The sequence below is a fragment of the Daucus carota genome, chromosome 9 (genome assembly GCF_001625215.2).
Source record: "Daucus carota subsp. sativus chromosome 9, DH1 v3.0, whole genome shotgun sequence".
Taxonomy (NCBI): domain Eukaryota; kingdom Viridiplantae; phylum Streptophyta; class Magnoliopsida; order Apiales; family Apiaceae; genus Daucus; species Daucus carota.
In genome coordinates, this window is record NC_030389.2 from 8,686,474 (window position 1) to 8,758,562 (window position 72,089).

The 72,089-nt window shown below is 31.3% G+C and overlaps 3 protein-coding genes across 3 annotated transcripts; 2 read left to right on the forward strand and 1 right to left on the reverse strand.

The window, feature by feature from the left end:
- The first annotated feature begins 13,849 nt into the window (after positions 1–13,849).
- LOC108202823 (phragmoplastin DRP1E) lies at positions 13,850–21,918 on the forward strand. The gene is made up of 15 exons (XM_017371374.2): positions 13,850–14,125; positions 15,396–15,459; positions 15,547–15,654; positions 16,186–16,287; positions 17,642–17,692; positions 17,771–17,832; positions 18,933–19,023; positions 19,125–19,189; positions 19,330–19,524; positions 19,616–19,735; positions 19,808–19,878; positions 20,039–20,264; positions 20,350–20,400; positions 20,505–20,954; positions 21,563–21,918. Exons 1-15 carry the CDS (start codon positions 13,985–13,987, stop codon positions 21,689–21,691), a joined length of 1,926 nt encoding a protein of 641 aa, XP_017226863.1. The 5' UTR covers positions 13,850–13,984; the 3' UTR covers positions 21,692–21,918.
- A 1,333-nt stretch (positions 21,919–23,251) lies between these two features.
- LOC108201203 (exopolygalacturonase) lies at positions 23,252–24,777 on the reverse strand. Its single transcript, XM_017369499.1, has 4 exons — positions 24,634–24,777; positions 24,246–24,533; positions 23,594–24,106; positions 23,252–23,512 (listed from the first exon to the last, which is right to left on the reverse strand). The coding sequence occupies exons 1-4, from the start codon at positions 24,775–24,777 to the stop codon at positions 23,252–23,254; spliced, it is 1,206 nt and encodes a 401-aa protein (XP_017224988.1).
- Positions 24,778–26,446: 1,669 nt separating this feature from the next.
- On the forward strand, positions 26,447–46,373 carry LOC108203104 (uncharacterized). Its single transcript, XM_017371845.2, has 14 exons — positions 26,447–26,673; positions 26,997–27,118; positions 28,294–28,414; positions 28,550–28,614; positions 28,855–28,968; positions 29,177–29,251; positions 31,318–31,356; positions 31,449–31,520; positions 40,238–40,351; positions 42,631–42,702; positions 42,821–42,857; positions 43,274–43,386; positions 44,962–45,168; positions 45,776–46,373. Exons 1-14 carry the CDS (start codon positions 26,601–26,603, stop codon positions 45,875–45,877), a joined length of 1,326 nt encoding a protein of 441 aa, XP_017227334.1. The 5' UTR covers positions 26,447–26,600; the 3' UTR covers positions 45,878–46,373.
- The last annotated feature ends 25,716 nt before the right edge of the window (positions 46,374–72,089 follow it).

Sequence of the window (72,089 nt, forward strand, 5' to 3'; positions counted from 1 at the left end):
TCTACATGTCGAATACCAGCCATAGACATGTCGGAACTAGTAAACTCTTAAAGGATGAACAATCTTTGATTGTGAAAGGTGAGCTTTTGCCATAATCGCCACCGACTGATATTTGACGCGGGCTTTCCAAATCTCCGAAAACATGAATAGAATCATTCTCAACATATATATATCCAACTTCGAATAAATCCAAACATAACTAAACAAAAACATAACCAAACACTCCAAAAGGAGACACAAACAAACACACTCCAAAAGGAGAGACACACAAATATCTAAAAAAATGAATTTTATTTAAAAAAAATCAGTGAAAATGAAAGAAAACAAGAGAGGTTGGGGCTTTCCACCGGAGAAAACCAGTGGAAGCCTCTCGGACTACCTTGAAAATGGACAAAGACAAAGGATGGAGGGGACTCCTCAACCCTAATTTTTTGGGAAACGCCTTATATTAGTTTTACAGGGTTGCGCTCAAGAGAGAACTGGTTCTTAAAATAGAATCACAAAACCACTAAGGTTCTGCTGCAGAACCCTGAATTTTAAATAGATTTTTTGTATCTAAATTTAAATGCATATTTTTTTCATTGTTGTGTGTGTGTTCTAAGGTTCTCTCTGATGGTTCTTTCTGGAACATAACCCTAATTTTACATCGAAAACAAATGTTTTTAGTGAAGGTTCTCTCTGATGATTCTTTCTGGAACATGAACCTAGTTTTACATCGAAAACAAATGTTTTTAGTTTCACTAATTTAACTCATAATCATGGCGTTTCACACCAAAATGGTGGAATGAGAGTACTGACGAATTAAATTTCTCTCTTTAAATATAAGAAAACTGGTATCAATAATTAAATTTAATCTATTTCAACAAGATTATGCTCAACATTTAAGCTTATTTTGATAAATCACATTCATGCAATCCTCGATACAAACTCTGAATAAAATACCAGTAAATTACAAAGGATCTTGGCGGCATTGCGACCTGCCCTATCAGCCTACACATACATAATACACTAGTATATTTCTAATTTTGCATTTCACGTAAGCTAAATTACAAGTTATCTTCCTTGTTAATAGTCTGAGAAAACTAAGAATACTCTTGGCAGTTGCAAAATTAAGTTGTGATAATGTCAAACTAATTAGGAATTAGAGGTGATTATATTACTGATTACGTGGAGTAAGAGAATATGCATGAATCCCTTTAATGCACGTGCTAGTAATCTCTAAAACGGCTTGCGATTTTCACATCAGCTTTTCTACGTAAACAAATTATTTAATAAATTTAAAAATAAATAAATTTTAAAAAATAAGATTTTCCATTTTTATATAAATTTATAATCAAAATTCATCAAAAATAATAATTTTTAATATTATAACTAAAAATATAAAAAAATTATTTAACATTTAGCACATAGTTTATAACAACACTTCAAGCAACCATAAAGCTGGCCTTTTTATCACCCACGGGAGAAAGTTGTATGACTTTCAAGTTTAGACGAATTTATAATTTATTGTTATATTCAACTATCCTAAAACTAGTTCAATATTTTTATAACTTGTATAAAATAAATCATAGTGTTGAATTATTAATTAAAGTTTTGAAAAGGATCTAGGTCTGATGGTAACTGATTACCTGTTCCAATTTTTGATTACCCTCCTAATATTCTGTTGAATTGTATTATTATGTTTATCTTATCAGTTATCACACATTGGGACCTTTTATCATTCCGTAACTGTGTACTTGTAGCGCATGTTCAATATATAGCTGTGTCTTTGCAGAAAATTAAAAATTGATTTTATAGTGATTATGATAAAACTATTCAGGTCCTAGTATATGGGTCTAGGTCCCACCATATGATTGCTAGAACGATTCAAAACATGTTCAAACACTTTTTTAGCGCTATACATGTGTCATCTTAAAAAACGCGGGACGTGTTTTAAATCCTGACCGTCCATATTATCATCCAACCGCTGTAAAGCTGTATGTTATATAAAATGTCGCAAGCAATTATATGTCGGGGACTTGAACCTAGTATATAAAGTAGTTGTTTGTATATATTTTTTATAATTTTTATAATTGAAAGGTGTAATATTTGATCCTGACATAAATGTGATGCGGACACTCACTTCAGGGTCGCAAGAATTTTATCTTCGATGATTAAAAAAAAAGTTTCAACATTTTTTTAGGCATCATCTTCATTTATAGATAGGGTAATTTTTATTTTCTTACAAATATTTTTGTCAAAATATTCATTCTGTTGCAACTTATATGTTGGACAGAAATTGAACGGAATACATAGCAAAAATAACTTGAACCAATCTAAAGTGCAAATGTAGGGGGCCTAATATACCCTACAAATAATATTTTTGTTTGGATTCCAACTAGCTCGGTCAATTTTTTATAAATATTTAGAGTAGAGTAATAAAGTGCAAAAGTAAACTAAAAGTGATAGCATATTAGGTATTTCCCAAGAAATTAAAAATGGAAATTAAGTATTAGGATTAAGGATTAATTTATAAAAATAATGTGAATTAAAGCAAATTTAATAGCATCTAGTTGGCTTAAAAATATAATGCATTATAATATATTAATAGCTTAAAATATTATTTATGTATTAACTTCAGTATTTTTTTTCCCTATCATTAAAATATGGTATATTTTATATAATAGATGGATTGGGGATAAATAAATATCTGGAAAAGAAGATTAAATATTTTTTTTGTTTATTAGAACAGAAACAAATCATGCAATGCAATCCTAAAATCAAGATATTAAATTATTATCTCAACTTTGAAGACATCACCAATTGAATACTATGTTATGCTATGGCCGTTTCACTTAATTTAAAAGAAGTGATTTATTGTTTAAAGTAAAGAAGTGGATTATAAATGAAAAGTTGGATTGAACTTATAAGTTATTAAAAGTGTTTGGATACTCGTGACTTATTTTGTTATAATAAGCTCCAAACCCAAAATAAGCTAGGTTTTCTAGCCTTTTTTTTGGGCTTTTAAGCCTCATTTTAAGTGCTTCTTTTAGGTTGTCAAATGGTACATAAATAAGTTGGAGCAACCTTTTTTTCCAAATAAGCAATAAGTTCATGTTGCCAAACACCCACCGTATATTTTATACTTAAAATTATTTAAGTAGATTGGACATGTTCAAAGGCCTGCAGATCTGTTTGAAGAACAAAGAGAAGCTCAAGAGCTTCCAAGTTTTATCCTGCGGCCCCAAAATTGTTGGGCTTTATATTAGCCCGTTTCACAAACTAGCTAAACATATATAATTGGAAAGTTCAACCCGTGTAAAACTATAGCCCAATATGAACAAAGGAGACGTCTCGGCCCATTGCGTTAATGCACATTCGCTTGTTTTCATACACTAGCTACCAGCATTCTTGCCCGTTCGCACACGGGTGATTTTTATATTTTTATATTTAAATAGCTGATTGTAATGTGTTTAAATTGTAAGTGTTGTCCACACATAATATCCCTTGACCCATATTTTAACATTTAACTTTCAATGATTCATACTGGACGCACTAAAATTCACATAAATAAAAATTATGATCTTCATTAATTTATTTTATATTAAAATGGTGAAAACGGTTTGAGATTGTGATGAAAAAATTAACATGTCCTTAATGCTAAGCTTTAGTTGTATTTTAACAACAAAAATATGATTAACTATTTATAAAAATTTTATTTATTACAATTGCAATAATAATAAACTTATGTATTTTGGAAAAAATAAAATATTGTATTAAAAATCATACTAAAGCTATAAAGACAAATAATAACAATCAAACATATCTCAACTTTTTTCGATGAAGCTAGTACATATATTGTCCTGAATAATAATCTTACATTTAATATCAAGTACAAATTTTATATTATTAGTTCAAATAGCGAAAAAAACTTTTCATTCTGAGCGGAAACATTTGTGCATTGTTCCACATCCACTCGGCTTTTGGTATCAATCAACATTTCTTTTCTTCTAGCTCGGCTTTTAGTATCAATCAACATTTCCTTTCTTCTAGCTCGTCAACGTGCTACTGTTCTACTGAGGGATACTGATATGATAAAGGGTGAAATAGTAGATGGAAGTAAGTCCTTGGATTTCTTACCCCTTTAGCTGCCTCAATAATTTATTGTCTTTTATTTATATTTTGCAGCTTTCATCTCAAAAGGTTTTAATTGACATCAAGACCTGTGAGTAAAAGTAATAATAAAGTTATCTGTTAACCTCTCAAATACCAGCTAATTTTATATTAAGATGCTAATTGAAATCCAAACTTGTGAGAAAAAAAATGTTAAAAGGAATTAAACTGTTCTTATACAGTAGTGTAATTTAAGCGTGGTAGATTAACAACCAACAATGTTTAGAAGATATTCTGCCTAGGGAGTCTTTATGCAAACGTGTGTCTGCAAGAAGTGCTTGAGAACATTTTAGTACATCCTTTGCAGTCAAAGCAAATATTGCACAAAAACTACGACTAAGTTACTTGATTTATATATTTATCCGAAATATTTTTTCCCTTTGCAGATGCAGGAATCTCTACTTCTGATTGTCCCAAGCAGATCCACAGCTCGCAGAACTGAGGATGAAGTAAATGAAGAGCATTATTCACACATATATGTTGCAGTATTCCAAAAATTTTCCAAGTGTTCTGGCAGTGGGAGCACACGTGTGCATTTAAAAATTACACAAACACATCCAAAGAACATAGAAAATCATACATACCTCACATAACACGATCAGGCATTGCTCTCAAATCCAGTGACAAAATTAAACTTATAAATTTATAGCTGCTCAGCCAGGATGTCCAAGAGTTACCATAAGAACATACAAACTGCAGCACAAAAGAACAAATAATAAATTCATGTGAATTATGCAGTTGAGCATAGTAATAATGGATTGAACTTAACTATTGAACTACAGGTAAAAAGTATTTAAACTGATAATCTATAATGGATATTAAAGATAATTTGTAAATTGGATATCTAGCTACGCGAGGTATCAGCAGCTTTTGTAAATCAAGTAATTTCATGACTATAGCTATTATTAACTTTCAAATAAACTTTTGAAAAAAAAAACTTTCAAATAAAAGACAAATTGTCGAATAGGTCGCTTTTAAATTACAAACAGATTAATTCTAAATGAATAATGCAAGGAACAAAACTATCTAAATAAAGAGCGTACAATAAAAATTACAGATAAATAAATAATATAGTAAAATATAAATAGCTCCTAATACATACTACATATTAGGACTAACAATGCAAACTTGAGAATAGGCATAGGATATGAGTGGGACGTTGATATAACTAAAACTGTTAAAACAACATTTTCTTTTCCAGATGAAGGCAAGACACTATGCGGACAGTCCATAGCTCTATGAAAAAGAAAAAAAAAACACCTAACTGATTTCCAATAAAGGCACATCGTCTATTTACCATGTCAAAGTAAAGTAGTATAAAACCATGGTTCCGTGCTTTGTTACCTTCCAAACTCAAACCTCTGGCAAATTGTATAATACTTCTTTATATACTACATTTGCTGTCATATTGCTAGAATTACCCTGCCACCATATATATTAACTATTAAATAATTTAATAATTTTATATTATGATGATTGTGAATATTCTCACCAATTATTTTCAATTTTATTTTATAATTTTAAGTTTTCAAATATGTCTAAATTAAATTAATTATAAAAACTTGGTTTATGTGCCAAGACTTAAACCAAAAGATCACTTTTACTAGAGGTGCATGGACTACTTCATCTTATGCATTGATGTATTTAGTTTACCTGAAATTTCTTGACATCCTGAACCACTCTTTTCCACAGCCTTGTTGAAAGCATGCTCAAATATTTTGGTATGGTACTTGCTTCATCAGAATACAATGCTACAATAATGCAATGCATACCACATTCATAATGCAAGCAGAAGGAACTTGGATAAGAGATTATGCATGCGACACTTGTTATTTTCTTAACCACTAATTGATCTCCAACATTCGAAAGTATAATTTTGATGCAAACATATTTATCTAAATATGAAAATGTAAACTGATTATATTACTAAAAAAAGAAGTATACTTCAATTTTTTTATATTGTACATTTGGTCATATACTTCATTTTTTTATATTGTACATTTGGTCATATACTTCATTTTTTTTATATTGTACATTTGGTCATATACTTCATTTTTTTTATATTGTCCAAAAACTCAATTTGGTTTATTCAGCTCCTAAACTATTATCAACTGCATCTCCTCTCTTTCTGTCAGTGAATTGACTATAAAACAGTAGATGCAAAAGCAAATAAGAGGATACAAAATGGAAATTACAGGTTAATAATATAGTATTGAAGCAGAGCAAATGGCTATTGTGACATAATAATGCTTGATATCTTGAACAGACAGACCTGTACATCATCAGTGGCTATACATTTGAAATTAAGCATTAGTCTTGAACAAATAAAAGGCTGAAGTTAATTAACTGCATATTATCAGTGCCTATACATTTGAAGTTAAGCAGCAAGACAAAAAGTATTATTATAATGTTATTTTACATAACATTATAATAATTAAAAAATGAATAGATCTGATGATACTACAAACAAAAATATGTAGTCCCTCCGTCCCTGTGGATTCTATAGGTCCACTATTTGGCACGCACTTTAATTCTTCTATAAAATATGATTCTATAACTTATTTTTAAGATTTTTTTTCTAAATAAATATGAAAGCAAAACTCAAATAGTGAATTTTTGTAAAGCTTATAAGACTCTATAATACAGATGATGATACAAACTATAACATTCTAATCTATATAATCCTAATTGTTGAATACATTCCTATACAAATCAACATCCCACTGGATACTTGCTAACAGAATCTGATCGAACATAGAGTAAAGTCTGAATGCGGAAGTAAACTTCTTTCATTGGTGCATTTTATCAAACACTTATACTTAAATGGAATAGTGTATATCAAAATCATAAAAGAAAGAAAATTTATCAACCAACATTCATAATAACAATAATATATCACAAAGCAGGAGATGAAGAAAGTTAAGAATGCATACCCGTGATTTCGCTTTGTACTGATTCAAGCACCTTCACTTTTCCACAATTCTTTAACTTCTCTTTTTCCCATCATCATGATTCTACAAAAAACAAATAAAGATGGAGGACACCGAGGGTGAAATTTGAATTTTAAACGAAGAAGAAAGTGTGAAACATGAAGAGTAGTTGAGCAGTTCTTTTTCGTTCCTGAAATGAGGGAGGCAGTTGCTGCAGCACAAAAGATTACTGATTGTTCGGGTATAACCCATTTGACTATTTGAGGTTGGGTTAGAGAAAGTTAAGTAGGAAAAGAACTAAAAGCGGATACGGGTTAAATCCAAGTTTGAACGAAGCATCCAGTTTGATTTGTAAAGGATAGAATTAGGCCTGGCTAATAAACAGCAGTTTAAAAGTTGAAGGGTATCTGTGGTCATTTGCAAAAGCTAGTTGATTCACAAATTAAGATTATATAGATATAGATATACATATAGATATAGATATCGATATAGATGGCATCTGACTATCGGTTTACAATTTGATTCCCCTCGGAGGACAAGTGACCCGTTTAGAACTTAAATTTCATTTGAAATTTTAAATTAGATTTGATTGAATAACATGTTTGTTGTTAATAGTAGTAATTGTAGACCTTAATATTAGTTATTTTTTGAATGACAAGTTGACTTTCTTTAAATTTTCTTATCTTTGAAATTTGAATTTTCTCTCCATGTTTTAATTTGAATTTTTGTGTTTCAATTAGAAGATAATTTGATAAGATAATTGTTGTGTTTAATTTGACAATTACTGATTATTGTACCTGAATTCTATAATTCATGGGGGCCATATATGATGGCTTTATTGTGTCTTAATGAGGTATTATTGCGCCATTAAGGGTTGATTTGTTGATTGGTGTATACCAAATTTATATAGTGTTAATAATGATAATTAGCTAAAATCGTGATACTTTTGCTTGTCAAGATTTTGTTTTATTTTTGAGTAGGTATATTTTAGATCTTTTTTCAATTTTCAATTATATTTTCCTATTTATATTTCAATTTTTTTTTGAAATTAATAGCCAGTTATTTTGTTCGGATTAAAATCTTATTATGTATCTAACCAAAGAGATCTCACTATCTCTTTGGTGTAGATTTTTTTAATGATTTATTTTATATTGGTTTTAATATTACTTTCCTTATTCTTTAAAAAATTATATTATATTCATATCTTTTAATGAGTTTGTTGACTCTTTTCGTCTTTCGTTTTATATAGTTTTATTATTCTATTGTATGTATGAACTTATTATGGTTTTTATTTGTATTGTATTTTTCAAGGTACGCGAGGTGGAAGAAAGAACGATAGCGGGACCTTTTATGGTTGTTTTCTTATCGAACCTTAAAGATTTATTGTCTAAGCGTCCCCAGTCATCTCTGCATGTCCGAGGGTTAGATGGTAAACTTTCTTGAACGAAAGGAACTCCTGGAAGCGGCTTTTGTATTCTAATACAATTCATCATACGTGAAAGTATATTGTGACAAAAAAAAAACTTTCTTGTTAGCTAAATCTAAATTGCACAATCTATGTCTAATATAATAATTATTATATTTTATTACAAATAAGAAATCAAGAATCAATACCATCATAATATTCTTGTATGTTTGTTATATTTTTGTACTTTTCTTTACAAATCGAGAATTCGAATTTTAACTTTACTTATTAACTGATTCTTGCATTCGACTACAGTGGATTAATTATAATTTATCATTGATTTTTTTTTAATCCATCACAAGGAGTTTCGTTGAATTTCTATGACTTACAATGGACTCTGATCATAACTTTTATGGTCGAACATAATCTAGAACTTTTATGTTTCCTTTATACCTATGACCCAATTAAATAAAACATAATTATTTATAATTTGTCATATAATATATGCAATTATATTTTCAATTTTGTGTTAGATTCTATTCACGATTTTATAACATTTGACTGAAAATATTAATATATGATATGTTGCATCTCCATAATAGATATTTTTTTTTTGACAAAAGATTAAATAGATGTTTGATTACATGTGGGTGCATGTGCAGCATTCATGAGATCAAATGACACTACTATTAATTTAAGTGGGAGGTAGTCAGGTGGATGGGCACCATGCACACACGAAAGTTAAAACAATAGAAAGTTTTATTTTGCCTCTTACTGATGTGTATACCGATGCTATGGGATCAATGTATATCGATGACAATACATGAATTATATAATTTTTGGGTCCCTAATTTTTATGGGCCCTAGGCGGTTGACCTGGATGTCCACCCTCTGGGCCGGGTCTGTTTAATTATTCCTACACAAGAGGTAATGTAAAATTGCATGACTGATGAAATTAATTTGAGAAAATACGCATATGATACTTAAGTCGCCAAACAAGATTTATTCAATCAATTAAGCAAAATAATATCGTACATCTCATATTATTTAGTATATTAATGGATTAAGATTATTTGCCTCTTGATATTAGATCTCCAATATTTTGGGCTTGTTTAATTATCGGGCCACAAAAAGTATCGTTTATTTATTTAACTGTTGGGCACCCAGCTATATATATCATAAATTTCTAATTGTGGCCCAATTTCAGATGGAAATTGTCTTTATCCGTCCTCTAGCATCTTCGAGAAGTTTCCGTATCATTTAACAACACTATATATATATATATATATATATATATATATATATATATATATATATATATATATATATATATATATATATTCATTACTTATCTGTCCTCTAGCATCTTCGGGAAGTTTCCATATCATTTAACAACACTATATATTCATTACTTGCACTCTTCAATTGTATGTGATGAAATATACAGATCCCCTACATTCTTTCCTTGAAACTCTTCTAATGTCTCAAATTTTTACATAATTAGCCACAAAAAAATTACATTCCGGGCTCGAATGCTTGAATTTGTCAAGCATTTCATTTTTAGCCGGATGTTTTTTGTTTACAGGATATAATCTTTTCAAATGATTATTATCATTACTTTTCATGATCCAGATCGGTAAGTGAAAGATCAATAGTTTCTTTTTTAATGATGTTGTTGTATGGTAAAATGCACACACTAACCGTTCGTTACTTACTCGATTACTTTATTCATGATGACCCAATTGATTAAAGTAAACTCAGATAATGAATTAATGATTTCTAACCCCAAATTCTTAACTTTCATTTATTTTTAAAAATCAAAGTTGATCCAAGTGTGAATATATTATATATTAATATTTTTCATAAAGTTTTTCAATTTTCGTCGATATTTTAGAATAGATTGAATTTTTTATACAATTGATTACTTTTTATGCATTTTTTCGGATTCAAAATACACTCTAGTTAAATTTAAACCCAAAAAGTGCATTTAGTTAAATTTTAAATTTCTACAAAGATATGATCGTGTATACATATTCCCTAAAACGAACGCATCAACTATTTTTAATCTCTTCAATTTAAACTATAAATTATGCTATACTGAATATATATATACATATGTATATGTAATACAATTCTTTTATTTGGTGTGTATCCAGGATATATATAGTAAACAATGAAGAGAATGCTCCACAAAAGAAAGCTCTGCATCCTCTGGTACGTAGTTTACATATAGTTTTCCAAGGAGCATATAACAATTCATTAGCTTTTGTTATTTATATAATTGTCAAATTTTCTTTCATTACTTGCAGCACCTGTTAATCAAGACAATTGGATATCTAAAGTGCAAAAGAAGTAAGGATCATCAAGGGCGATTCAAGAACTTACTACACAACTCCATGAACAGCTCCAAAGCGGAGTGCTAGATCAAGAGCAATTTGCGCAAGCGTCATCTGATTATGATGAGAACTTCATCTACAAGCCAAACTGGATGACGCCTTCAAACGAGACTCTTTTAGGAGCTGTTCTAAACACTCCGCCAGCGAAAAAGTGAAGTGAAACTGGCAATTAGTACCAGTTCTAATTTGTGGAAGGATGGTGTAAAAGTGGTAGCAAATTGACATACATTAGTTATTTGTTTGTACGTATAAAGACTCCAAATACTTTTTAACTAATTGATGAGGATGTTACAGTTATGTAGAGCACATATAAATCTTAAATGTTTATTTTTAGGAAGTTTTAATGATTTCAAAAATGATTTTTTATGTCTTTCTTTTTATTGAATGTGTGTCAATGAGATTAGATAATGTTAGAGGCAGGAGATGCACTCTGAAATAAGCCCATATAGCTAGTCTAAGGACGATGTCGTTTATTAAGCCCAGTTTTATCCGTATGTTATTAGGCTTGGTATTTGTACATTGTAAGGTGTAACGGTATAATGCCACGTGTGTAGTGATGGTAATATAAGGCTGGTAGTTAGACAATATAAGTTATGGTTGAGAATATTGATGTTTATCTTTCAAATTTTTATGTAGTTTTTTCCCTAATTCATCGATTTAGGGCTTATCTTCCCTTTTTTGAGCTTAAATAGTTGATTTTGGTTTTTTAGTCGGTGAGAAACACTACATGGTTGGGTTGGAATAGCCCGGGATTTCAACGGCTCTAGATAGTACTTAAGTTGAGCTTTATATTCAATGCTCAACCATGAGGACTGAGTTATTGTCTTCTACTATTTGGTTAAACACACCACCTCCTTCTTTCATATGGACTCTTCTTCCTCTGAATATGCCTCGGTTACACACTACATCTACTCATATCTCTCTTCCAACAACAAAACATGTTTTTCTCAACACGCCCCACTCACATCCCTAGACATGGCTTCATCCCTAACCCGCACACAATCACCCCTGGTCATAATTTTCCCCCACAGGCAATGACCCCCCACACTTTACTCTGGTCATCCGGTATTTGTACCTTCGTTCAACCCTTTGCCTTATCAAGTGCAAGTATTGTCTTCTTTTCAAGGCTCTGGGCCTTTTGGACCCTCTAGTCCTCACTCTCAGGCGCACTCTGATTTTCACCCTAATCTCAAAATCGAGTTTCCTAAATGACGGTTCTAATCCCAAAAGGTGGGTTGTTCGGGAATACCAGTATTTTGATTTCATTCGGGCAGAGGATCTCAAGATATGAAATTGTCTGGGTTGTATTATGAAGGCAGCTAGTATATGGTTTCATTTTTACCATTCCAGCAAGGGCAATATTAGTTGGAGAGTGTTCACAACATATATAATCTAACAATTTGAAAATCCTAACACCTGGGACATACAAGACACCTGCAATAAGCTCAAAAAAACAGTCAAAATGGATGAGTATGAGGATCGATTTGAAAATCTAAGATCCATGATTCTCAGCAAAAATAAAGGATTCACTCAGGATTATTTCATCCCGAGCTTTATTAGCAGCTTCAAAGAACATATTAAGAATTCTGTTTCATCCTCAGTTGCTTACTAACGCAATACTCCTAGTCAAACAGGAGGAATCTCGATCCTCAAAACTCTCAAGTTTCTCTAAGTCTCCTCTATTTAAGCCTATCACTGTAGGCCTTAAACACAAGTGTCGTACAATTCACCTACCTCACCAACTCCCTATGAATACAATCTGCGAATAATCAAATAAAAGTGTGTGCGAATAACCAATCGTGTATAAAACTGAAGAACAAATACAGAAAAATATTTTAAAAAAAATGAATCCTCGAGCCCAGTCGAAACTGTCTCCTTAAAGTTATTTCGCCTCTCACTGTATGTGTTGAGTCGATTGTTTCCCAGGATAAAACGATGTTGCGGCGTCATTAACAAAAACGACACCTTTGGCGAGCTTGAATTGGGCAAGAGAACTATCACCAGAGAGAACTAGGATTTTGGTATTGATAGAGAGCGGAGGCTGTGTTTAGATGATACAAACCCTACAACCTATAGGAGTATATATAGGTGCAGAGAGACTTCTGCGCAACTCTTTTGCATAAATAATCTGAAAAAGAATCAAATTAAAATATTTCAAGATATACACCATATCAATTAATCTGAAACAAAATCAAATTAATTTATGTCATAATATTTGAGCTAAATTCTAGTGAAAAATAATAATTTTCATTATTAAGAGAATATCATCATATCTCACATATTTCTTAATCATAATGCTCAAAATATGACTTACCAATATGAAACTTATGCCCATATTTTCCCACACTCCCAAACCAACCACTGGAGATGTCGAGAAACACAAATCATCCTTGAGTAGTAAGAAAATACACACAAGGTTATATATAATGTTAGGTGATGAGTTAAAAAATAATCCCATAGTGATTGTCGAGGTCATTAACGAAAAACGGAACAATTATTACAACATACAAACATCCCTGGTGAATTTAGCTTGAATGCATTATTTGGGAGTAGAAAAGATGAATTAAAAAACAATCCCATAGTGATTGTTCAGATCATTAACGAAATGAAACAATTATTACAGGATACAAACATTCTCAGTGAATTTAGCTTGAATGCATTATTTGGGAGTAGAAAATGATTACAAGAACGGATTCAAAAATTCAAAAAGCTTCAACTGTTGTCGACTTTGTTATTGCAAAGGGGGCCCATGCGATACTTGAGAGACAAGAACAAAGTCCATTCGAATTTAAAAATTCAAACCAAAAGTGACGGTTAACACAATTGACACTTTCACAACAGCAGATACGCACCTGGCGCATTATATCAAAACCACAGCACCTGTAAGAACTTTCCAAAACTGAACAGTAAAAACTCACAATTAAAATTTACTGCCCTGCAGTTCCAATAAGTCCACAAAAAACACCTTATACTTTTCACTCTTTTCTTATCACCTCCCCACTTTCTCTTTCTGGAACATTTTAATCTCTCTCCGTCTCTCTCGCTCAAAATCTCTCTCGTTCTAGGGTTTGGAAACAGGTTTGATCAGGTGATATACAAAGATGGCGACGATGGAGAGTTTGATAGGGCTGGTGAACAGAATACAGAGAGCGTGTACGGCGCTGGGTGATTACGGGGGTGCTGATAACGCTTTCTCTTCGCTTTGGGATGCTCTTCCTTCTGTTGCTGTTGTTGGTGGTCAGGTATTTTTGTTAGTAATTATATTTGTATGCGTGCTTGTTTTTTTTACTTTGTTTCTGCTGAGAGAGAGAGAGTTGTAGTTTTGCGTGTTTTAGAGGGAGACAAGAAAAGGCGGCAATTTTATAGTTGCATTGAGAGAGAGAGAGAGAGATAGAGAGAGGGAACGAAAGTCTAAATTTAGCTCTTAATTGGGATATTATATTATATAGATATAAAGGGCTAATCAGCTCTTCATTTTATTGCTGTTGTGTTTAGAGAGAAAGAGAGAGAGATTATCTCTCTGTTCATTTTGGATGAGAGAGAGAGACAGTCTCTGTTCATTTTGGATGAGACACACGCACAGAGAGAGAGAGAGAGTCCTAAGTTGGTGTTAATTTTGGACAGGGACCAGTGGTTACTTGGTGGTTGTTTTTAGAGAAAGGGAGAGTGGCGTTTTAGCTCATAGTTGATTTCGGATGATATAATATCATTATCTGGTGTTGAGGTGGATATTGGTTAGAGTCATAATTTGATGTTACTTTAATGAGTATCGGAGATAATATAGTTATAAGGAGAGAGTTCAAATTTAGCACACAGTTGATATCTGACTATGGTGGGAGAGACGGCAATTTTATTGTAGTTTTTAAATGGAGACGGAGTAATGATTTAATTTTCAATTGATTTGAGATGAGTCATAATATGGTGTTACTTTTAAAATGAGGTGGCAATTTGTTGTTTTTTTTAAGGTAAAAAAGAGTTATAGTTCATCTTTCAGCTGATTTCAGATAATAAACCATTGTTTCCTTTAAGTTTTGGCAATAGGGAGGTGGCGAAATTGTATAGTTCTTTTTACAGAGGGGGTGATAATTCATTTCCGTTGATTTTAGGCGAGCCATAATTTTATGTTACTTTGAGAGGGGGAGGGGGAGAGGGAGATGTGAGGCAGCAATTTCATTTCGGAAAGTCTTTGAAATGTGATTGTAGGGAATATAGATTATGTTGAACTACCAACAGAAGGCATTAAATTCATAACTTTGTAGTAATTGATCAGCATATAGTAATATGTTAGAGCAAATCACTGGAGCTGTATATGAAGAATAAAAAATCATGGAGGGGAACAATTGATTGCAGAAGAATTGAGCGCGAGATGATAAAATATATCTCTTTTAATTAATTTTATCCGTTTTTTTTTTTGGCAATTTGTTTCAGAAGTGTCTCACTGTTATAATATTTAAAGTACTGGAATCTGATTAATTCCATCTCTAATTGTTCTTCTTGGGGAGCTAAACACAGAGTTCTGGAAAATCTTCAGTGTTGGAAAGCATAGTTGGGCGAGACTTTCTTCCTAGAGGATCTGGTTAGGGTTTTCTCAAAACTGTGGCTTATGTGTTTGTTTAGCATATTACTTAATTACATATCTGTTAGCGTATCCCGTGCAATGCAGGGATTGTCACAAGGAGACCATTGGTGTTGCAACTACAACAGACTGATAAAGGCCAGCAGGAGTATGCAGAGTTTGGTCATTTGCCTGGACGGAAGTTCAAAGATTTTGGTTCGAACTTAAACTAACCCTAGTTTTTTTTATATTATCTCTTTAAAACTTGCTTATACACGTCTTCATTAATCAGCAGTCAACTGATCTTGAAGTTCAGCGAGTACAATTTATTTTTCATTGCTCAGCTATTGAAATTTGTTAGGTAGTACTGTAGTAGAGTGTATAGCCTTGTTGGCAATGATGTAAACCTGAATATGAGTAATTAATTAGCAAACAAACTTACTAAAGAAAATTGTTACAAATACCTGCTTCATTTATATTGTTAAGGTGCAGAAACCTGATATCATCTTATTTTAATTTTCATAAGAAGTTCTTTAAGATTTATGTAAAGTAATACTATTTAGTTTCTTGTTTGTGGTTTGTGGTTTATGACAGCTCAGATATCATTTATTTTGTATCATGACTAGAATATCCAGGGCTTCATTTGTCTATTCATTAGCTACTCGTATGATCCTACAGAAATCCATGTGCAAGTAATTTTTTGTAATGTTATTATGGACTGAAGTAATACGTCATTTGCTTATGCAGGCATGGTTCGCCAGGAAATCCAGGAAGAAACTGATAGAATTACTGGGAGGACAAAAATGATTTCTCCTGTTCCTATCCATCTCAGTATTTACTCTCCAAATGGTATACCAATCATTTTCTTATTATGCGATATATGTTATTTTTGTTGCATGTAGTTTGTAGCATGTTATAATATTTGTAGGCTTTTAAATTTCAATCATTGACAACCATCATTCTCTGTGCTTGCTCTTTAAATTACATGTTGGTAGCACAGTTCACATATTCTCTTTCTTCTAAATTACCTGGGGGTGTTAGTTATACTAGATAAAATCCCAATTTATTTGCAGGCAGTTTTACTGCCTTGGGTCTCTTAGTGTTGGGAAAGTACCTAATATCTTCACTTTTGAAGAAAGATCACTTGATTTAAGATTGACAAGTAGGGTGAGTAAAACCGAATCGGAACCGAAAAACCGAACCGAACTGTGTAAATTCGGTTCGGTCCTGATTTTCTGAAAATTCGGTCTATTCGGTCCGGATAGACCGAAATCAAAATTCGGTCCGTTCCGGTCCTTAAATAAATATTTCGGTCCGGACCGAATAGTTCAAACAATATATAATATATATTATATATCTAATATACCATAATAATAATATATAATTTGTAAATTTAGTTAAATCTATCTTTGATGAAGTGTTGGTGATTAATAAATATTTTTTTTTTTTAAAAGAATTCATAAAATTTAACCTTTTATTTTAGTTTTAAAATTTCATAAAATTATATTATAAAATTATATTATAAAATTATATTATATTCATAAAATCCATAAAATTATATTATATTTATAATATAATTTTTATTTTAGTTTTAAAATTTCGGTTCTTTTGGTCCGGACCGGACCGAACCGAATTATTACGGTTCGGTCCATAATAGGATTTCGGTCCAGAAAAAAAATAGAATTTCGGTTCTCGGTCTATTCGGTTCGGTTTTGGACCAAACCGACCGAATGCTCACCCCTATTGACAAGTATCTTGTCTTGCAATGTTGACATATTCTTACTTTCTACCCTATGCCTTGTGGGTGCTAGTTCTGACCTTCTTTATGTAATATATGTTACTTGTTTATTCCCTTTGTTTCTTTTTAGTTTTCACTTTGACTTTTTGCATGTCTAAGGTGGCTGAAAAAGATACTTCCGATTGTTATTTTTTAATTTTTTTTTTTGGAATCAAAATTTATGGTTTATATTTTTATTCACAATAGTCAATAGAAATTCATAAAATAAATAAATGGAAGTATCTTTTTTATTCTGCACCTAAAAATACTTGGAAAAAGTTAAATTGACAACTAAAAGGGGAGGGAGGGAAAGAACTTTTCAGGAAGAATTCATCAGCCAGATAGTCATCATGATAGTTTTCTCTTAGGTAACAAAAATGTGCTCATAGATTACTCACATAAATCCTGATTTGCTTGTCTTTGCAGTTGTCAATTTAACCTTAATTGATTTGCCTGGTTTGACGAAAGTTGCTGTTGGTAAGTCTGTGTTTATTATTTCACAATACTTTAAAAGGTTAATTATATTCAATTGAAACAATGTTGTTTTCCTTGCAGAGGGACAATCTGAAAGTATAGTTGAAGATATTGAAAACATGGTTCGATCATTTGTTGAGAAGGTAAGTAAGCATTAGTCTCTGTTTTTTTTTTCTGTTCTATATTCTTGTCAATAGCAGAAATATGTTGAAGATTATATGTGATTAGCCTATCTCGCCTTGTTTGACTAATCCTCTATTTTGATTCAATTAGATAGGGACGTAAGTGAAAATAAGAAGGTATTTCTATGTTCAATTATTAATAATTATATACTCCTATTGGAGTATAATAACTATGTGGTGGTGTCTAGTTTACTTGACAGGAAGTTACTTATGTAGTTTGTTTAAAGCCCAACGGGGTATGGGCCTTGGTCCTTAAATCACTTTAATTGGGTAGTTTATCCTCAAAATAAGTGATGTAACCTCACATAGCATGTTGGACTTGATTATTGAAATACTTTTGAATATAAATTTGAGTCTCTTTGCCTTTGGGTTGTGATTTATCATCTATTCTTCCTTTCATAGTTGGGTAACTGGGATTTTTTTGCGGTTAATCATCCCAAGTTTATCTTTATTAGTGTTTAAATACCAGAGATTCTTATTCTTAGAACTTTTTCTGCATCAATGTTGAAATGATTCCAGTAACAAATTTCTTGTCAAGTTCTTCAAAGATTACTCTGCCAATGCGGTTTGTCATATAATAATGGACATACTGGTGGGAAGCACACTACACTTTTAACATCTATTTCATCACTAGTTTATGTGGAATCTAAACATTATAGCTTGTCAGTATAAATGAACAGAGGAGCTATCAACTACTGCATCATATTCTCAGGTTTGGTGTGATAAATTGCAGAGCTGTAGAAGGGACACCAAATAAACACGATCCAACCAATTGCTTGCTTGGACTTTTATCTTTTTTATCATTCTTGCGAATATGGTTCTTGTAAGGAAAGAGAGTGTTCATCACCTTGATATTACCTTAGTTTGGAATTATGAACCTTTTTCACTTAGTTCACAGACTTTGAGATATTATTATAATTTCTTTTGGCTTTGCTTTCTGTTTATATCTTCTGTGCTTGTTCTTACTGGTATAAGCTAGTATGCCATGTCTAAATGTCTAACTGTACATTTATCTGGTGAGATGTTATCTGTTTCTAATTGCTGACTATATTTGGTATCAGCCTAACTGCATCATACTGGCAATTTCTCCCGCCAACCAAGATATCGCAACTTCAGACGCTATTAAGCTCGCAAAGGAAGTTGATCCAGCAGGTACACTTTGAATTCCTTTTTGGGGTGTTGTTTCATGAAGAATGTGTCAAGCAGGTTTGGTTTTTTGTTTCCTTGCTAAATATTGTGACACTATGATTTAGGTGAACGGACATTTGGTGTGTTGACAAAGCTTGATTTGATGGATAAGGGAACTAATGCCTTAGATGTACTCTCTCCCTCCCTCTTTCATATTTGAAAATCTCTTTTTTTACTACTATGAATTACTATCTTGCATACCTTTTATAGTAGAGATGTAAATTGTTAGTTTCTGCACTATTTATCTGAACTTTTTTGTTTTTCTGTAAGGTTCTTGAGGGAAGAGCTTTGAGATTGCAGCAACCATGGGTCGGTATCGTGAACCGCTCACAGGCTGATATAAATAAGAATACTGACATGATGTCTGCAAGGAGGAGAGAACGTGAATACTTTGCTACCAGTCCTGACTATGGACACTTGGCCAGTAAAATGGGTTCAGAATATCTTGCTAAACTTCTGTCAATGGTAAATCTATACTATAATTCACATTTTCTGTGGCAAATTTCTCTCTTTTTAAGGCCTGAATCTTGTTAAGTGTTTCTACCTCTTGTATTAGCATTTGGAGTCTGTGATCAAGACAAGAATACCGAGTATCATTTCTATGATTAACAAAAGCATTGATGAATTAGAATCTGAGCTGGACTACCTTGGCAGGCCTATTGCTCTCGACGCAGGGGTAAGTTTAGTGAATCTCACTTCTTCCTTCTGCACATTCTGCATCTTCAACAGATGAACTTTTATTTCTCAGGCACAACTATACACTATACTGGAACTTTGTCGTGCTTTTGACAAAGTATTCAAGGAGCATTTGGATGGAGGGTAAGTAACGTATATCATATTTGTCGGTAGAAGAACACACTAATATATTTTTAATCAGCTGCAACTTATGAAAGAAGAGTTGATGACTTATCCCATTATTCTATATAGTGATTTCTGTTGGGTTGAAAATACGTACGAATGATTGTGTTCCCTTGTTCAGGCGTCCTGGGGGTGATCGAATTTATGGAGTTTTTGACAACCAGCTTCCAGCAGCATTGAGGAAGCTGCCTTTTGATCGCCATCTTTCTTTACAGAATGTAAGGAAAGTTGTCTCAGAGGCTGATGGTTACCAACCCCACTTAATTGCCCCTGAGCAAGGTTATCGGCGCCTTATTGAAGGATCATTGAATTATTTTAGGGGCCCAGCTGAAGCTTCAGTGGACGCTGTAAGTGGTGTGCTATAGAAGTTTTATTTTTCCGGAGTTAGTCAAAGATTAGTAGAAAACTATACTAAATATGGAATCTGTTCAGGTTCACTTTGTTTTAAAGGAACTTGTGAGGAAGTCAATTGGAGAAACTAAGGTGAGATTAAAAATGGGTTATCCACAGTTTTGATTTAAAGTGCCACTCTCATTGTTCTTATTTGAACTAACAATTCAAAATATTTTATTTTCTGGTGGAAACAGGAGTTGAAACGATTTCCAAGTCTGCAAGTTGCAATAGCTGGTGCGGCTGGTGAAGCACTGGAGAAGTTCCGCGAGGAAAGTAAGAAGACAGTTGTACGATTGGTAGACATGGAGTCGTCATACTTGACTGTGGATTTCTTCCGAAAGCTTCCCCAAGAAGTGGTAAATCCAGGAAATCCGGGGCAGTCAGGAACTCCTGTTTCCACAAAAATGGACAGGGGAAACCCGGCTGCTTCAAGAGGGGAAAGAGGAGTAACCCCTGCCGCCATAAATGTGGACCGCTATGCAGAGGGGCACTTTAGGAGGATAGGGTCAAATGTATCATCTTATATCAATATGGTCTCTGAGACTCTCAGGCATACAATCCCCAAGGCTGTGGTTTATTGTCAGGTCAAGGAAGCCAAACAGTGTTTGCTGAATTACTTCTATACACAGATTGGAAAAAAAGAGGTACGTTTGGCTTCAGATTGCCATATTTTAAATTCATTGTTCCCAGAAACTATACTATGCTACATGATCCAAGTGCGTTCTTGTCCTTTAGTTGCTTATAAAAGACCAAATTGATTGCCCTTCCTTAAATGACTTTTTCAAAGTAATATATCTACTTCTAGAAAGAGCCATGGGGATTTTGTAAAAAAAATTCCATTCATTTGCAGGGGGTGCCTGCAGGCCCTGCACTTGCTTTCTCCTATGCCAAATTCTTGACATAGTGTTGTTTTCACGGGGCTTATTAAATTCTCTGAACTTCTATTCAATGGTCACTCATTACCAAGGGTTTACATAAGCTAATACTTAGCATATATTTATAGCCTGTTTATATCTGTCTGCTTAATTATTTATGCACTTGCATTCTCCTATGCCAAATTCTTGACATAGTCTTGTTTTCAAGGGGCTTGATAAATTATTTAAACTCATTCATTGAATGGTCGCTCATTACCAAGGGTTTACATTAACTAATACTTCACATATATATGTAGCCTGTTTATATCTGCCAGTCTGCGTGATTATTTATTACAGCAGCTTTGTTCATGAAGTCTCCTGTTTCATTCCATGTTCAGGGGAAGCAGCTGGCTGAGTTGTTAGATGAAGATCCGGCCTTGATGGAGAAAAGGCTACAGTGTGCGAAGAGGCTTGAGTTGTACAAGGCTGCAAGGGATGAGATAGACGCTGTAGCATGGATTCGATGAGAGGGATGCATGTCAATAACTCATTGTATAATATCGCACTTCAGATAAAATGCAGATTGTAGAATGGTTTTGTAGTTCATGATTCTTGTATTTGTTTTGTATTTAGTGTGCATCGTGTTCCATTTTGTTGTGTATTATACACGGCCCTACAGGGGAGTCTTTTGTAAATCTCCAAGTACCGAAACTACTTCACAAATGGAAATCAACTTATGTGTGCTTGACATCTATTTCAGGTTTCTGTTTCTTCTTGTTGTTATTTTTTTGCAGCCCGCAGTTGTAAATACTTGTGAGGGTCACAGGAGAGATGTGGCCATAGGCCTATATTGTTTAGAACACAAGTGACAGACTGATGTTACCCGACTTAATTTGTACTAGCTTATAGCCCGTGCAAGGCACGGGGGCTTTTTAATTATTTATAAACTTTTTAAATATATTTTAAATGGTGTGAAGAAATTTAATTTATAAATAATAAATTAAAATTTCCAATAAAATAAAATTCAAAATTATAATTTGTTTGTAAGTTAGAACTGTGGTAAATACATCATCACAGTCATTAATGACTTCAACTAAACTATTGTAATGAAGCCATTCCTTTTCTCATATGCACCCTGCCAAAATATTAAATTCTTTCTATCAAATTTTAATATATTTTGAGTGGAATACGTTATTGCCAACTCTTATTAGATTATATTTATAAATGTATTTTATATTAGAATTATTATAGTGTGATTTAAATAGATGGTTTAGCTGGTTAAAGAGCGGACATGTCGTGAGCTCGTGGGTTTACCCAGTGCGCACCCGAATGGTAGCGGCTGCGGGTTCCTAGGTTAAAAATATATATATATATATATATATATATATATATATATATATATATAATGTGATTTAAATATTTTTCAAAAAATTTATATGGTTCTAAATTAAAATTGATAAACATAATTTGTTTTTGAATTAAGAAAAGGAATCATAAACATGCAATAAGAAGGTAGAATCTATTTTGGATTAAGAAAAGGTTTTTGTATTTGCTAATCACATAAATCCGGCTTATTAATTTTAAAATATATTATAAAAAAATTGTGACGATGAGATTTATATGATTCTACGAATAAAACTGGTAGGAAATATTTATTTGGGATTAAAAAAATCATATACACGTGAAAGACAGAATTTGTTTTGGATTCAGAAAAGGAATTATAAACATGCAAGGTGATATCAGTTGCCTTGTAGAGCAGAAGTTAATTTTCCAATCTAACGGTGCTTATTTGTTCAATATAAGATCCAACGGATGATAAGCTTTTGGACCAGAGGACCATGCGACCAAATTATCTCTCTTACGCTTATTATATATAAGTATATAATATAATGGGTACAAGGGGTTTTGTAGTTCAGCTTGGTGATTGTATTCCTCAAATCTCAGTTGCTCTTGCTAATTTGTCTGTTATAGGTAAACTTAAATACATTAAGATTCACCAAACAAATTTGCAACAAAGAGTTATTATTTTCTTTTTATATTCATGTACTTTGATTTAAGGAGTCTTAATTCACAAACAGCCATTACATTTACATATATTCAAGCATCATGGCTGGAGCTAATGCTTGCTGACAAGAAGATGGATTTTGTGTGCCTATATAAGATACACGAGCATTTGAGCACCAAGAAGTTGCTTTCCCTCCATTTTCTAAACTTAAGTTGATGTCATTTAGCTCGATATCATAACAAGGGTTACTGCTGCTGCAATTCAAATTTACTGCAATTTCCGAAGCTGATGTTCCTGAAACTCTTATGAACTTGATATCCTTCACTTGAACGTGCGAACTTCCCTGAAAGTAAAAAATATTTAGTGTGAAGTCAATAAGAAATAAGATACAAGTATATATTCTGAGTCCTGAGAGATGACATACAATGCAGTCATGCCTTCCGCCACAATATTGTTGATCAATTAAAATCGGATTTTGTGCTTTATCCGATACAATGTCTTGGAAAGTAACATCAGCAACAGAGAGTGAAAAGGTGGAATTCCATGTCTTAATTCTGACACCACTCTGTGTTGAGCTCATTGTGCAGTTTTCTACTTTAACACCCTCCACATTTTGATCTGTCGAATACTTGCCAATGCTACCAATGCTGATGCCGTGGCCAGGACCACAATTAACTCGGGTGATATTAATGTTTGTTGTTCCAGCCCCCATGGATATGCAATCATCTCCGGTGCCAATGTTGGAATCGACAATGTTAATGTGGTTAACGTTTCCAGTGTGAATTCCATCCGTGTTTGGGCTATCAGCAGGTGCTGTTATTGTAATGTTGTTGACGGTAATCTTCTCACATTCTTCTATCTTCATTTGGAAGCCTTTGCTGTTGAGTAACTTTACGTTTTGGACTAATGATTGGTTCAGCTTCGTCAACACCAGTGACTGTAAGTTCAGAAAACATGCATAATATTGTTCAGCAATCTTGGTGTAATGAGATAAAGCCTTTAAAAGAGTTTATCTCTGTAAAAATTATTTGAATTTTTTTTCTGTAAAAATTATGGAGAAAAATTACAGAACTTACAGGACTGAGTGGTGAGCATGATGCAGTATTGTGGATCGGCCAAGCAGAAGGTCCTTGGCCGTCAAATGTGCCATTTCCTTGGATTGTCAAGCCATTGATATCGTTGAAATTTATCCAATAATGCTCATTAGATTGGCCCTGGGGAGCCTGAATAACTGCATTTACCACAAAACTAACTTGACCATTGCACGGTCCTGCAAACTGAATGGTTTTGAGCAGATAGGTTCCGCCCACTATCATCACTGTCCCTCCTGATTGGCATGCTTTTTTCCATGCATCTAGAAAAGCCTTCAACCAAAACAAGAAAAAAAATATGAATGTCTGTGAGCTGATCAAGCTGATCAGTACGTAGAGCTTAATACGAGAAATGAATATCATTAAAACTTACATTCGTGTTGTCAGTTTTGCCATCCCCGACTGCACCAGAATCTTTGACATCAAATACACTGCTGCTCTGGCTACAAACTTGGCTCATAAAATCAACCATAAAAACCAACAACAAAACCTTGGAAAATAATAAACTTAAACCCATAATTAGCAGTACTAATTATCTGTAATCCTTACTCTTGTTATCTCAATATAGAATACTTTGTGTTGTATATGCATGGTAATCCAATTTAAGCATGTATTTATACTTGCAGTGGTGCATGGATTATAGTAATCCATTGAAGAGTTAGTGCATGTACAAGCAAAAAATATAAATGCAGGGGGGAAAATGAATGTTATAAATATTTTCACACTGCTGGTATTCTTTTGAATTTTGGTTAAGCTGTTATGGTTATTGCAGATCTTAAATTGATGTAAATTACTTCAACAAATATATTATTTTAACTCTTGTAAGTTGTACGTATCACATTAGTTGATATCTACTAAATATAATTTCTATTGGGGATGAAGTCAGGGGAGTGTGAGATTAGCGATTGTACTGGGTTCCGAAAATAAACAGCCCTCAAATTTAGAACTTCATGTATATAAAATTTAGAACTTCATGTATATTAAAAAAAACCGAATGAAACCTGGCGGAAAAACAATGAACACTTTGATGAGGAACGAAACTTCGTGTTTGTTTTTCTTCAAAGCCCTGATCACCTCTCGCTCGTCGCCAGTAACAGAGTATCGGTTGATTTCCCTTCCTTCAGCTACTCAGAGGTTCCGATTCATAATTTAAGCCAATAACGGAGTCTATGTTGATTTCTCTTTCTTTAGCTACTCAAGTGTTATAGTTCATATTTTTAAGTCATATGATGTTTATGTCTATATGTACGTATATTCTCGCTATTTTAATATTTGTTAAAATATAAATATAAAAAAAATACATCATTTAAAATTTTATTATATAATTAAATTACCACCCACCTAAAATTGTTGAAAATTTGATAAAAATGAGATTTTTGCAATATCAGAGTTTTTGTCATATAGTTATATATTATATTTATAATTATATATACATAAATTTATTAAATCATGATAATTAAATATTCTAAAAAGCGGCCGAGGAATAATGGAATGGATTTTTTAATCCGATTTAACAAAATTCGGTTAAAACAATATGAAGAAAGCCATGAGCTAAGGTATTGTAGTAATACTGTATCACACACCCTTTTACTTATTGTGCACTAAGTCGGGGTCTTCACGGAAATAGCCTCTCCACTTTAAGGGTAGGGGCAGAGCTGCTTACATTTTACACTTTTCAGACCCTGCTCTAAGCGGGAATACTGAGTACGTATGGTATGGTTAAAACGATGATTAATTGGTCAAAAATTGGATAAATCAGGTAAAATATTAAAATTTACAAAAATTGTTGGACAACTTTAAAATTTTAAAATATGATTATACATATAATATTAAATTAATCCTAGATAATGTTACTATTAATCATTCCGATTAATCACCGATTTTCTGATTTCTTCTTTTTACAACACTGAATATCTGTTTATTTATTTATTTATTTATTAAATCATAATTATAAATATAATATACATATTTGTATATAATATACATGTGTATTGTATTGGAGTTTTGATTATAAACTTATTAATGTATATTAATGAATAGAAATTAATTCAATTTCATATAATTTTGTAAATTCTCAATATGTGTGGATATTTATTAACCGTAAAAAACCAGCCCAAACCAGACCTGCACGATTAGGATTGGGTCTTTAATTAATTGGGTTGGGTTACCTGAGCCGGGTTCGTCGTACACCAGCAGATATACTACCAGTAGTGAGTCAATTCGGTGAGTCGATAAGAGTCGAGTCGCTCACAAAACATATAGTTGTGTATACATTGCTGCTGCAGCACTTTAAAGTTTAAACCCTCGACAAGAAAAGGGGTCAAGGCATTTGAGTGAGCAATGGCTGCAAGTTCTGGTCTTTGGCAACTTCCTTCCACTAAATCTCTTTTTTGTACCTCCAAATTTGCTCAAGGTTACTTTTTTATTCTTTTTCTTGCTTTATATTCACAGAGAGAGGGAGAGAGAGGTGGAGAGAGAGATAGACAGGGAGAGCGAGAGTGGAAGAGAGACAGGGAGAGGGAGAGGGAGAAAGTGGAAGAGAGTGAGAGTGAGATGGAGAGGGGAGAGAGAGAGAGAGAGAGAGAGTAATGGTCAAGATAATCTCTTCAAAATTTTAATTTGCTCATTGGTTATGATTTACTGTTCTTGTGTTCCATTATTGTTTTTTTAGGGATTTGAGACTTTTGACATGTTTTGTGGTGATACTTTTTGCTAATAGGATTTGTTTAAATGCAGTGCGTAATGTGGTATTTAACCCGAAGATGGCCGTTTGTCGGGGTATTCAGACTATTGCTTACACGATTGTCAATGGAAGCTATGTGCAAAAGGCACCAAGTGAGCTCCAGGACAAAGTGAAGGTGTTCTTCTGTCTATTATCATGTTATATATAGATAGCAGGAGATAACTTAAAATAACAATAAGCTAATGTATTGCAATGGAATTCTAGGTTTATGTGCAGCGTATGATAAAGATAATTAAATCGAAAAAGGAGCTGATGTCTTTTTTCATTTTTGCAATCATGAAATCTGTGGTTCTTTATAGAAATATATCACAGCATCTTGAGTGGCGGCTTTATGAAAATAGTTTCCACAGGTTGCCCTGATGAAATTATTTTTAATCCAAGAGTTGAAACTGTCCCTGACAAGGTCATGGTTTATGAGTGACAACGTATCATAAAAACAATCAAATTTATACAGGAGCTGATGACTATTTTCATTTTTGCAACCATGAAACAGTCAAACTGTGGTTCTTGTTTGAAATATAACACGGCATTTTGAGTGACGACTCTATGAAATAGATTCCACAGGTTGCCTTTCATATAATTTTATGAATTCAGTTGTTAATCTAAGCTTTGAAGCTGTCCCCGATTCTTGATAGAGTGAATCCACAATTGAGGAAGATACAGGATTCTGGTTAGTATAATAGCATTTATCTAGGTTTCCCCGTGTTACTGTTATGGGAGTTCTCTTGGAAAAAAAGTGACATCTTCAATGTTTTACTCCTTTTAACTCGTTTGAGAGTTATGTAGATGGACATAACTTGCCATTTATTTTGTGAGACAAAATATTGTGGAAGTTTAAAACAGTATTTCTCTGATTGTTTGTCACTGTAGTTCAGCACTAAGCTGCATACAGAAAAATATATATACGTACTCAATACTAATCTGTTTTATTCTGGAATAATAATTCCCGTCAAGGAATAATTGTCAGGCATAAAATTTAGCTTCAGTTGAATATCATGTTGATATATGTTGACTTGTTGAGAAAACATGTGGAACGACATTATATGCTCTCGCAGGTCCTGGGATGGAAGCAAGGATCTTTTATCTTTACATGTATGCGTGCACATTGTGTAACAATAGAGTATGCTTAAACTAATATGTATTTGTATATTTTGTAGTATGATAGTATAATAACATTCAGGTTTATTCTTCAAGTAGGGAGTATATTAACTGATGGCATGTTGGTTTAAGATTCCTTATAAAGAAAGGGTGATACAGAGAATAATGTCAAATTTTCTCTCTCATTTGCAGGACAAAACTTTGATAACAGTTGATTCTGTTGGGGCCTTTCAAAAGCTACCTATGGTAATGCCTTCAGTTGATGTTTTTTATTCGGCAATGAAAAAAGCGAAGAGGGTGCCACCGACAAAGGGTAATGAATTACTGTAGCATGTTGTATTTTCATGTAAAAACTTTATACATACATGGTTCCAAACTTTTAATCAAATCAACTTATTCTATTTTGACCGAACTGCTGACTATGATATTTAGTTTGCATGTTTTGTAGGGATTGCTAATATTGCAAAACGGGAGAGAAACAAAGGGGCAAAACAACTTGATACATTGATGAAGGTAAACTACCAGCTTCGGTATGGGGACTGTTATAGCTGATAGAAACATGTTGAGAGTTGAGACATCTTGAAACTGATTATATTTTCAAATTCTCTTTTTTACTTCTTTGTTTTGTTTTCATTAATGATATAAAGCAGAGACCTGTCGTGGTACTATCACCACTTATACTTCTTATTAGATGTAGGCATACACATGTATCTCCTATGGGGTTAATATCTCGGCTTTTGTTGAACTCTGTAGGAGCTGGCTGTCTCGTTAAGAACATACAAGGAAAACTTTCCGAAAAAACACCATTTACATCCTTATGAAAGATCACTTGTTGATTTGACACTTGGAGATGGAAACTATGAAGAGGTAAATAACTCTTTAAAAGTGATATGGTATAGTGATCCCCTCTCCTTGATTTTTATTTGTAATTTTTTTCTGCTGAATAACTTTTGTTGTAATTCAACGAAGGCTAACATATTTTTGCTTCTGAGAGGGGCCATCAGCGTTTATACTAATATATATGAAATGAAGATGGATTTTCATGGATTATAATATCAGTTTTAATAATTTTCAGGTGTTGAAAAAAGTTGATGCTTTAAGAAAGAAAGTGGTATCGGTTGGAAAGGAACATGCCTCCCTGTGCGCCCAGGTTGGCGTACCTTCTTGATAAGAACTTGGTAGTTGTACTTGCATTTCCTTTCAGTGATTGGTAAATGATCAACAACTAATCAGCTCTTTGATTTATTAGTTATTTCACCCCTGTTAGTGAAGCTCCCTCGCACATCTTAGTAAATTTTCTCATTTCTAGTAGGACCTTTAATCTCTGATGAATTTAGAAATCCGGCTCTTCTCCAAGTTGTAGCAGGTAGCAAAACTGCTGATAATAGAATATTGATTTTTAAAAAATGAACTTGTACTCTCTTTGCAATTTTATTCTGTAGCCTAAGAAATGGGCGAACATATGGAACAAGAACAGAAGTGTTGTGTCAATCTGTATTTTTGGCATTGACGAGAGTAGAAATTAGCTGGTCTTTGGTAAATGGAATTTTCACCGTCAGAGTTGTCATCACTCATCAGTTTTACTGGTCTTCAAATGAAAAAAATGTTTAAAGAAAGTAATTTGCTTGCATTAGTTACATGTAATGGCTATCTGTGTCTAGTATTAAGTGCGTGGAGTTCGACTTATGTTGAGTGTAGGATCGTCTCTGTACATGCCTTGGATGGTTTATATTACATGGAGTTTGGAATTAAAATAACTCCAAACAGGATTTGGTTTACAGGAAAATATAATCAGACAAATGAACAACTTTAAGATAAGAGGCTAAAATAGATCTTATTCATAACACATGCCTCCACTGGTGCCTTGTAAAATATGTTACTCTTTACTTCTAGTACGTGAGGGGAGTCATATATAACCTGGATGCAGAGGCTTACAAGCATATTAGCATCAATCTGGATCCTCAACTACTTTTTAATTTGATTGCCGTTTGATTACCCCGTGTTGCATCTAAAGATAATATTATTTAATTAAAGCCCTCTTAGGAGAGCTGGTAAATGGTAACTTGACATAATTTAAAGATTTGATTTGGACGAGGTTGGTTATTGTCTGAAAAATTGGCTCCTACTGATCTACTCTTCAATTCTTAAAAAAAATAGGCTCTCAAGTAAGGGAAGTGCTATTGACAATCTGATCCAGTTGGTCCGTTTACTACGACTTTAACCATAAGCTTAAGGGAGTTGGTAACTTAACATTGGTCAGAGCATGTCCGGTGTTGGTGCTGAATAACATATAGCTATTGCTATATTCTGAAATCAAGAAGTGATTTTTGATGTTAAAATAAACTTGTCGTCCAATGTGTTGTTCAGAGCATGTCTAGTGGTGGTGCTGTCATATGTACAGCTATTGCTATATTATGAAATCAAAAAGTGAATATTGATGTTAAAATAGAACTTGTAGTCCAATTTGCAATTTTAATATAGCACCAACAAGATCCGAATTTAGTTATATTTCATCCACCTAACCTTTAAATGCAAAATTATGTTTGTCACTATCATTTTAATTATTCGCTTCCCTCCATTTTCCCACTTGCATGCTTTTTGGCAATTATAGCAACTTCTTTACTTCGTTGCATTTTGCTATTATGCATCCATGTTTAACATTGCATTGGAGTTTTTTGTTTAGGTGCTATATTATAGAGATAACATCACTTTTAGCACCTCTATTGAACATGCTCTAACAAAATTATATCATTTTATTCTATCTGTTACTGCCAAAAAGTGCTGTTTTCTCTGCACCTCTCAGTCATCTTTAGTCGGGCAATATTTTGAAATCCAATTTTGGATCTTAGCCTTGATTTTGTGCAACTTCTAATCCAGTTTGTGAGTTCGTTCTTGATCTCCCTTCCCTACTGGTTGTACTTCATCTGAGAGAGTAAATACTATAACCCACGCAGGGACTATCCACCAAGAGTTTTAAAAAAAGAAGCTATAATGAATGTTCTGGTGGGAGGAATCATGGAAACCTGTGCATTAGTCGATAATAAATGTACTTTACAGGGACCAGGGTTATAGTACTTACCTCTAACACCCGGTTCTATTTATCACTCGTGTAATTGTTATTTTCCTGAAGACATTTCCTGAAGTCTTTTAATAATTAGTTCTATTTTCTTACCATGTCAAGTAATATAGTTAATAGTTTTCTTATACTTTTTGCAGTCTTCAACTAAGAAAGAGGCACTAGAAAGATTAGATGAGGTCAGCTCTGTAATGCTATGGTGTCTTATTTTAATCTTTACTTTAAGCTGTTCTTATCACATATTAAATTTTTCTGAGTAATTAATATGCAGGGGATGAATAGCCTCGAAGAAATTTTTAAAAGTCAAGGCAAAGCAGTTGACGAGTTGTTGAATATAGCAAAGGTAATTCATCGTTTACTGCACATTTGATCTAGGACAATTATTATGAATGGAGCTCTTTATGTTTGAAGCCCTAGGGAACTCGGGAAATCTCAATCTATAATGTTCAAGTTTAACATATTTTGATTCTGTAGTTCACTCTATAAAATAGCAAAAGTATTCCCATGTGTATATGATCTTACAACTTCAAATATGAACGATCATGCTTTAGAAGAAAGCCTCCAGTAGTCGATATCTCTTTCCTCGACCCTGATTATTTATTAATGCATTCACTTTAATGTAAACAAAATCTATTTTAAATCTAACCACGCTTGGAAATTTTAGAATGGCCATGATATATAATTTGACATACCTAATATATTCACTCTAGATATTGATTTGCATGTCATTTATTTGGATTTTACAGTACAACTTTAATGAATTAAGACTTCTATGAACTCCATCCTTTTCTAAAAAAATATAAAAGATGACATTGTCTCTGAAGCAAGGCACATAAAAAGGAATAAAAAGGCTTTTAGCCATGATTGGAAATTTTAGAATAGTTTTAATATATGATCTGACATCCCTAAAATAATTATTCTAAATATTGATTTATGTGAATATGCAGAGTGAATATGCTGTGAATATGCAAAGATAATTGTTATTTCATTCTGTCATAAGACTTACCTATATATAGGCAGATTACAATACATACATAGCTGTAAACTCCTTAAATCAGGGATGTAGTACTAAAGTCCTAAGCAGTAGTAAATTCCTAGAAATCAGGTATATACATTGTCAAAGATGTTGACATTTCTCTCCTATAGTTCACACCTAATATGTACACCATAATTCTACACTACCCCTCAAGCTGGGTTATGTATATCAAACATTCCCAGCTTGCATATTAATTCATTAAAAACAACCCTCGGAAGGGCTTTGGTAAGAACATCCGCTCTTTGAAGTCTTGATGGAGTATAGATAATCTCAATAATTGTATTCTCGATCTTTTCTGTGATGAAATGTCTGTCTATCTCGATGTGCTTTGTTCTGTCATGATGAACCGGGATTTTTGCAATACTAATAGCAGCTTGATTGTCATAGAGCATTGCTATAGGCTTTATTGCACAAAGTCTTAATTCAGCAAGCAATCTTTTAAGCCAGATTCCTTCGCAAATGCCTAAAGCCAAAGCTCTAATTTCTGCTTCAGCTGAACTTCTGGAGACTACTGGTTGTTTTTTACTTCTCCATGTTACTAGATTACCCCAAACATAGGAACAATATCCTGAAGTACTTCTTCTATCTGTTACATCTCCTGCCCAGTTTGCATCAGTGTAGACTTTGATCCCTCGATTATCATTTTTCTTGAATAACAGAACTTTTCCAGGATTCAATTTGAGGTATCTTAAAATTCTAGTAACAGCTTTCATGTGTTCTTCTATAGGATTGTTCATGTATTGACTAACAACACTTATCGCAAAACCAATATCAGGCCTGGTATGTGATAGGTAAATGAGGCGTCCGACCAATCTTTGATATCTTCCCTTGTCAACTGGTTTCCTGATTAATCCTGAACCCACCTTTTTATTGGAGTCCATTGGAGTTGAGGCTGGTTTGCATCCTAGCATTCCTGTTTCCTTTAGTAAGTCCAGAACAGACTTGCGTTGTGAAACAAAGATGCCATGTTTTGATCGTGCAATTTCCATGCCCAGAAAATATATGAGATTTCCAAGGTCTTTTATCTCAAATTCTTTAGAAAGATAATGTTTCAGACTTTCCAATTCTTCTTTGTAGTCACCCGTCAGTATTATGTCATCGACATAAACAATTAGGATAGCTCTTCTTTTGTCTGATGAGAATTTCACAAACAAAGTGTGGTCTGTTTGGCATTGAGTATAGCCATTCCGAATGATTGACTTTGTAAATTTTCCGAACCATGTACGTGGAGACTGTTTAAGACCATACAAAGATTTATATAGTTTGCAAACTTTACCTCGGTTTGAAGAGTTCCCAAAGCCCGGTGGAATGTCCATATAAACTTCCCCTTCAAGATCACCATTCAGGAAAGCAATTTTCACATCAAGTTGATATAAGGGCCAGTCTTTGTTTGCAGCAATAGATAATAGCACTCTTACAGTGTTAAGCTTAGCAACTGGAGCGAAAGTTTCTTGATAATCAATTCCGTAGGATTGAGTGAAACCTTTAGCAACAAGGCGAGCTTTATACCTCTCAATGCTACCATCTGCTTTATGTTTAACAGTAAAGACCCATTTACAACCTACAGATTTCTTTTCGGGTGGGAGCTCTATGACATTCCAAGTTCCATTTTTCACCAAAGCAGCAATCTCATCTTTCACTGCCTTTTTCCATTGTGGATCTATCAATGCCTCTTGAATTGTTCTAGGAATCTGTATATTATCAATACTAGAGACAAATGCGTGATAGGATGGTGACAACTTCTTATATGACACAAAATTGTTAATAAGATGTTCAGTACATGCACGAATACCCTTTCTCAAAGCAATTGGCTGATCTAAATCATTATGAGGAATATTATCATTGTGAGAATTAATCAAACCTGAATGAGTTTCTGAAGATTGAAGATGAGGATCCAGTTCTGATTCATGGTTGCCCTCCAAATGTGTTCTGTGCTCTATAACTTTACCAGATTTATTTCTTCTTTTATAGACAAGAATTTCTTTGTTTCCTGGTTCTTGGCTAGGAGCACGAGTCGAAGATAAAGATGAGATTTGGGGATTTTCAATGATTTGGGAAGATGAAACTTGATTATCAACGACTTGAGAGGTGGAAGGGTTGTCAAAAGAAATATTGTCCCAAAGATGAGATTCACTTGCATTCTCCCCCTGAATCTCAGAATTGTAATAAGCATGATTTTCAAAAAAAGTGACATCCATGGAGTTATATATCTTTCGAGTTAAAGGAGAATAACATTTATAACCCTTTTGATGAGAAGAATAACCTAAAAATATACATTTGATAGATTTAGGATCAAGCTTACTACGATTTTGAGAATGATCGTGCACAAATGCCGTGCAACCAAAGATCTTTGGATCAAGGAGATTAATGAACCTTGTTTCTGGGAATGATTGCAAAACTTATCACATGGAGTTTGAAAGTTGAGTACCCTAGAAGGTATTCGATTGATGAGATATGTATCTAAGTACACCTCTAATAGGTAAATATTTTCGAAACTTTGGTAGAAAACATAGGATGAACACTTCTCGAAAATCTTTGAAGTAAAAAAAACACTTTTCTTGAGGAGATGTGCTTTGTTTGTCATGATGAACCGGGATTTTTGCAATACTAATAGCAGCTTGATTGTCATAGAGCATTGCTATAGGCTTTATTGCACAAAGTCTTAATTCAGCAAGCAATCTTTTAAGCCAGATTCCTTCGCAAATGCCTAAAGCCAAAGCTCTAATTTCTGCTTCAGCTGAACTTCTGGAGACTACTGGTTGTTTTTACTTCTCCATGTTACTAGATTACCCCAAACATAGGAACAATATCCTGAAGTACTTCTTCTATCTGTTACATCTCCTGCCCAGTTTGCATCAGTGTAGACTTTGATCCCTCGATTATCATTTTCTTGAATAACAGAACTTTTCCAGGATTCAATTTGAGGTATCTTAAAATTCTAGTAACAGCTTTCATGTGTTCTTCTATAGGATTGTTCATGTATTGACTAACAACACTTATCGCAAAACCAATATCAGGCCTGGTATGTGATAGGTAAATGAGGCGTCCGACCAATCTTTGATATCTTCCCTTGTCAACTGGTTTCCTGATTAATCCTGAACCCACCTTTTTATTGGAGTCCATTGGAGTTGAGGCTGGTTTGCATCCTAGCATTCCTGTTTCCTTTAGTAAGTCCAGAACAGACTTGCGTTGTGAAACAAAGATGCCATGTTTTGATCGTGCAATTTCCATGCCCAGAAAATATATGAGATTTCCAAGGTCTTTTATCTCAAATTCTTTAGAAAGATAATGTTTCAGACTTTCCAATTCTTCTTTGTAGTCACCCGTCAGTATTATGTCATCGACATAAACAATTAGGATAGCTCTTCTTTTGTCTGATGAGAATTTCACAAACAAAGTGTGGTCTGTTTGGCATTGAGTATAGCCATTCCGAATGATTGACTTTGTAAATTTTCCGAACCATGTACGTGGAGACTGTTTAAGACCATACAAAGATTTATATAGTTTGCAAACTTTACCTCGGTTTGAAGAGTTCCCAAAGCCCGGTGGAATGTCCATATAAACTTCCCCTTCAAGATCACCATTCAGGAAAGCAATTTTCACATCAAGTTGATATAAGGGCCAGTCTTTGTTTGCAGCAATAGATAATAGCACTCTTACAGTGTTAAGCTTAGCAACTGGAGCGAAAGTTTCTTGATAATCAATTCCGTAGGATTGAGTGAAACCTTTAGCAACAAGGCGAGCTTTATACCTCTCAATGCTACCATCTGCTTTATGTTTAACAGTAAAGACCCATTTACAACCTACAGATTTCTTTTCGGGTGGGAGCTCTATGACATTCCAAGTTCCATTTTTCACCAAAGCAGCAATCTCATCTTTCACTGCCTTTTTCCATTGTGGATCTATCAATGCCTCTTGAATTGTTCTAGGAATCTGTATATTATCAATACTAGAGACAAATGCGTGATAGGATGGTGACAACTTCTTATATGACACAAAATTGTTAATAAGATGTTCAGTACATGCACGAATACCCTTTCTCAAAGCAATTGGCTGATCTAAATCATTATGAGGAATATTATCATTGTGAGAATTAATCAAACCTGAATGAGTTTCTGAAGATTGAAGATGAGGATCCAGTTCTGATTCATGGTTGCCCTCCAAATGTGTTCTGTGCTCTATAACTTTACCAGATTTATTTCTTCTTTTATAGACAAGAATTTCTTTGTTTCCTGGTTCTTGGCTAGGAGCACGAGTCGAAGATAAAGATGAGATTTGGGGATTTTCAATGATTTGGGAAGATGAAACTTGATTATCAACGACTTGAGAGGTGGAAGGGTTGTCAAAAGAAATATTGTCCCAAAGATGAGATTCACTTGCATTCTCCCCCTGAATCTCAGAATTGTAATAAGCATGATTTTCAAAAAAAGTGACATCCATGGAGTTATATATCTTTCGAGTTAAAGGAGAATAACATTTATAACCCTTTTGATGAGAAGAATAACCTAAAAATATACATTTGATAGATTTAGGATCAAGCTTACTACGATTTTGAGAATGATCGTGCACAAATGCCGTGCAACCAAAGATCTTTGGATCAAGGAGATTAATGAACCTTGTTTCTGGGAATGATTGCAAAACTTTATCACATGGAGTTTGAAAGTTGAGTACCCTAGAAGGTAGTCGATTGATGAGATATGTAGCTGTAAGGACAGCCTCTCCCTAAAAATATTTCGAAACTTTGGTAGAAAACATAGGTGAATGAGCAACTTCTAGAAGATGTCTATTTTTTCGTTCAACAATCCCGTTTTGTTGAGGAGTATCAACACACGAGCTCGAGTGAATGACACCTTTTTGTGTGAGGTAAGAAGCAAGAACAAGATTGAAATAATCTTTGGCATTGTTGGTCTTGAAAATCTGAATATTTGTGTGAAATTGAATTTGAATCATGGAATGAAATTTTTTAAATTTTCACTAACTTCAGATTTACTTTTCATAAGAAACACCCATGTTAGTCTGGTATGATCATCAATAAAAGATACAAATCATCTTTGTCCATTCATAGTATTTATATGTGAGGGCCCCACACATCACTATGAATAAATGTAAATGGTTTGGAGGATTTATATGGTAATCTAGAATAGCAACTTCGTGTGTATTTCGCAAACTGACAAATTTCACAGGAAAAAGTGTTTGGATTTTTATCGATGAACAAAGAAGGAAACATTATTGACAAATACATGAAATTTGGATGATCAAGACGATAGCGCCATAGCATAATATCACTATCTTTATTTGAAACAGGATGATTATTTGAAGAAAACAAACTAAATTTCTGAGACTTGATTGCGGATGAGGTGTCATCTTGTAGGATATAGAGTCCTGAACACATTTTAGCATTGGCAATCATCTTCCCCGAATCTAAATCCTGAAACACACACATATTTGGATAAAACTTAGTCTCACAATTAAGATCACGAGTAAATTTACTAATAGATAGTAAATTACAGTTCAATTTAGGGACATAAAGTACTGAATCGAGAGTTAGATTCTTATTCAGCCTTATTGAACCTAAACCCTCAACCTTTGAGGATGTGCCATCTACTATTTTCATTGAATGATGCTCGTCAGCGGTATAAGACTGAAAGTCAGAAAAAATATTTACATTTCCTGTCATATGATCCGAGGCTCCCGAATCAAGAATCCAAGTGTTAGGTCGTTTATTGACAAATAAAGCTACTGGATGATTACCGTTCATAGCAGTATTTGCATGTGAGCTTATGTGTGACTGACTTAAGAGTTTCTGAAGTGCCTCTAGTTGTGCTTTATTGAATGGTGATGAGTCTGATCCATCCGTTTTTGCTTCAGTAGAAGTGACAGCAACGTTGCCATGGCTCTCTTTGTCTTTCCAGGACTTTAATTTCCAATCAGCTGGCTTTCCATGAAGTTTCCTGTCCAGGCTTACGACAATGATCACACCACGGACGTCCCTTTTGTTGTCGATGCTCTTGATTTGTGCCTTGAAATTGACCTCGAGCAGCTAGGGCAGATGATTCTTGATGAGATGAAAGAGTGGAGGAACCCATCATGACTTTCTTTCTACTTTCTTCTTGTCGAACCTCTGAGAATGCTTCTTTGACTTTAGGAAGAGGCTTAGTACTCATGATTCTGCTCCTGACTGCATCAAGATTTTTATTGAGGCCATGAAGAAATTTGAAAGTTCTCTTTTTCTCCATAATACTTCGGTATAGAGTGGTGTCTTCCGCACACTTCCAAGAATAGGTTTCGAACAAATCTAATTGCTGCTAGTAACGAGTAAGAGTGTTGAAATACTGTGTGACTGATGTATCTTCTTGACGGAGATCATAAAGAGCAGCTTCAATTTCAAATAATTCTGATGTGTTTTCAGAACTTGAATATGAATCCTTAACAGCATCCCAGAGTTCCTTGGCTGTTGAATATAGAAGAAAATTTTCTCCAATATCATTATTCATCGAACCAATCAGCCATGATTGTATCATGTGATTATGATCAGTTGATTTTGGAGTCTCAATCTCCTCTGTAAGGTAGTCTTCTTTTCCTTTTCCATCGATAAACATCATCACAGATTGAGACCATTGGAGATAGTTATGGCCATTGAATTTGTGGCTGGTAACAGTAGAAATGGCCTCAACACCGTGAGAGGAAATACCAGTAGATATAATTGGATTATGGAGGGTGGAGGTATGAGAGGATGCATCTGAAGTTTGGGTTTGCTTCTCAGCAGCCATGATGACAGATGCGTGGGAAAAACAGGATGAGAAACAGGAAACAAAAAGGAGAACAATTACGGATCAGAGATGCTCTGATACCATGTGAATATGCAGAGTGAATATGCAAAGATAATTGTTATTTCATTTTGTAATAAGACTTACCAATATATAGGCAGATTACAATACATACATAGCTGTAAACTCCTTAAATCAGGGATGTAGTACTAAAGTCCTAAGCAGTAGTAAATTCCTAGGAATCAGGTATATACATTGTCAAAGATGTTGACATTTCTCTCCTTTAGTTCACACCTAATATGTACACCATAATTCTACAATTTACATGACTAATAGTATATAATAAGTACATAACAAATCTTTGCATTCCTTTCTTTAAATTTAAAGTTCTTTTATAATTATACAAATTGTGAAGTTGTCTCCGAAACAAGGTAGGTGAAAGGCTATTGAAAAGGCTCTGAGTAGTGAAATAGTAAAAATTATGATGTACCTTGTTTCTTATATGGCAAAGTCCATCTTATTATCTTCAAAGAAATGAACACTCAATAGTCAACAAGTCAAGAACTCAAGAAAAACGTATTTGATCTAGCTGTAATGATACAAAAATTTTAAGATATGGTGTTACAATATATGCTTAAGACATGTTTCTTATGTATTTCATCCAATTTATCTATTATTAGTATTAGTATTATCATTATTATTATGATGATGATGATCATCATTATTATTTTTATTACTACTATTATTATTATCTCTATTATTATTATTATTATTATTATTATTATTATTATTATTATTATTATTATTATTATTATTATTATTATTATTATTATTATTATTATTATTATTATTCTTTCTTTTTTGGGTACTCTTTGACTGGTGCATGTATAAATTATTATCAAAAAGTAAGGATCCTATGTAATTGGCCATTTTTTAGCAGCAGGGTAAGAAAAAGGAACGTGTTGCCAAAAAAGTAAATTAGTTAATTTATTTCCCACTTTTTTTTTCTGTTTAGCAAACATAGCATTTTAGTTTGGTCTTTTCATTGAAGTTGATACTGTGGATTGCTTCTTTGGAGTCTGATTCTGCTCATTTGTACTTGGTTCTTGTTTTTATAAATAAAAAATAAGTCTCATATTTTTCTTTTTTGGATTGCATATCAAGTGCCTGACTTTCCTTGTTTCTGCATGATTTTTTTCTTGTCTACATTATCTTGTTATAATGGGACGATGCATATTTTTACTGCACAAATTTCAGGCTTTGCGAGCAATGCCAGTAGTTGATCTGGAGACACCAACACTTTGTCTTGTTGGAGCTCCTAATGTTGGAAAATCATCTTTGGTTCGCCTTCTTTCTACAGGAAAGCCTGAGGTCGGTGTAAACAAATTTTGAATGGTGTTCTAAATTAGGATACATGATATAGGCTTATATGCACTTCAAATATGCAATTGTATTGTATGTTTTGGTTTTTGTAATTTTATGATATATTTATCATGTGTATGCTTACAAGCTTTGATGTTATTCAATGCCGAAGTTCTTTGTTGTAAACTTCCCTGCTGCCGTGTATCTGCAAAAGTTGTCTTGTCCTGATTTCTACGTGCCCGGGTATAGTAGACTGAGCATAATTGTGACAACTTATGCTATGTGGCATTCGAGTGTAATGATAACAATTAGCATCAGTCTCATGGGATATAATTCTGCTAGGGCATCATTAAATCAGCTATTCTTTCTGTAAAATATCAGCAATAACCATGACATAAGCATGCTTAGGTCGTCGAGATGACATCGTGACTGTACTTGCTTGCTGTAGCAAGAGTAGCACAAAATTTCTATTTTGCATATATGAGGCTCTTCACTAATATGCAGTAGGACTATAGAAGTAATATTATAAACACATTTCAGTTTGTCAGCCTCTCTCTTTGTGTCCTCTCTACTATGAATCTATGACACCTTAAGTATATTCTTAATATTCTCATATGAACTGAGACTTTCTATTGGAGTGATTTTGTTTCTATGGTCAAAGGATCTCATAGTGGAACATTTTGTAAATATGCCTTAATGTGTGGAAGGAAAGCCTGTTTACTGAAAGTACCTCACACAGATCGAGTATCACTTATAGTTTACGGACACATGCTACGTCCTTGTATATGTGGCAGGCAGAACTAGAGAGGTTGTGTTAAGGTATCTTTGGTTTGCTGTGGCTAAAGTCTGGGCTCTGGAGCAATCTAAAGGAAGCTCTGATGTTATCCCAGTGAACATTCTACTTAAATTCTTTATATTTCAATTATATTACGTCTATTTTTTGAATTGAGTTGAAGTGAAATTACCAGTGTCATCGTTGTTTGAGTTGGAAATGAATTAAAAGCAATATAATTGTAAATTTACAAAGAAAGAGTGTGCAATGTGTATATAGAAAATTTGAACCAGTGTATGAAAAGAATATTAATATAAATGAAATTTATTCAAAACATATGCTATTGAAAGCAGGATCTGTATGTACTTCTACTAGCCTTTAACCCATGCGAAGCACGGGCGGATATATAACTCGTAATTTATTTTTTAAAGTTTAACATCATTTTATTAATATCTTAGTATTAATGAGTTGAATTTTATTAAATTATATTAACCAACTGATTGTACGTTCTCACGATAATTTAGCTTTTACAATATATTATCTATTTATAAATATTTTACTGTTATTAATATGTGATGCCTATTATTGAAAAAAGATATTTATCGTGTAACATATTAGAGTTAGAAAGGGTTACGTAATGGTTAGTGTTTGTATTGAAATAGAACACGTTAGAGTTAAAAAAAAGTTATATGAAGGTTTTGCTAAAAAAAGATATTTAATTGAATATTTATAATTTTATTTTTAACATCATTATAAATTTTTATAAGATTATATAATAACATATTGTTATGAGTGTTTTTAGTATTTAAAACTATTTAACAATGTAAGAGTAATAGATCTTCACATGTTGTAGACTTATAGTTTTAGAGGGAGAGTACCAAACTAAAAAATATAATTAAAAATGTGGACTACAAATTATACCCATGTTGGCTTATTATAGTATAGTATAGTATAGATTACAACAGTCTACTATGCTTCTGTTATATATTAAATACTTGTATAATGTATATATCTAGATAGCAGTGTATGAAGAATCGACGTTTTATGTTCTCTCTCTATCTTACCAATGATGACTGGATTAGGTTTCTTTTCTTACACGAATGGACTGGACCTTGTCTCAAATTTTAATTATGGGAGGATTATGACCTGAATTTTGAACCCGATGAGAAATCCATTGGCCATCTTGTCCAGTGGACTCAAGTCGTCTAGTCACTCTTCCAGTGGACTCAAGTCTGCTAGTCATTTGTCCTGACAAAAAAAAAAAAAAAGTCTGCTAGTCATTTGTCCAGTTATATGTGTTGATCAACTTCATATATTAAATTGGAACAGCCAGTCCCATGAACCAGTTCAACTATTTTCCCCCTGTGAGGCCCCTCACAACCATGATGTTATCTTGCTTAAACTTCTTAAAATTTTTTTTTATCCAGCATTCTACGACTGTATTCACCATTTCATGTATTCATTGTGCTCTTATGTAATGGTCAATTGAGTCAGCTTTTTCGCCCCTGGTGTACAGATCTGCAACTATCCTTTCACTACCAGAGGAATTTTAATGGGTCATATTCATTTAACAGACCAAAATTTTCAGGTACTCTATGTACTATGTAAAATTATTTCAGTTAATATTATATTTTTGCTAAATGTACTATATACAATCTATTTATTCAACATTCACCTTTTGTTATCTAAATGTAATATGACTGCAGGTGACTGACACACCTGGTATCTTGAGGAGGCGGGATGGTAGACTTTTCCCCCCTATTTACATGTTCATTTGTCTCTGCTTTCAAGAAAATATTTGTCTTTTCTTTTGTCTCTTCTTTTAATTAAATATATTTCTTTTCCTCATGACTATTTACTGTATTGTTTTGTATGTATATGTAAAATAATTATTCCTGAACTACATTATTGAAGATTAAATATGTATGATAAGTGGCTTAATAGCAATTTATTGGTATAGAGCCGACTTCAAATTTCTCCAGAAGGATAATTCCTGGCTGTCGTTATAGTTAGTTAGAAAGTCTGAGAGCATTAAACCATTATCCAATCAGTTACTCAGTAACATTTCTGCTTTATGTGCAATTGGGCCTAGGATTAGGAAAATTGCTAGGGTGCTAGACTTTTCACAAATTACTCATTTTTCTTGTTTGTGCCTGCAGAGGACAGAAACAATTTAGAAAAGTTGACGCTGGCTGTCCTCTCTCATTTGCCAACTGCTGTACTGTATGTCCATGATCTGTCTGGAGAATGTGGAACCTCACCTTCTGATCAGGTATCTTTTTTCTATGTCCTTTGCAAGTCAGTTCTCTTATGATCTGAAATCTGATGTAAAGTTCAATCACATCTACATTATGTGTGTCGCTCTATGATGGATAAGTTTGGTTTGAAGTATACTAATCAGAACTGTCCCAAGTATATACTCCAAAGGTGCCTGAATCGTCATGTGTAGATTAATCAGCCAGGCCTTGCATCATACAATTTTTTTCCGTATGTGGTTTTTTATTAGATAAAATTTACTAGTCTACACAGGTATATTTGTATAACTGCACAAGCAACATGCATATATTTTAAGCATCTTGTCAAAGTGAAAGGAAGTGCTCTGATTCTTTTCAAAAGCATTTACTGTTGTAGTATTTGAGAGTATTTCTGACATCTCAAAAAATTTCTCACGTCTGCATATCCAAGATATGTCAGATATGGCTCCCTTTTTTAATTTTATCTATGCAACTTAACAAATACAAATTAGATTTATATAGTATCTTAATTTTATCTAAAAAAACCATGCTAGTGTCTGTGCTTGAGTTCTTTTGTGGTCTCGATCAATCTGAGCAGATAACCAACATCAATAATGATTACATTATATTTTGACTACACATCTTATCAGTATAACACCAACACACATAAAGTACAGTTAAACCTCGATTAAGTAATATCCGATAAAATAATAACCTCGTTTAAGTAATAAATTTTATCGGTCCCAACTTGGGCCAATGTCGTAAAGTAATATTTTCGCTAAAAGCATAAGATAATAAAAATTTAGAAATTCATTAAAGACCCATGTAATATGTAAAGTAATAATTCATGAATTATATATATATACATAATGTATATGAATTACAAAATTCAATTCTTTCTAAAATATGAATCTATAGTAGCTTGTTTCTTATTTCCACGAAAGCCGAAATTAAACTCATCCTTGACTTTTTGTAAAGCATAAATAACTCCCGGTATGTTTTGCTCATGTTGTAACAAGTAATTGTTTAAAGTGTTGATTGCTTCAAGTGCTTCCTATGATGATACGCTTGGGATGACATTGCTATCGTCTAGTGCATGCATGAATTTAGTTTTCATATATGATTAATTATTATAAAAATAATTTTAAATCAAATACATTGCATGTGACCGATTCTTGTTTTTAAAAATAATGAATTATAATTTGTAAACATATAGAAATTCGGTAAAATAATAAAATATTATCTTATCGATAAAGTAATAAAATATTATTATATCGATAAAATATAAATTCGGTAAAGTAATATTTTTTCCCGGTCCGAGGGGTATTACTTTAAAGAGGTTTAACTGTTGCTGTTAATATTAAAGTTATAATACAAACTGAGGTTATAGATGTTGTCACATGTCTGCCTTTTGGGCATACGAAAAAGGAACACATAACATCTGGTCCCTCTTATATTGTCCTTTATCTATTCTCCTCACTGAGCTCTCTGTACTAGATGTTTAGAAAATGAGATTCTTAGTGCAGTCTATTTCATGGTTTCTATTTTCTGTGCTAGCTAACCATCTAATATGTAGTCTAACCATCTAATATGTAGTCTAATTTATAATGCAGTATACCATTTACAAAGAAATTAAAGAAAGATTTGGTGATCATCTTTGGATAGATGTTGTCTCCAAATGTGATCTACTGCAAGATTCCCCTGTTGTTTACATTACAGAAGATAGTACTGCTGACAATACTGAGCTGGCTATATACCGGAAAATGGGCCCTGCTGGATCCTTGCGTGTTTCAGTAATGAGTGAAGTGGGGATTGACGAGGTTAGTATATATACTATAAACCTTACAACTTTTACGTAGTTCATATTCATGATGGCGTTGAAGTAGTCCTGGATGTTGGATCTTTTAAGATCTTGTTGTGTACTTGTATCCCAGTATTGTTCTAGACTTCTATGCTGGAAATTAAAATTTCTCTTGTTGATATTAAAAAGTCACATCTGAAATCTGAAGAGGGCTGAAGCCGAAGCCTAGACTATGGTTTTTACCTTTGAAGAAAAAGATGCAGTGAGTAAGATGTTGTTTCCATGCCCTTTGGACTGCCAAAGGTGCCGAATTACAGTAATCTTGGGTGAAAATATGTTATGAGCCTATGATTGAGGCGATTCTGTATTTTTATCTCTGTTGGGAGCAGTCAGGGGAACGTTCCTTTCGAACAGTTGGTCTATGTTTTGGTATATAAGGGCGAGAAAAAAAAAGTGTATTCCCTTTTATAGTTGGAAATGAAGTGTCTTAAAAAATATATACATTGATAATTCACAAAACTTGCAACCGCATAAAATGCCTAAATTAAAGCCAGTTTTTAAAGAGCACTTGTTGAAAAATCCATATTGCTGTACTGATCTTTAAAATTTGCTTTTATGCTACGCAGTTGAAGAGTAGGGTGCATGCAATGCTGGTTTCTCAATTAAAGAGAATCAAAATCCAGGATAGCAAAGAAGAAAGAGTTGAAGATCCAAAACGTTTTTTGTGACAGAATTATTTTTTTCATTAACAGTGGAAGAAATACAGCAGACTCATAGGCATGGCTTCAGCTTGGTTCATTTCCAGTACATCTCAAGGTATTGTAGCCTTTATGCTGCCTGCAGCTGACAAAAATATCGGAGCATACGCTTAATGTAAATATTTATTTATGTACTTCAGCATGTTTATCTAAATAGCAGAGAAGAATTGTGTTCTAGGGTTTTAGGCCTCTGTTGGGTTTTAGGCTTTAATGAATGAACAGGGCATTTTGACTTTGTTCATGATAAGCATAGTTCTGCCGCTCTTGGTACTCAGATCCAGCAATTAATTCATAAAAAAACACTATTTATGTTATTGGCGAAAATCACAGCCTATTACCTATGAAATTAATGTTGCGAGTGTTCAGTGTTCTTTTGCTAGGCTTTTCATTTCTATTGTGCTGGAACCTGAAGTTTGAAAGTCAGGGAAGAAATATATTTATAAAAGAGTACGTTAATTTTCTTCAAGGCTATTTTCAGTAAGAGCATCTATAAGGGAGATGGCCAATTATAGCCATAACTGTTGGCTAAAATTATCAATATATATATAATTAGGTAAAATTTGCTGACCTGTAAGCGAAAGTGCTTTGGTGATTAACTATATTTAAAAATATATTATTTTATTATTTTCAAATTTTCACGATTATATTTTTAAATAGTAGTTATTTATTGTGAATATATTTTTACAATATGATTGTGAAATACAAAACGAGCTAAATAAATAACCCAAGTGGTGGGTTTATGCTCTATTGTCCCGCGAGACTCAGGTCGACTCTGGCTCATCCAAAGAGTATTAGAACAGATACTAATTTGCAAGGCATTATCAAAAATATAGTCGTCGTTTTATTTTAAGATCGCTCAATACATACTCCCTACGTCCCTTTTTACATGTCCTCATTTGACTTTTGACCAGTCAAATTGACCAAATTTTGACTAAACATTACAAATTATCTTTTCATTATTATCGAAATCTGAAAGTTGCATATTAAAATACACTAAATATACTTTCTAATGATATAATTTTTAATATTTTTTGAATCATATAATATATGTAAAATTTCAGTCAAAATATAGTCAATTTGACTGATCAAAAGTCAAACGGAGACATGTAAAAGGGGACGGAGGGAGTTGAATATTTAAATTCTTTCAACTTAAATCACCGGTAAACATAGCAACATTGTAGTGCATATTTAAAACAATAATAAATGAGAGTTAATAGCAAGATTTATTACTTTCCATAATTAATACAGTTATCAATTAAATTTTAAGTTTATAAATCAGCATAACAAAATTAAATATATCAAATATTTTATTTTCATAGATGTAAATAATACATAACAAATTTGCATAACAATAAATATCAATCAAGTAGTTCCAAATTTCAATTCAAGGAGTTAAAAAATAATTTATAGAGTTTGACATATTATTTTTGCATACTAACCAAGTAAAATGTTATGACTTCTAGTATTTATGATAATATATATAGATTTATAAAGACTATTTACTATTTTTTTTTATTATAATAATATTTTTTTTGTTTTTAATAGTTAATAAAATTAATAAAATCTAAATATATTATCATAAATACAAGAAATTATAACCTTTTAATTGGTTGTGGTAGTATTCAAAAGTAATGTGCCAAACTCTATAAATAATCTTTTTACTCCTTCAACTAAAATTTGGAGGTAGTTGATTGATATTTATTGTGACTTTAATGATTGAAATGAGACCCCGTTAAGAATAGTGAGCAAAGTGATATATGACCTCTACTTCAGTGACCACTTTGATATTTAACCCTATAAAAATATTGCAAAACTCATAATTTTGCAAATCATATCGTACAAAGATCATTTTATCATTTAAAATCTTCAATATCATGTATATTTTGCATGTAGATTATTACAAAATATTTATTCTATGAAATATGTTTAGTTTGCAGAACATTTGTTCAATTTGCAGAACATACACATTCTACTTATTAAACATAGATGTTCTTTAATAATTTTGATGAATTAGAAATATTTTCAGAACATATTTTATAAAATAATATATTTTATAGTATTTTGATTTGCAAAATTATGAGTTTTGCAATATTTTCATGCAATATTTTACTTGCGGAACATAACCACGGTCTCCAAAAAAAGTGGTCACCAAAGAACTTTCCACTATCTCTGTATATATGATTTAAAATCCAACAATAATTATTTAGATTTTTAATATTCACAAGTTTGTGAAATTTAATAAATAATCCACTAATAAATAATATCCTATAATCTTATATTATATTAATTATTTGCTACATATTTTACAAATGTTACATGATTTTGATTTAATTACTTGAATTACAAATGATTTTATACTATAGCATTAAATTCTTGTTAACAATAATTTTTATGAGATTTTCCAAATCATAGTGATTACATCTTGAATTTTGATATCCAATTAATAGTTTTCATCAGGGGCGGATCCAGGATTCTAAACCTACCGAGGCTGGAGTGAAAAAATTTTCTCACACTTCACTGGAAAGATAAATGAGCAGACTAGCATATAAATATAAAAGCAAAAATCACCTAACTTACAACCTAATGTATGCAAAGGCAAGTAATAATGTTACTAGTTTATAGTGAAAAATAAAAAAAATATACTCCATATAAAAAGAATAACAAAATTTTACCCCGACAAAAAACAAAATTTTACAAAAAAAGTTCACTAGTTAGCTTTTATTATAATTAACAAATGTTAAAACAGATTTTTAAGCCTCTTGCTACTAGGGCCATATTCTTTGGTTCCTAGAATTCAAGTAGAGTGGAGACCAGATGGGTTTTCTGATTCTGGTTTTGAATTTTGTTTAAAACACAGACTTTGAATTAGGTTAGAAGGTGGGCTTGTTTTGAGTTTTGAATCATTTTAATATATGGGCTGGGTTATATATAATATTGGGCTAAAAATTTTATAACAGGGCTGCATTTTCTTTTATCCGGGCTGGACTATTGAAGATGTATAATTGTTAAATGGGCTAGGGATTTGACCCGGGTTGGAACACACCCCAGCCCATACAAAATACACTTGTCCTCCACCAAAAACTTATAATCTACAAAATACACTTGTCCTCCACCAAAAACTTATATATAAACAGAGATACTAAAAATTATATAAAAAGATAGGTTCCATCGAATTGGTCTCAATTCAATATATTATATATCTTATAATCAAACTGAGAAGTTGCAATTGCAATAATGAATACTAATAAACTAGTTTTTGTGGTGTTAGCGTTCTTACTCTTTTGTGGCTCAAGTCTTGAAACTCAAGATATCAACAAGAAACTTCTACCATGTTGCGAGATTTGTGCTCGCAAATGCACAATTTTGGGTGGTCAAATCGATGAAACATGTTACCATCTCTGTGCACTAAATAATTGTTATGTTTATTGCGGTATATATTTTAATATTAAAAAAGAAAAAAAAATTAAACCTACAATGATATCAATGAGATTCTACTTGTAATATTTGCAAAATCTCTTATATTTATTACAATATTTTACTAACTGATTTATATTAAATTAATAACTTAATTTCACAATATTCTTTAAGGTGCTTTTTAAACAAGAATTTTTACTTTTATTATAAACTAGGATAGAATTCTCCAAACTATTGTGTTTGATATAACTAACATAAGCATAATTTTTTCAATAAATATGATGAAACAAATAATCAATCATAGGATTGTCAAAGTGACTTAGTGTTGTTAATATACAAGCATGCTTTGTATAACAGTTGCATACTTGAACAAAAATTTAAAATAAAAGACTTAAGTATAACAAACTCTGTCTTGGTTTTTAAGTTGAACCTAAATAAAAAGGAATCTTTTACCACTAGTCAACCAGAAGATTCTTAAGCAATTTATCATGAATAAAGCATATCTTGTGAGTACACTTATGGTTGTACGTCGACATCAAAAAGAAAAAGACCCATTCCTCTAACTATACTGAATTACTGGCACTTCATGGAATAGGTCGAGAATATATCTATCTTAGGTGTCCTTGGTCCATCATATACGGAATCATATGGTCTTCTAGTCAAAAACCAATTAACTACAATTCTATATTAATATAATGAAGCATGTATCACTCTTACTAGAGAAGGCTACATCAAGGAGATAGGCAAAGCACATTGATCCAAAATTCTTCAGCAAAGAGGTCAAATTGATGGGTACCAGATCCGATTGTGTGAAAATCCGGCAGACTTGTTCACAAAATCCCTTCCTACATCCTCCTTCGAGAAGTTGGTACACAAAATTGGGATGAGTAAATTTTGAGATCTATTGTGATATTCATACTCATCTTTGAAGGAGGGGAGACATGATTTTTTGGATTTTAACAAGACATGATATTAATACATGTCATCCAAAAAAGAGGGTTATGTATGCAAGCGGATAAGTCTAGAATGTTTCAAACTTTACCCTTTGATCTTTTAACTACATATAACTTAAATTCATGTTATTGCGAGTCCATGACTTTTGGCTCTTCAAGTTCATGTAACCTACATCTTGTATACTATAAATAGGTTTGAAGATTGAGCTTGTATAACACACCACCCTGATATCTTTTAACTACATGTAACTTAATTTCATGTCATTACAAGTCCATGAATTTTGACTCTTCAAGTACATGTTATGGGTCCGCTTCTCTGCAATACGCATGAATTGGGGATCTCTTATGGTGAAATCTTCCCACTATCTCTTCAACTCGGATGAATGATCGAGAGCTATAAGGTTATACCTATCATCACATAAACCAAGTTATCGATGAACAAAAATCACAAAAACTAAAACACAAATCAGTATCAAAATAAATTAGAGATTATATAAGATAAATCAATCACAAAAGAAGATTAAATTTTAAAAATACATAGACGTGATAAGATCGGAGGAGTGGAAGACATGAAACATGAGATCCACCATAACTCTTGATAACAATGTTGTATTTTATGAATACAGATTCATACAAATTTGTAGCTAATAAGAATGAGGGAGGATAAATGATAAAAAAATGGAAGGATTTCTTGATATGTAGAGAGCAAACATTATCACCAACTAGTAAACTTTTTCTATTAGTATTAGTGATAATATATGAGCAAGCCAATATGACCTTCATCTTTTTTTTAACTACCTGTAATTAATCCATATCAATATAATTCAAAGTTTCTATTTGTAATTTGTTGAAACATTATTATCAACTTAAGTGTATGTATGTACATCCCACATACATATACAATTGAATTTATTTTTCCTTTATGTGACAAATAAATTCAAATATACAACAATAATTGCATCAAAATTTTATTACGAGTGTGTTTAATTTAGTCAAAAATTGGAAATAACACTAAAATAGTATTTTTAAAAAGATATTGAAAAAATTATTCTATAAACAAGGAAGGAGAACAATTTAGAGCCAATTTTTACTAAAATCACAATTAAAGAGACAAAAGAATATCTTTTACACATTCTTACTCGCATACGAAAGTGCCACACCAAACCACACAAGTTCCAATTTAGACGGAAACAAATTTCCTTAGTTTTTACGAATTTTCATTCATTAGAGAAAGTTTTCTGAATTTTTAACAGAATAGATTTGAAACAGTTGCACAAATTTTCCATCACTCAAATTCAACTTACACAAAATATGACTAGTTTTTATCAAATTCAAGATTTTGTCGATTACATTTTACGTTGACAATTAATTTGGTAAATTCTCGTCGAATTTATTTGTGTAATCTTTTAATTGCTTCAACGAGGGAATCAAAACTATAAATAATCTTTATATTGATAAATCATTTGAGATCGGAATTAATTTCACGGAAAAGATCATTGTATTACGTTTAATTGCACTTATATATATAAATAAAATCATTTCAGTTAATATTTTCATATATGTTGCTACTATTGTACTATGTCATTGTCAACGTAACAAGATTTAACTTAGTATGTATTTAATATGAATCTTAATATTTATTTTGAAGGAACGAATTATTATTATGTGAACTGAGCTAAAATAGAATATCAAAAAATTGATGTAGAGTCATATGATTTAAGCATGATTTTTAAAAATCTCATAGAGTAAAAAGTAATATGTAGCGAACTCAAAATCCACTGAACAATCATACAAAATTCATCATATTATTAAGTATATATATAATATTCACAAGTTTGTGAAATTTAATAAATAATCCACTAATAAATAACATCCTATAATCTTATATTATATTAATTATTTGCTACATATTTTACAAATCTTACACGATTTTGATTTAATTACTTGAATTACAATTGATTTTATACCATAGCATTACATTCTTGTTAATAATAATTTTTATGAGATTTTCCAAATCATGGTGATTACATCTTAAATTTTGATATCCACTTAATAATTTTCATAATCTACAATAAATAAACTTGTCCTCCACCAAAAACTTATATATAAACAGAGATACTAAAAATTATATAAAAAGATAGGTTCCATCGATTGGTCTCAATTCAATATATTATATATCTTATAATTAAGCTGAGGAGTTGCAATGATGAATACTACTCCCTCCGTCCCTTTTTATCTGTCCATTTTGGAAAAAAAAACACATACCAAGGTGTCCTTGATTGTATGAACTTTTTCATTAAATACCTCTAATTAATATCTTGAAAATGATGGAATACCCCTACTTTATGTCTTGAAAACATGAATTCAACCAAGTTTTAAATAAGTCAAGCCTTGAAAATTGAAATTATGAAGATATATTTGAAAAACTATCATTAAATTAGTTTTGAAAGTATAAATGGACAGATAAATAGGGACAAATTTTTACTTCCAAAGTGGACAGATAAATAGGGACGGAGGGAGTAATAAACTAGTTTTTGTGGTGTTAGCGTTCTCACTCCTCTTTTCTGGCTCAAGTCTTGAAACTCAAGATATCAACCAGAAACTTCTACCATGCTGCGAGATTTGTGCCCGCAGATGCACAACTTCGGGTGGTCAAATCGATGAAACATGTTACCATCTTTGTGCACAACATAATTGTTCTGGTTATTGCGGTACACACACATATATTCTTAAACTTATATTAATATATGTATTTATATATATAAATTTATATTGCTGCTCATAAATAATAATTGTGCATTTTTGTTGTGTTACAGGTGCACCGACTAAATTCAAGAAGATGGACAACAATGCTAACAAGAAGCTAGTTTAGGACATGGATATGCATGTGTATAATATTTTTTGCGTGTATGTCATGTACGCATTCTATATTATTCAATCAAATAACAATTTTACGCTAAAATAATCAGAAATAATGTATGTCAAAACTCCTTTTGAGAAATTAATATTCGTCTTTGAATACAATAGAAAACAACCACTTAGATTGACAAATAATAAATAAGAACTTTATTTTTGTTATAAACTTCTTACAAATCACTTAAAAAAATCTATATCTAGAACAAATAAAAATTTGTTAAAAATAGTAGGGCATAATAAGAAAGTATATATATTATTTCAATTGTGTTTTTAACGAATGAGATGCGAAAAATTGACACAAATATTTTGTAACACTCTCCCATTATTGATAAAATATTTTCTCTCCGAATTTGATTATCTCATTCAAAATTGTAAACACAATTAAGGCAATAAAAGTCTACTAGACAGGAAAATGGCCGCATCATCTCCTCCCACAATTAATGGTTTATACAATAATTTGAAATATCAAAAGTTTCAATTCAATATTATTTCATAGCTTTCAAATTTACTCTTTTTACTTAAAATAAATTGCATTCTTCTTAAAGTTGTAATTATTATATTTGTGTGTTTCTTGAATTTAGTGTAGTAATTTTTGTTATTTGCTATTTAAATATATATGAAATTCTATATTAATATATAAAAATTCTTCAGCAAAGAGGTCAAATTGATGTGTACCAGATCCGAGTGCGTGAAAATCCGTCAGACTTGTTCACAAAATCCCTTCCTACATCCTCCTTCGAGAAGTTGGTACACAAAATTGGGATGAGTAAATTTTGAGATCTACTGTGATATTCATACTCATCTTTGAATGAGGGGAGACATGATTTTTTGGATTTTAACACGACATCATATTAATACATGTCATCCAAAAAAGAGGGTTATGTATGCAAGCAGATAAGTCTAGAATGTTTCAAACTTTACCCTTTGATCTTTTAACTACATATAACTTAAATTCATGTTATTACGAGTCCATAACTTTTGGCTCTTCAAGTTCATGTAACCTACATCCTGTATACTATAAATAGGTTTGAAGATTGAGCTTGTATAACACACCAGCCCCAATATCTTTTAGCTACATGTAACTTAATTTCATGTCATTACAAGTCCATGAATTTTCGCTCTTCAAGTACATGTAATGGGTCCGCTTCTGGGGATCTCTTATGGTGAAATCTTCTCACTATCTCTTCAACTCGGATGATTGATGAAGAGCTGATGCATCTCATAAGGTTATACCTATCATCACATAAGCCTAAGTTATCGATGAACAAAATGCACAAAAACGAAAACACATATCAGTATCAAAATAAAATAGAGATTATATAAGATAAATCAATCACAAAAGAAGTTTAAATTTTAAAAATATATAGACGTGATAAGATCGGAGGAGTGGAAGACATGAAACATGAGAATCACCATAACTCTTGATAACAATGTTGTATTTTATGAATACAGATTCATACAAATTTGTAGCTAATAAGAATGAGGGAGGATAAATGATAAAAAAATGGAAGGATTTCTTGATATGTAGAGAGCAAACATTATCACCAACTAGTAAACTTTTTCTATTAGTATTGGTGATAGTATATGAGCAAGCCAATATGACCTTCATCTTTTTTTTAACTACATTTAATTAATGCATATCAATATAATTCAAAGTTTCTATTTGTAATTTGTTGAAACATTATTATCAACTTAAGTGTATGTATGTACATCCCACATACATATACAATTCAATTTATTTTTCTTTTATGTGACAAATAAAGTCAAATATACAACAATAATTGCATCAAAATTTTATTACAAGTGTGTTTAATTTAGTCAAAAATTGGACATAACACTAAAATAGTATTTTTAAAAAGATATTGACAAAATTATTCTATAAACAAGGAAGGAGAACAATTTAGAGCCAATTTCTACTAAAACAACAATTAAAGAGACGAAATAATATCTTTACACATTCTTACTCACATACCAAAGTGCTACACAAAACCACACAAGTTCCAATTTAGACGGAAACAAATTTCCTTAGTTTTACGAATTTTCATTCATTAGAGAAGTTTTCTGAATTTTTAACAGAATAGATTTGAAACAGTTGCACAAATTTTCCTTCACTCAAATTCAACTTCCACAAAATATGACTAGTTTTTATCAAATTCAAGATTTTGTCGATACATTTTACGTTGACAATTAATTTGGTAAATTCTCGTCGAATTTATTTGTGTAATCTTTTAGTTGCTTCAACGAGGGAATCAAAACCATAAATAATCTTTATATTGATAAATCATTTGAGATCGGAATTAATTTCACGGCAAAGATCATTGTATTACGTTCAATTGCACTTATATATATAAACAAAATCATTTCAGTTAATATTTTCATATATGTTGCTACTATTATACTATGTCAGTGTCAACGTAACAAGATTTAACTTAGTAGGTATATAATATGAATCTTCATATTTATTTTGAAGGAACGAATTATTATTATGTGAACTGAGCTAAAATAATATATCAAAAAATTGATGTAGAGTCATATGATTTAAGCATGATTTTTCAAAATCTCATAGAGTAAACACTAATTTGTAGCGAACTCAAAATCCACTGAACAATCATACAAAATTCATCATATTATTAAGTATATAAATAATATTCACAAGTTTGTGAAATTTAATAAATAATCCACTAATAAATAATATCCTATAATCTTATATTATATTAATTATTTGCTACATATTTTTCAAATCTTACACGATTTTGATTTAATTACTTGAATTACAAATGATTTTATACCATAGCATTAAATTCTTGTTAATAATAATTTTTATGAGATTTTCCAAATCATAGTGATTACATCTTAAATTTTGATATCCACTTAATAATTTTCATAATCTACAATAAATACACTTGTCGCCCACCAAAAACTTATATATAAACAGAGATACTAAAAATTATATAAAAAGATAGGTTCCATCGATTGGTCTCAATTCAATATATTATATATCTTATAATTAAGCTGAGAAGTTGCAATGATGAATACTAATAAACTAGTTTTGTGGGTGTTAGCGTTCTCACTCCTCTTTTCTGGCTCAGTCTTGAAACTCAAGATATCAACGAGAAACTTCTACCATGTTGCGAGATTGTGCCCGCAGATGCACAACTTCGGTGGTCAAATCGATGAAACATGTTATCATCTTTGTGCACAACATAATTGTTCTGGTTATTGCGGTACACACACATATATTCTTAAACTTATATTAATATATGTATTTATATATATAAATTTATATTGCTGCTCATAAATAATAATTGTGCATTTTTGTTGTGTTACAGGTGCACCGACTAAATTCAAGAAGATGGACAACAATGCTAACAAGAAGCTAGTTTAGGACATGGATATGCATGTGTATAATATTTTTTGCGTGTATGTCATGTACGCGTTCTATATTATTCAATCAAATAACAATTTTACGCTAAAATAATCAGAAATAATGTATGTCAAAACTCCTTTTGAGAAATTAATATTCGTCTTTGAATACAATAGAAAACAACCACTTAGATTGACAAATAATAAATAAGAACTTTATTTTTGTTATAAACTTCTTACAAATCACTTAAAAAAATCTATATCTAGAACAAATAAAAATTTGTTAAAAATAGTAGGGCATAATAAGAACGTATATATATTATTTCAATTGTGTTTTTAACGAATGAGATGCGAAAAATTGACACAAATATTTTGTAACACTCTCCCATTATTGATAAAATATTTTCTCTCCGAATTTGATTATCTCATTCAAAATTGTAAACACAATTAAGGCAATAAAATCTACCAGACAGGAAAATGGCCGCATCATCTCCTCCCACAATTAATGGTTTATACAATAATTTGAAATATCAAAAGTTTCAATTCAATATTATTTCATAGCTTTCAAATTTACTCTTTTTACTTAAATAAATTGCATTCTTCTTAAAGTTGTAATTATTATATTTGTGTGTTTCTTGAATTTAGTGTAGTAATTTTTGTTATTTGCTATTTATATATATATGAAATTCTATATTAATATATAAAAATTCTTCAGCAAAGAGGTCAAATTGATGTGTACCAGATCCGAGTGCGTGAAAATCCGTCAGACTTGTTCACAGAATCCCTTCCTACATCCTCCTTCGAGAAGTTGGTACACAAAATTGGGATGAGTAAATTTTGAGATCTACTGTGATATTCATACTCATCTTTGAATGAGGGGAGACATGATTTTTTGGATTTTAACACGACATCATATTAATACATGTCATCCAAAAAAGAGGGTTATGTATGCAAGCAGATAAGTCTAGAATGTTTCAAACTTTACCCTTTGATCTTTTAACTACATATAACTTAAATTCATGTTATTACGAGTCCATAACTTTTGGCTCTTCAGTTCATGTAACCTACATCCTGTATACTATAAATAGGTTTGAAGATTGAGCTTGTATAACACACCAGCCCCAATATCTTTTAGCTACATGTAACTTAATTTCATGTCATTACAAGTCCATGAATTTTGGCTCTTCAAGTACATGTAATGGGTCCGCTTCTGGGGATCTCTTATGGTGAAATCTTCCCACTATCTCTTCAACTCGGATGAATGATGAGACTGATGCATCTCATAAGGTTATACCTATCATCACATAAACCTAAGTTACCGATGAACAAATGCACAAAAACTAAAACACAATCAGCCAATATCAAAATAAAATAGAGATTATATAAGATAAATCAATCACAAAAGAAGTTTAAATTTAAAAATATATAGACGTGATAAGATCGGAGGAGTGGAAGACATGAACTTCGAGAAGTTGGTACACAAAATTGGGATGAGTAAATTTTGAGATCTACTGTGATATTCATACTCATCTTTGAATGAGGGGAGACATGAATTTTTGGATTTTAAACACGACATCATATTAATACATGTCATCCAAAAAAGAGGGTTATGTATGCAAGCAGATAAGTCTAGAATGTTTCAAACTTTACCCTTTGATCTTTTACTACATATAACTTAAATTCATGTTATTACGAGTCCATAACTTTTGGCTCTTCAAGTTCATGTAACCTACATCCTGTATACTATAAATAGGTTTGAAGATTGAGCTTGTATAACACCCAGCCCCAATATCTTTTAGCTACATGTAACTTAATTTCATGTCATTACAAGTCCATGAATTTTGGCTCTTCAAGTACATGTAATGGGTCCGCTTCTGGGGATCTCTTATGGTGAAATCTTCCCACTATCTCTTCAACTCGGATGAATGATGGAGAGCTGATGCATCTCATAAGGTTATACCTATCATCACATAAACCTAAGTTATCGATGAACAAAATGCACAAAAACTAAAACACAAATCAGTATCAAAATAAAATAGAGATTATATAAGATAAATCAATCACAAAAGAAGTTTAAATTTTAAAAATATATAGACGTGATAAGATCGGAGGAGTGGAAGACATGAAACATGAGAATCACCATAACTCTTGATAACAATGTCGTATTTTATGAATACAGATTCATACAAATTTGTAGCTAATAAGAATGAGGGAGGATAAATGATAAAAAATGGAAGGATTTCTTGATATGTAGAGAGCAAACATTATCACCAACTAGTAAACTTTTTCTATTAGTATTGGTGATAGTATATGAGCAAGCCAATATGACCTTCATCTTTTTTTTTAACTACATTTAATTAATGCATATCAATATAATTCAAAGTTTCTATTTGTAATTTGTTGAAACATTATTATCAACTTAAGTGTATGTATGTACATCCCACATACATATACAATTCAATTTATTTATCTTTTATGTGACAAATAAAGTCAAATATACAACAATAATTGCATCAAAATTTTATTACGAGTGTGTTTAATTTAGTCAAAAATTGGAAATAACACTAAAATAGTATTTTTAAAAAGATATTGAAAAAATTATTCTATAAACAAGGAAGGAGAACAATTTAAAGCCAATTTTTACTAAAACAACAATTAAAGAGACGAAATAATATCTTTTACACATTCTTACTCACATACCAAAGTGCCACACAAAACCACACAAGTTCCAATTTAGACGGAAACAAATTTCCTTAGTTTTTACGAATTTTCATTCATTAGAGAAAGTTTTCTGAATTTTTAACAGAATAGATTTGAAACAGTTGCACAAATTTTCCTTCACTCAAATTCAACTTCCACAAAATATGACTAGTTTTTATCAAATTCAAGATTTTGTCGATTACATTTTACGTTGACAATTAATTTGGTAAATTCTCGTCGAATTTATTTGTGTAATCTTTTAGTTGCTTCAACGAGGGAATCAAAACCATAAATAATCTTTATATTGATAAATCATTTGAGATCGGAATTAATTTCACGGAAAAGATCATTGTATTACGTTCAATTGCACTTATATATATAAACAAAATCATTCAGTTAATATTTTCATATATGTTGCTACTATTATACTATGTCATTGTCAACGTAACAGATTTAACTTAGTATGTATATAATATGAATCTTCATATTTATTTTGAAGGAACGAATTATTATTATGTGAACTGAGCTAAAATAATATATCAAAAAATTGATGTAGAGTCATATGATTTAAGCATGATTTTCAAAATCTCATAGAGTAAACAGTAATTTGTAGCGAACTCAAAATCCACTGAACAATCATACAAAATTCATCATATTATTAAGTATATAAATAATATTCACAAGTTTGTGAAATTTAATAAATAATCCACTAATAAATAATATCCTATAATCTTATATTATATTAATTATTTGCTACATATTTTCAAATCTTACACGATTTTGATTTAATTACTTGAATTACAAATGATTTTATACCATAGCATTAAATTCTTGTTAATAATAATTTTTATGAGATTTTCCAAATCATAGTGATTACATCTTAAATTTTGATATCCACTTAATAATTTTCATAATCTACAATAAATACACTTGTCGCCCACCGAAAACTTATATATAAACAGAGATACTAAAATTATATAAAAAGATAGGTTCCATCGATTGGTCTCAATTCAATATATTATATATCTTATAATTAAGCTGAGAAGTTGCAATGATGAATACTAATAAACTAGTTTTTGTGGTGTTAGCGTTCTCACTCCTCTTTTCTGGCTCAAGTCTTGAAACTCAAGATATCAACGAGAAACTTCTACCATGTTGCGAGATTTGTGCCCGCAGATGCACAACTTCGGGTGGTCAAATCGATGAAACATGTTATCATCTTTGTGCACAACATAATTGTTCTGGTTATTGCGGTACACACACATATATTCTTAAACTTATATTAATATATGTATTTATATATATAAATTTATATTGCTGCTCATAAATAATAATTGTGCATTTTTGTTGTGTTACAGGTGCACCGACTAAATTCAAGAAGATGGACAACAATGCTAACAAGAAGCTAGTTTAGGACATGGATATGCATGTGTATAATATTTTTTGGATTTTACACGACATATATTAATACATTACCAAAAAAGATATGTATGTCAAGAGAAATAAAGGGTTTGTATAGAATGCAATATTCAGAACTTTACCCTTTGATCAAACTTTTAACTTTATCATATAACTACATATAAATTCATGTTATTAGTCCATAAGTTCCATTACTTTGGCTCTTCAAGTTCATGTAACCTACATCCTGTATACTATAAATAGGTTTGAAGATTGAGCTTGTATAACACACCAGCCCCAATATCTTTTAGCTACATGTAACTTAATTTCATGTCATTACAGTCCATGAATTTTGGCTCTTCAAGTACATGTAATGGGTCCGCTTCTGGGGATCTCTTATGGTGAAATCTTCCCACTATCTCTTCAACTCGGATGAATGATGGAGAGCTGATGCATCTCATAAGGTTATACCTATCATCACATAAACCTAAGTTATCGATGAACAAAATGCACAAAAACTAAAACACAAATCAGTATCAAAATAAAATAGAGATTATATAAGATAAATCAATCACAAAAGAAGTTTAAATTTTAAAAATATATAGACGTGATAAGATCGGAGGAGTGGAAGACATGAAACATGAGAATCACCATAACTCTTGATAACAATGTTGTATTTTATGAATACAGATTCATATAAATTTGTAGCTAATAAGAATGAGGGAGGATAAATGATAAAAAAATGGAAGGATTTCTTGATATGTAGAGAGCAAACATTATCACCAGCTAGTAAACGTTTTCTATTAGTATTGGTGATAGTATATGAGCAAGCCAATATGACCTTCATCTTTTTTTTAACTACATTTAATTAATGCATATCAATATAATTCAAAGTTTCTATTTGTAATTTGTTGAAACATTATTATCAACTTAAGTGTATGTATGTACATCCCACATACATATACAATTCAATTTATTTTTCTTTTATGTGACAAATAAAGTCAAATATACAACAATAATTGCATCAAAATTTTATTACGAGTGTGTTTAATTTAGTCAAAAATTGGAAATAACACTAAAATAGTATTTTAAAAAGATATTGACAAAATTATTCTATAAACAAGGAGAACAATTTAGAGCCAATTTCTACTAAAACAACAATTAAAGAGACGAAATAATATCTTTTACACATTCTTACTCACATACCAAAGTGCCACACAAAACCACACAAGTTCCAATTTAGACGGAAACAAATTTCCTTAGTTTTTACGAATTTTCATTCATTAGAGAAAGTTTTCTGAATTTTTAACAGAATAGATTTGAAACAGTTGCACAAATTTTCCTTCACTCAAATTCAACTTCCACAAAATATGACTAGTTTTTATCAAATTCAAGATTTTGTCGATTACATTTTACGTTGACAATTAATTTGGTAAATTCTCGTCGAATTTATTTGTGTAATCTTTTAGTTGCTTCAACGAGGGAATCAAAACCATAAATAATCTTTATATTGATAAATCATTTGAGATCGGAATTAATTTCACGGAAAAGATCATTGTATTACGTTCAATTGCACTTATATATATAAACAAAATCATTTCAGTTAATATTTTCATACATGTTGCTACTATTATACTATGTCATTGTCAACGTAACAAGATTTAACTTAGTATGTATATAATATGAATCTTCATATTTATTTTGAAGGAACGAATTATTATTATGTGAACTGAGCTAAAATAATATATCAAAAAATTGATGTAGAGTCATATGATTTAAGCATGATTTTTCAAAATCTCATAGAGTAAACAGTAATTTGTAGCGAACTCAAAATCCACTGAACAATCATACAAAATTCATCATATTATTAAGTATATAAATAATATTCACAAGTTTGTGAAATTTAATAAATAATCCACTAATAAATAATATCCTATAATCTTATATTATATTAATTATTTGCTACATATTTTTCAAATCTTACACGATTTTGATTTAATTACTTGAATTACAAATGATTTTATACCATAGCATTAAATTCTTGTTAATAATAATTTTTATGAGATTTTCCAAATCATAGTGATTACATCTTAAATTTTGATATCCACTTAATAATTTTCATAATCTACAATAAATACACTTGTCGCCCACCAAAAACTTATATATAAACAGAGATACTAAAAATTATATAAAAAGATAGGTTCCATCGATTGGTCTCAATTCAATATATTATATATCTTATAATTAAGCTGAGAAGTTGCAATGATGAATACTAATAAACTAGTTTTTGTGGTGTTAGCGTTCTCACTCCTCTTTTCTGGCTCAAGTCTTGAAACTCAAGATATCAACGAGAAACTTCTACCATGTTGCGAGATTTGTGCCCGCAGATGCACAACTTCGGGTGGTCAAATCGATGAAACATGTTATCATCTTTGTGCACAACATAATTGTTCTGGTTATTGCGGTACACACACATATATTCTTAAACTTATATTAATATATGTATTTATATATATAAATTTATATTGCTGCTCATAAATAATAATTGTGCATTTTTGTTGTGTTACAGGTGCACCGACTAAATTCAAGAAGATGGACAACAATGCTAACAAGAAGCTAGTTTAGGACATGGATATGCATGTGTATAATATTTTTTGCGTGTATGTCATGTACGCGTTCTATATTATTCAATCAAATAACAATTTTACGCTAAAATAATCAGAAATAATGTATGTCAAAACTCCTTTTGAGAAATTAATATTCGTCTTTGAATACAATAGAAAACAACCACTTAGATTGACAAATAATAAATAAGAACTTTATTTTTGTTATAAACTTCTTACAAATCACTTAAAAAAATCTATATCTAGAACAAATAAAAATTTGTTAAAAATAGTAGGGCATAATAAGAACGTATATATATTATTTCAATTGTGTTTTTAACGAATGAGATGCGAAAAATTGACACAAATATTTTGTAACACTCTCCCATTATTGATAAAATATTTTCTCTCCGAATTTGATTATCTCATTCAAAATTGTAAACACAATTAAGGCAATAAAAATCTACCAGACAGGAAAATGGCCGCATCATCTCCTCCCACAATTAATGGTTTATACAATAATTTGAAATATCAAAAGTTTCAATTCAATATTATTTCATAGCTTTCAAATTTACTCTTTTTACTTAAAATAAATTGCATTCTTCTTAAAGTTGTAATTATTATATTTGTGTGTTTCTTGAATTTAGTGTAGTAATTTTTGTTATTTGCTATTTAAATATATATGAAATTCTATATTAATATATAAAAATTCTTCAGCAAAGAGGTCAAATTGATGTGTACCAGATCCGAGTGCGTGAAAATCCGTCAGACTTGTTCACAAAATCCCTTCCTACATCCTCCTTCGAGAAGTTGGTACACAAAATTGGGATGAGTAAATTTTGAGATCTACTGTGATATTCATACTCATCTTTGAATGAGGGGAGACATGATTTTTTGGATTTTAACACGACATCATATTAATACATGTCATCCAAAAAAGAGGGTTATGTATGCAAGCAGATAAGTCTAGAATGTTTCAAACTTTACCCTTTGATCTTTTAACTACATATAACTTAAATTCATGTTATTACGAGTCCATAACTTTTGGCTCTTCAAGTTCATGTAACCTACATCCTGTATACTATAAATAGGTTTGAAGATTGAGCTTGTATAACACACCAGCCCCAATATCTTTTAGCTACATGTAACTTAATTTCATGTCATTACAAGTCCATGAATTTTGGCTCTTCAAGTACATGTAATGGGTCCGCTTCTGGGGATCTCTTATGGTGAAATCTTCCCACTATCTCTTCAACTCGGATGAATGATGGAGAGCTGATGCATCTCATAAGGTTATACCTATCATCACATAAACCTAAGTTACCGATGAACAAAATGCACAAAAACTAAAACACAAATCAGTATCAAAATAAAATAGAGATTATATAAGATAAATCAATCACAAAAGAAGTTTAAATTTTAAAAATATATAGACGTGATAAGATCGGAGGAGTGGAAGACATGAAACATGAGAATCACCATAACTCTTGATAACAATGTTGTATTTTATGAATACAGATTCATATAAATTTGTAGCTAATAAGAATGAGGGAGGATAAATGATAAAAAATGGAAGGATTTCTTGATATGTAGAGAGCAAACATTATCACCAGCTAGTAAACGTTTTCTATTAGTATTGGTGATAGTATATGAGCAAGCCAATATGACCTTCATCTTTTTTTTAACTACATTTAATTAATGCATATCAATATAATTCAAAGTTTCTATTTGTAATTTGTTGAAACATTATTATCAACTTAAGTGTATGTATGTACATCCCACATACATATACAATTCAATTTATTTTTCTTTTATGTGACAAATAAAGTCAAATATACAACAATAATTGCATCAAAATTTTATTACGAGTGTGTTTAATTTAGTCAAAAATTGGAAATAACACTAAAATAGTATTTTTAAAAAGATATTGACAAAATTATTCTATAAACAAGGAAGGAGAACAATTTAGAGCCAATTTCTACTAAAACAACAATTAAAGAGACGAAATAATATCTTTTACACATTCTTACTCACATACCAAAGTGCCACACAAAACCACACAAGTTCCAATTTAGACGGAAACAAATTTCCTTAGTTTTTACGAATTTTCATTCATTAGAGAAAGTTTTCTGAATTTTTAACAGAATAGATTTGAAACAGTTGCACAAATTTTCCTTCACTCAAATTCAACTTCCACAAAATATGACTAGTTTTTATCAAATTCAAGATTTTGTCGATTACATTTTACGTTGACAATTAATTTGGTAAATTCTCGTCGAATTTATTTGTGTAATCTTTTAGTTGCTTCAACGAGGGAATCAAAACTATAAATAATCTTTATATTGATAAATCATTTGAGATCGGAATTAATTTCACGGAAAAGATCATTGTATTACGTTCAATTGCACTTATATATATAAACAAAATCATTTCAGTTAATATTTTCATATATGTTGCTACTATTATACTATGTCATTGTCAACGTAACAAGATTTAACTTAGTATGTATATAATATGAATCTTCATATTTATTTTGAAGGAACGAATTATTATTATGTGAACTGAGCTAAAATAATATATCAAAAAATTGATGTAGAGTCATATGATTTAAGCATGATTTTTCAAAATCTCATAGAGTAAAAAGTAATTTGTAGCGAACTCAAAATCCACTGAACAATCATACAAAATTCATCATATTATTAAGTATATAAATAATATTCACAAGTTTGTGAAATTTAATAAATAATCCACTAATAAATAATATCCTATAATCTTATATTATATTAATTATTTGCTACATATTTTTCAAATCTTACACGATTTTGATTTAATTACTTGAATTACAAATGATTTTATACCATAGCATTAAATTCTTGTTAATAATAATTTTATGAGATTTTCCAAATCATAGTGATTACATCTTAAATTTTGATATCCACTTAATAATTTTCATAATCTACAATAAATACACTTGTCGCCCACCAAAACTTATATATAAACAGAGATACTAAAAATTATATAAAAAGATAGGTTCCATCGATTGGTCTCAATTCAATATATTATATATCTTATAATTAAGCTGAGAAGTTGCAATGATGAATACTAATAAACTAGTTTTTGTGGTGTTAGCGTTCTCACTCCTCTTTTCTGGCTCAAGTCTTGAAACTCAAGATATCAACGAGAAACTTCTACCATGTTGCGAGATTTGTGCCCGCAGATGCACAACTTCGGGTGGTCAAATCGATGAAACATGTTATCATCTTTGTGCACAACATAATTGTTCTGGTTATTGCGGTACACACACATATATTCTTAAACTTATATTAATATATGTATTTATATATATAAATTTATATTGCTGCTCATAAATAATAATTGTGCATTTTTGTTGTGTTACAGGTGCACCGACTAAATTCAAGAAGATGGACAACAATGCTAACAAGAAGCTAGTTTAGGACATGGATATGCATGTGTATAATATTTTTTGCGTGTATGTCATGTACGCGTTCTATATTATTCAATCAAATAACAATTTTACGCTAAAATAATCAGAAATAATGTATGTCAAAACTCCTTTTGAGAAATTAATATTCGTCTTTGAATACAATAGAAAACAACCACTTAGATTGACAAATAATAAATAAGAACTTTATTTTTGTTATAAACTTCTTACAAATCACTTAAAAAAATCTATATCTAGAACAAATAAAAATTTGTTAAAAATAGTAGGGCATAATAAGAACGTATATATATTATTTCAATTGTGTTTTTAACGAATGAGATGCGAAAAATTGACACAAATATTTTGTAACACTCTCCCATTATTGATAAAATATTTTCTCTCCGAATTTGATTATCTCATTCAAAATTGTAAACACAATTAAGGCAATAAAAATCTACTAGACAGGAAAATGGCCGCATCATCTCCTCCCACAATTAATGGTTTATACAATAATTTGAAATATCAAAAGTTTCAATTCAATATTATTTCATAGCTTTCAAATTTACTCTTTTTACTTAAAATAAATTGCATTCTTCTTAAAGTTGTAATTATTATATTTGTGTGTTTCTTGAATTTAGTGTAGTAATTTTTGTTATTTGCTATTTAAATATATATGAAATTCTATATTAATATATAAAAATTCTTCAGCAAAGAGGTCAAATTGATGTGTACCAGATCCGAGTGCGTGAAAATCCGTCAGACTTGTTCACAAAATCCCTTCCTACATCCTCCTTCGAGAAGTTGGTACACAAAATTGGGATGAGTAAATTTTGAGATCTACTGTGATATTCATACTCATCTTTGAATGAGGGGAGACATGATTTTTTGGATTTTAACACGACATCATATTAATACATGTCATCCAAAAAAGAGGGTTATGTATGCAAGCAGATAAGTCTAGAATGTTTCAAACTTTACCCTTTGATCTTTTAACTACATATAACTTAAATTCATGTTATTACGAGTCCATAACTTTTGGCTCTTCAAGTTCATGTAACCTACATCCTGTATACTATAAATAGGTTTGAAGATTGAGCTTGTATAACACACCAGCCCCAATATCTTTTAGCTACATGTAACTTAATTTCATGTCATTACAAGTCCATGAATTTTGGCTCTTCAAGTACATGTAATGGGTCCGCTTCTGGGGATCTCTTATGGTGAAATCTTCCCACTATCTCTTCAACTCGGATGAATGATGGAGAGCTGATGCATCTCATAAGGTTATACCTATCATCACATAAACCTAAGTTACCGATGAACAAAATGCACAAAAACTAAAACACAAATCAGTATCAAAATAAAATAGAGATTATATAAGATAAATCAATCACAAAAGAAGTTTAAATTTTAAAAATATATAGACGTGATAAGATCGGAGGAGTGGAAGACATGAAACATGAGAATCACCATAACTCTTGATAACAATGTTGTATTTTATGAATACAGATTCATATAAATTTGTAGCTAATAAGAATGAGGGAGGATAAATGATAAAAAAATGGAAGGATTTCTTGATATGTAGAGAGCAAACATTATCACCAGCTAGTAAACGTTTTCTATTAGTATTGGTGATAGTATATGAGCAAGCCAATATGACCTTCATCTTTTTTTTAACTACATTTAATTAATGCATATCAATATAATTCAAAGTTTCTATTTGTAATTTGTTGAAACATTATTATCAACTTAAGTGTATGTATGTACATCCCACATACATATACAATTCAATTTATTTTTCTTTTATGTGACAAATAAAGTCAAATATACAACAATAATTGCATCAAAATTTTATTACGAGTGTGTTTAATTTAGTCAAAAATTGGAAATAACACTAAAATAGTATTTTTAAAAAGATATTGACAAAATTATTCTATAAACAAGGAAGGAGAACAATTTAGAGCCAATTTCTACTAAAACAACAATTAAAGAGACGAAATAATATCTTTTACACATTCTTACTCACATACCAAAGTGCCACACAAAACCACACAAGTTCCAATTTAGACGGAAACAAATTTCCTTAGTTTTTACGAATTTTCATTCATTAGAGAAAGTTTTCTGAATTTTTAACAGAATAGATTTGAAACAGTTGCACAAATTTTCCTTCACTCAAATTCAACTTCCACAAAATATGACTAGTTTTTATCAAATTCAAGATTTTGTCGATTACATTTTACGTTGACAATTAATTTGGTAAATTCTCGTCGAATTTATTTGTGTAATCTTTTAGTTGCTTCAACGAGGGAATCAAAACTATAAATAATCTTTATATTGATAAATCATTTGAGATCGGAATTAATTTCACGGAAAAGATCATTGTATTACGTTCAATTGCACTTATATATATAAACAAAATCATTTCAGTTAATATTTTCATATATGTTGCTACTATTATACTATGTCATTGTCAACGTAACAAGATTTAACTTAGTATGTATATAATATGAATCTTCATATTTATTTTGAAGGAACGAATTATTATTATGTGAACTGAGCTAAAATAATATATCAAAAAATTGATGTAGAGTCATATGATTTAAGCATGATTTTTCAAAATCTCATAGAGTAAACAGTAATTTGTAGCGAACTCAAAATCCACTGAACAATCATACAAAATTCATCATATTATTAAGTATATAAATAATATTCACAAGTTTGTGAAATTTAATAAATAATCCACTAATAAATAATATCCTATAATCTTATATTATATTAATTATTTGCTACATATTTTTCAAATCTTACACGATTTTGATTTAATTACTTGAATTACAAATGATTTTATACCATAGCATTAAATTCTTGTTAATAATAATTTTATGAGATTTTCCAAATCATAGTGATTACATCTTAAATTTTGATATCCACTTAATAATTTTCATAATCTACAATAAATACACTTGTCGCCCACCAAAACTTATATATAAACAGAGATACTAAAAATTATATAAAAAGATAGGTTCCATCGATTGGTCTCAATTCAATATATTATATATCTTATAATTAAGCTGAGAAGTTGCAATGATGAATACTAATAAACTAGTTTTTGTGGTGTTAGCGTTCTCACTCCTCTTTTCTGGCTCAAGTCTTGAAACTCAAGATATCAACGAGAAACTTCTACCATGTTGCGAGATTTGTGCCCGCAGATGCACAACTTCGGGTGGTCAAATCGATGAAACATGTTATCATCTTTGTGCACAACATAATTGTTCTGGTTATTGCGGTACACACACATATATTCTTAAACTTATATTAATATATGTATTTATATATATAAATTTATATTGCTGCTCATAAATAATAATTGTGCATTTTTGTTGTGTTACAGGTGCACCGACTAAATTCAAGAAGATGGACAACAATGCTAACAAGAAGCTAGTTTAGGACATGGATATGCATGTGTATAATATTTTTTGCGTGTATGTCATGTACGCGTTCTATATTATTCAATCAAATAACAATTTTACGCTAAAATAATCAGAAATAATGTATGTCAAAACTCCTTTTGAGAAATTAATATTCGTCTTTGAATACAATAGAAAACAACCACTTAGATTGACAAATAATAAATAAGAACTTTATTTTTGTTATAAACTTCTTACAAATCACTTAAAAAAATCTATATCTAGAACAAATAAAAATTTGTTAAAAATAGTAGGGCATAATAAGAACGTATATATATTATTTCAATTGTGTTTTTAACGAATGAGATGCGAAAAATTGACACAAATATTTTGTAACACTCTCCCATTATTGATAAAATATTTTCTCTCCGAATTTGATTATCTCATTCAAAATTGTAAACACAATTAAGGCAATAAAAATCTACTAGACAGGAAAATGGCCGCATCATCTCCTCCCACAATTAATGGTTTATACAATAATTTGAAATATCAAAAGTTTCAATTCAATATTATTTCATAGCTTTCAAATTTACTCTTTTACTTAAAATAAATTGCATTCTTCTTAAAGTTGTAATTATTATATTTGTGTGTTTCTTGAATTTAGTGTAGTAATTTTTGTTATTTGCTATTTAAATATATATGAAATTCTATATTAATATATAAAAATTCTTCAGCAAAGAGGTCAAATTGATGTGTACCAGATCCGAGTGCGTGAAAATCCGTCAGACTTGTTCACAAAATCCCTTCCTACATCCTCCTTCGAGAAGTTGGTACACAAAATTGGGATGAGTAAATTTTGAGATCTACTGTGATATTCATACTCATCTTTGAATGAGGGGAGACATGATTTTTTGGATTTTAACACGACATCATATTAATACATGTCATCCAAAAAAGAGGGTTATGTATGCAAGCAGATAAGTCTAGAATGTTTCAAACTTTACCCTTTGATCTTTTAACTACATATAACTTAAATTCATGTTATTACGAGTCCATAACTTTTGGCTCTTCAAGTTCATGTAACCTACATCCTGTATACTATAAATAGGTTTGAAGATTGAGCTTGTATAACACACCAGCCCCAATATCTTTTAGCTACATGTAACTTAATTTCATGTCATTACAAGTCCATGAATTTTCGCTCTTCAAGTACATGTAATGGGTCCGCTTCTGGGGATCTCTTATGGTGAAATCTTCCCACTATCTCTTCAACTCGGATGAATGATGGAGAGCTGATGCATCTCATAAGGTTATACCTATCATCACATAAACCTAAGTTATCGATGAACAAAATGCACAAAAACTAAAACACAAATCAGTATCAAAATAAAATAGAGATTATATAAGATAAATCAATCACAAAAGAAGTTTAAATTTTAAAAATATATAGACGTGATAAGATCGGAGGAGTGGAAGACATGAAACATGAGAATCACCATAACTCTTGATAACAATGTTGTATTTTATGAATACAGATTCATACAAATTTGTAGCTAATAAGAATGAGGGAGGATAAATGATAAAAAATGGAAGGATTTCTTGATATGTAGAGAGCAAACATTATCACCAACTAGTAAACTTTTTCTATTAGTATTGGTGATAGTATATGAGCAAGCCAATATGACCTTCATCTTTTTTTTAACTACATTTAATTAATGCATATCAATATAATTCAAAGTTTCTATTTGTAATTTGTTGAAACATTATTATCAACTTAAGTGTATGTATGTACATCCCACATACATATACAATTCAATTTATTTTTCTTTTATGTGACAAATAAAGTCAAATATACAACAATAATTGCATCAAAATTTTATTACGAGTGTGTTTAATTTAGTCAAAAATTGGAAATAACACTAAAATAGTATTTTTAAAAAGATATTGAAAAAATTATTCTATAAACAAGGAAGGAGAACAATTTAG

Bases quoted from the DNA above. Each gene is read 5' to 3' on its own strand.
- LOC108201203 (XM_017369499.1), bottom strand. From the start codon at position 24,777: ATGGGTTTAAGTTTATTATTTTCCAAGGTTTTGTTGTTGGTTTTTATG. The intron at 24,534-24,633 runs GTAAGTTTTAAT...TTTTGGTTGAAG, and splicing joins GCAAAACTGACAACACGAAT to GCTTTTCTAGATGCATGGAA. The intron at 23,513-23,593 runs GTATGTCATCTC...TTTTACTTTCAG, and splicing joins GCGGAAGGCATGACTGCATT to GGAAGTTCGCACGTTCAAGT.
- LOC108202823 (XM_017371374.2), top strand. From the start codon at position 13,985: ATGGCGACGATGGAGAGTTTGATAGGGCTGGTGAACAGAATACAGAGA. The intron at 19,736-19,807 runs GTAAGTTTAGTG...TTTATTTCTCAG, and splicing joins CTATTGCTCTCGACGCAGGG to GCACAACTATACACTATACT. The intron at 19,879-20,038 runs GTAAGTAACGTA...TCCCTTGTTCAG, and splicing joins AAGGAGCATTTGGATGGAGG to GCGTCCTGGGGGTGATCGAA.
- LOC108203104 (XM_017371845.2), top strand. From the start codon at position 26,601: ATGGCTGCAAGTTCTGGTCTTTGGCAACTTCCTTCCACTAAATCTCTT. The intron at 40,352-42,630 runs GTCGGTGTAAAC...CCTGGTGTACAG, and splicing joins TTTCTACAGGAAAGCCTGAG to ATCTGCAACTATCCTTTCAC. The intron at 43,387-44,961 runs GTATCTTTTTTC...TTTATAATGCAG, and splicing joins GAACCTCACCTTCTGATCAG to TATACCATTTACAAAGAAAT.